Here is a 72089-nt window from a genome sequence, read left to right on the forward strand (position 1 = left end):
CAGGTGCGTTAGCTCCGCCCGTGAAACTTGAGAAGAAAAAGTTAAATAAGCCGTAGCCGTTTTCGTGAATACACGTAATGACTATCTTCTTCTTCTTATGGTGAAATTTACGGCAGACTAGCTGTAGCAAAGGTGTGTTGCTGCCCTCCACATGTCATTTGTAGAACACAATTGAATTAGTTTAATCCTTCTCTCTGCTTCTCTCTGGTGCATTGCATCAATGCATGATTCACAGTCTCTGCCTCTCTTCTGATGCATTTTCCAGTGTCAGTCCATGATTCAACACATAATGACCCAGTCTCAGCCACATTGTCCCTCCTGCACATTCTTGTATTTGATGTATGTTTCAGTGTTGGCTTTATTGAAAAATAAAACCTGACCTTTTTTCCCTTTGTCATAACTTTGCTATTACACTCAACATACAGTACTTCCAGATCTAATTCCTTCCTGTTGACATCTATTTTGGGTGTCTTATTAGACTCTGAGCTTATGATGATCTTTCCTTTCTCCACCCACCCAAGCACCCACAATATTGCTAGATTCTATTGTTCAGATTATTGGAGCCTTCAGTGTAAATCTGTTTGTAATTTGCCATTTTTTCTTTAAGAAGGGCCACTAACTAAAGTCACAGGATCACCAGCATCCCTCCTCTTGATTTGGTTTGATATGGAAAAGCCTACATCGGGTTCTAGCAAAAGCCATGATGGCACAGGAGGCCAGCACAATGCCAGGCCCAACAACAGATCTTTCCATGATCTCTTGCCCATGGAATTTACTCTCCCTTCTTACTTTTCCACCTCTTCCTTTGAAGTTCCCAGTGCTCGCCCAACAAACACTTAGCAATTATTAAAAACCTATAAGTCTGTAGCGTAGACTAGTAGTTCAGAGACCCTCTCCAGTAGTTAAGGGAGTTTGCCCAGTAGATAAGCTCCTTCTCAGCTCTTATGTGGTTTCTCCTATTCTAATTGAAAGACCATTAATAGGTTTTGTTGGAAAACCCCGCCACATATTCTAAGTGCTTTAGCTGGCACCACATCCAGCTTTTTTTTAGGACAGACAAAGCTGCCCAGATGCCATACACCCATAATCAACTGCAGATGTTAAGACTGTCCTGTTATCATTAAAGTTTCTCTATCTGCTCCCCACTCAGATCCTACCAGGTACCAGATGATGCATCTTTCTTCTCTACATGTTCCCAACATGTCATTCTCTCCACAAACCAGCCGCCCAGAAACTTGAATGTCTTAACTCTTTCAATGAGATTGTTTTATAGCCCGAAGTCATGCTGTGATGCTTTCTTTTTAAAACCCCATCCCTCTGCCCATGTCACTACCTTTTCTAATGTTATGGTGTAAATTTCCAATATGATATACATTTTTTCCTCTCTCAACTCTTTTCCATATGGCATAACAACGACCCTTGACTGGAGAATGTAACCAGCCAGCTTTAGAGTTGGTGGCTCCTGATTGGACAGCTTGAATTCAGCATGAAGGAGGTGGTTTCTGCCAACATTACCATTGTCATACATTTTGGTTTCAGACTTTTTAAATCAGAGAATAAACAATTAACACAACATTGGATACTATGACATAATCAGTTTGTGACATTATACATGAAAATACATTTACACAAACATATTTTGTGTCTGAATGGAATTTAAGAATGAAATATAGCATATTAATATGATAGCTATTCTGTAATCTTTGGACCCTTTACCATTGATTATTGAAAACGTTTCCATTATTTAAAGATACTTGTCTAAAATCTCTGTAACATTTTTATTCACAGTTTGGTTTTGCTTCACTGGCATTTTGATTTGGTGATTTTCCATAATTTTCTAATCCTGAGGGGTACTTTAAGGCAGCATTACTGTGGATCATCTTGTTTGGCCCCTTTTTTAACATACAATTATCAGTTTTTATTAAGCTTTTTTTTGGTAAACATTCACAGATGTGCAAATGCAATAGGCTTTATATAGCTGCTTGTATGTGGAAATAAATAAGTTTTCTCACTCATCTCACACATGGTCCTCAGAGTCAAGCTTCTGAGATTTTGCCATACTGTGTTAGCTTTTACTTAATCACCTGTTGTTATATGAGGTTATTGTAGGCAATGTTGCAAATCATTGAGCATATTTTTGCATCAGTGTGATGAATTACCTTGATTTGTTACATGTCATTTACCAACAAAAGGCATCATATCATAGTTACTTCTATCCTCGAGTCATTTATAAAAATGTGTTTACCTCTCAGGGTTATTAGTATAGTTTTGAAATTTTCATTAGTTTTCATTTTCATTTAGTTTTTCAGTTTAGTTTTAGTCAGTTTAACATGTGATTAAATAGTTTTTGTTTGATTTTTGTTTTGAGGAATTGACTAGTTTTAGTTTAGTTTTTATTTAGTTTCAGTCTTAGTTTTAGTTTTTCAGGTATTAGGAGGAAAGTTTTGATTTGTACAAGCTGAAAAGGATGAAAGGATGACCATAATGTGCAATTATTTTTTTTTTTTGTATTATTTAACCATTAACAATGCTCAATCCAATTTGTTTTCGTTTTGCATTGCTCATTGTAGTTTTTTTTTCAGTTAATGAAATTATTTTTTCACTGCTTGTTTTCATTTTCGTTAACTAATAACCCTGTTACCTGCTATCTCTATCTTTGAGGAATCATTACATTTACTGAAATAATGTATTTAGTCCGCCCTCTAGTGCTGATAAAGGTTTATGTCACTCTACGCTGTGGAGAACTACTCTACCCAGAATTCCTTGTGAAATGAAAAAGTCTATTATTTGCCTGAAATAAATTCAAACCCTGTGTATGTGTGTGTCATGGTGTGTGTCACTTGCTGCGCTCACAGTTTATAAAAAAATCTAACTATATACAATGAAAAATAAATACGGTAATTGTTAGTCATTTAAAAACAAGGCTTATGTTTGCAGGCCGATTTAAAGGCCATAATTGTAGTCAGCTAAAAATCCGTGTGTCTGGTCCTCAGCCTCCGGTTGTCATTGGTGAATGACCGAAGATGTCTCACAGCAGGTTGTTTGCCAGGCTGCTTTGTGAGTATTAATGATAAACTCTCGTATTGATCACTTAAACTGTTTTGATAGTTTACTCTCTATACACATAAATATACCCACTTGGCTATGTGCTGTACATTAGCTCAGCTTTTAAAGGCAGAGCTCCTCTTGCATGCTAACTATAGCTAGCTTTGTGCTAGCGTCCAGCTGCAGCCTGACTTTAACCTCCTGTCAGTTTTTGAACACACGACACCAGACCAAGTGTTGATGTTATGACCTTGCAGGGCCTCTTGACTAAATGTGTCATGTCCAGTCACCCTGTTCAACTGATTTTCTACGAGTTGCTTCTCTTTATTTTCACCTAGCTTTGATTTGGGAGCTGCTAATTCATCTGTTCAGTTACTGTCTGCAACCTGTGTGCAGATAAGTTGGCTTCAGACTGTGCTGTGAGAGTACATTTGTTGTCAGATTTTTATATAAAAAAAGACAAGGTTAATGTGGTAACTGTCACATTGTTAGGACACTGAGTGCTGCAAGTGAACTTTGACCAGTTTCATTGATAAGTTGTGTGACTGTGAGGCACTGAAGAGCACCAAAGTTCAGTCAACTGAGGAGGAACACTGTTAGTTTATGTTTGTCTCTGCTTCTGTCCTAATGTAAAAACATGTCACACTTTTTCAATAAAGTCCTCTGAAAGAAAGTCAGTTATCTTCTATTTAGACTATACAGAAGGTCACTGGTAGTCATCAAATTGTCCTTCTTCTTTTAGATTATTGTATTCTTAATTTCAGTTTATGTCCAGCACCCCCTTCTTCACAGGTTGTAGTTACTAATTCTTTAAATAGGGCAAAGGACAGTATACTGAAGAGTGGAAGTCAGTGGAAATGTATTCTTGTTTTGTTCTTAGAGGTCATGGTTTGCTATCATATTTTCTTTAAGGTAAGATGTGAAGTTCCTAGAGGCTAAGATGTCATAGAACCAGCAGATGATTGGAGTTTGTGCTTTATAAGTGGTTTGAATAATTAACAAAATTGCCGTTTTAATAGTTGAGTGGTCAATCATCAGATTGTTTTTTAGTGCAAAGTAACTAATCGTCTATTTATACTCAAGCCCTTCAGAGAGTAGTTACAGCTTTATACAGTGAGTCTTTGCACTATAAATTTAATCGATACTGCTATGATTTAAGACCTCTGCAACAATATTAAAAGCTCTCCCTAACCAGTTATTGTATCTATATAGTTTTCAGATTGATGTTGTGTATTGTGCGGCACGTTGCTACTGTAGTTAAACCTGTAAAATTTGTCACACAACACCCACAGATGTCGTCTTATATTGTCTCACAGGACATATAAAACTTGACAGTGCCTCTTGAAGTGTGCTTTGACCTGAATTTGTCCTGCTGCTTAATGTCTGGGATTTAAAGACAGCTATCTGCAGCTGCCGGAAACATAGTTGATATACTGAACTGAACCATACAGTGAAATAAAATCTGCAGTACTTGCATGACATTTCTGGATTTGTCCCTGTGAATATTTCTATTCAAATTACATGTAATCATTAATACAGTATAACACAATGTATAAGTGACTGATAAATGCAGCTCTGAATAATGTTAAAATGCAGCATTTCACTCTACTGAAGCACTATCCAAATTCAAAATATGGTGTTAAATCCATCCAATAAGTCTTAGCTTGCAGTGTACTAACTGTGCTGTTTTACCTTTTTTCTAAACTCATAACACTCTTATTCTCTGTGGGTTATAGTCTGTGGAGGTGTACACAGTGCATCACAGCACTTAAAAACAGTGTAATTAGACTTAATGTGTCTCCTTCTGTAGTTAATAACATAACAGCTCCATAGACTTAAGCAATCATTGTTAATTAAACATATTTATAGTACAACTTAGAAGACTCCATTGTGTTTGCAGGTGCAGTTGAGGTCAGCTGCCAAGTCTAAAGAAAGCTAAAACTGTTAAACAATAAAACAGCAAAGAGCTTGTTGCCAAAACACTGTTGGTTTTAAAGTCCAATGAATTATTTCTTGGAAGAAAGTGAAGACTGAGATCTTTCCTTTTCCTATGAAACAGAAAAGTGAGCTTTTCATTAGTTTAAAATGTTTAAGAGAATCTGCATTTATTTTTGCAGACGTTGCTACTCTTCCAAAACATTGTTTTTGTTTTTTTAAAGTACTGCACATCTTTTTGTATTTACACACTTTTATTAGAGCCTGAAGTGTTACACATGTATGCAACACACTTACTGGCCTCCCTTTCATTCAGCAAGGTGCTTGCAGGATTTTACATTTGTATGGCTTTTATGATGAATATATGTGAAGAAATGTCACCTAAAGTCAGACTTTCAATTTCTCTCTTCAGTGCAGCAGAGTGGAGTCAGGCACTGTTATACAGGATCAAGAAAGCACCTCTACATTGACAAGAACACGAAGGTCATCTGCCAGGGTTTCACAGGGAAGCAGGTTTGTACTCAAGACTCGTCACCATCAACATAATACTTTCTAGTATTGCTTCACATCAGATGAGGTTACTGTAATCTTGTTGTGAAATCTCTGTTTGTCCATACTGTACACACACACATAGATAATTCCTCATTTTTGTCTTTCTAAGTCAAATAGAGATGAGACATTATAAACGTTTTCATTACATCACAGTATTTTTACATTTGGTATCTATATTGTGTACTTCTGGTCCAAGTATTTAATGAAAGTGACTAAAATACATTTCCTATGTTAACTTATTATTATTATTATTATTATTATTATTATTATTATTATTTTTATTTTTTTAAATAACCTTACCACCACTCCAGGAAGGGCACTGAGGAAGCGCTCTGCCCGAAATGTCCGTGCCGTAATAAAGTGAAATTGAGTGATCAGAGTGCTGTCCGTTTATATTGTCTGATAAATTAATATTGTATGATCTCACAAATTTACACATTAACAGAGTCAGCTATTTCCTGCCAGCATTCCTTCCTGGCTTTTGCAGCAGCAACAGTGTTGCTTTTGGCCTGGATGATGTTTGAATTCTTCATATTGTTGAATAATAACTGTCTGCTCCTCCATGGTAAAGTAGTCTGCTCTGCAGAGTTTCTCCATGTTTGCGATTGGTCAGACGCTGCAAACACCTCCCTTTTATGTGAGCGCGCAGTGATCCAGATTGGAAAACCCTGGGTTCAATTACCAAGTTGATAACCGGCTTCGTATCAGGATTGCGAATGTCTGGGTAAATCAACCCATGTAACGGAGAGATATCCCGGGTCTGTTAATCCAGCTTTGTAGTACAGGCCTCTGCTCTCATATCATTGTTTCTGGCACTCTGTGTGCCTCTACAGCACCAAACAGCAGGCAAAGTTGGTGGCTAGCCGGTCAACATAGTGCCTCATTTAGCAGCTAAAAATCTAAATATTTTTGTCAGAAGTAGAAGAAGTGATATTTGACTCACATTCATTGGGAGGAAACAAACACAAAAACAAATGAAGTTTCCTCAATATCGGCTGCATGTCTAATTACTTGCTAATAAGATCATCATATCAACTTTAAATGTGTTAATGTATCTATTTTTACCTGCAGCTTGTTTTTGCTGCCTCCATGTGGCCAGAAAATTAATATTTGTTTACATAAACTCAGTTCAGGTCAATTTATTCTCATTTATACAGCCCGACATTACAAATTTGTCTTGGAGGACTCAACAATCTGTACAACGCACAACATCCTGTATCCTGACACCTATAATTCAGACCTGAAACAAGTCCACACACATTTTTACAGTGGAAAAAATGCACACGAGAGAAACCTCAGGAAGATCTGTAAGTAGTGATCCCTCTTCCAGGAAGGAGTTGAGTGCACAGAGCAGACAAGAAGCAGTAGAACAATATTAATATACAACACAATGTAAGACTATTAAAATAGCAGTATTACAATATGCAAGAACAGAATTACAACATTAAGTACGACATTACGCTAAAATATGATATTACATTTGATATTAAGCTTAAGAAGTTAAAGAGAAAAGTTTGAATTCACATCAAGACTTGGTATTGGAGACAAGGATTAGTTTTTTCTTCCATTTTATTAAAATTCGTAGTATATCAGCAGTATGCGTCACTGTTTTTGGGTAAATGCTGAAACGTGTCCTTGGATCAGTAAATACTGGACTGTAATAACTATTGCTCAAGTAGTTTCTATTCCCTAAAGACCTGTGGATCAGGGTTTTTCCTTTTTATTATTTCAGGCAGTTTTGGGGAAAAACAAACTTTCATTTTTGCTTTGACTTCAGTTTTTTTCCCACGTCTATCTTTTAGTCATTGTTTCAGTCAATAATAATAACTTTGTCCAGCAGATTGTTGATCCTTCTAGTAATTGTCCAAGAGCATGAAAAAGCTCAGGTGATTCACTTTGCACCATGCAGAGTCAAGGAGAATAGAAACCTTGGCAAGCGTGTTCAACAAGGCAGAAACGTGGACTTTACAGATTTATATCCCCCCCCCCTCTGTCCTTGCACATATTCCATTTTTCATCTCCCATTTTCTCTTCAACATAATAAAAGGTTGTTAAATATAGTTCCAGTGAACACTCCGGGTAATTAGAAAAGGATGAGAAATGAAGCAAGTGCTATTGAGTGCACATTGTCGTGTCTCTTGCTTGATAAGCAAGCCATTTTTCAGATTTATTGTCCCAACATTTGTGATAATAATGATGAGCAAAAACAGCAAAGTTAGCAGGATGAAGGAGTGGATTACACCTGTGAAAAATGCAGAGCTTCTAAGTCCTCTTAATAGGCTGGTTATAATTTTTACATTAAGGTCATTTATTTATGTCTTTTAGTTATGACCCTTGGCTACTTTATCTATATTGTTTCGGCATCTTCAGTAATAATTAACAGACTACTGACTGATAGGATTTGTTCTCATGAAAATCCATTAAGGCCGCCTTGATGCACTAATTTGCTCTGAGAAAGTACAACTGAGATTCACTCAAATGATTTTACCTCCCAAAACACATTCTGCTCCCTTTAGTGGAATTGATGAATTATGTTGTTTATTTTCATTTTAAACTCAACCTGACAGGCAGATGTGTAACAAATTTAGAGCATTATGAAACCAAAGTAATAACGGTTAGCAGAGTTTATCTTGTGATTAAATATTAACCTCTTAGCATCCAGTTTTCATATTCTTCTCATTAAGTTGCTTGAAGGTCAGAAACAAAGCATCTTATTCTAGTTCTACAGTATATTGTCTGGTAGTTTAACATATACAGTCTGTATCAGCTCTTCCCAAATCTTCAATAAAGCTTTGTGAAGTTGAAAGTGAGTGAACTATTCAAACCCAAAACTGCTCCTCCAAGTTGAGATATTCTGTATGTTTTGTTGGGATCTCATTAAAAATGGCTACACACACCACCCATTAGGAGGTTAAAAGTTAAAACCACACATAGCGCCTGATTTACTAAAGGTTAGCATGTGTAGAAACGTGTGCAAACTTGACATCACCCGTAAAAAATGTGCAAGCTGATCTACTAAAGCAGCGCACTGAGATTTGCGTCTATCAGCTGTGCAAGATGATACGCACTGTCCATTTAGTACGTTTGCCATCATGAATATGCAACGTGGGGCGTGAAGGTAATTTTTTTGACGGAAACTGCGTCATACTGCGTATAAACTGCGTATAAATAATACCTTTTTGAAGGGCAGATATTTCTGGTAATATTAGTTTTTGTTATAACTCAATATATTAGTTAACCTCTTCCACTAGAACCTCTAATTCCATTGGATCAAATTTCATTTTTCGCTTGCAGCTTTCTGCTCATCCAAACTCTCCTTTAGGACACGCAAAACCCTCATTTAAATACTGCTGTCTCCACCCTGTTGCACCTGTTTTCATTTGAGCAGTTATTCTTAGTAGATCACCCGCAAAACGCACGAAAACAAAACGCGCAATCTATTGCACTGTGCACGCAATTTAGTACCCACTATTTGGGATTTTAGTGAATCAGGCCCCTAGTGTAATAAAACAGTACTGCATGTTATTTGCAACTTGACACAAGCATGTAAGGCTAGATTATCAGTCAGGCACCAGATCTTGTTGTCTGTATCACAAATACTAAGTCGTCATTTCATTAATTGCAGTGCTTTTTACATTATGCTAAAACACAATAATGACAGATGAGAAGTATGGTTAGCTACCACCTGATCTTGAGGCTCTGTTTTGTAAAAGGGCGCTACGTCAAAATCTATTTTCAGTCAAATATTCCAGTTTATATTACGCTGATGCAACAAAATTCTTTGTAATTAAGTTAGCAAAACCGTAGTAACTGTAAACTGTAGTAATTTAATGTCATTTTTTGGGCTAAATTATCTCTGACTACTTAATTATGGCAAACCTGGACCACAGTAGTTTTCCAATCTTGGAATATTGGTTAAAATAGGTTGAGGAAACATATGTGTTTGAGCCTGTGTCCTGTCAATAAGGGGCCCACAACTCATTTCTGCCCAGGTCCTTCTAACAGGTTAATCCAGTCCTGCAAACACACATCAATGGCATACCTTAAGACTACATAAGAGTGACGGTATTTGAAGTATTTCTTCTCGTGAGAGATATTTTACAGTCTGTTGAAGAATATCCAAAGCCTCTTTTGATTTGTTTTTCAACAGTTCTGCAAAGAGATTAAACTAAGCTTACATCATTATTTATTTGTCAGGAACATTTCAATTCCCTCTCATTGAATATATTTACTAGTACCTGAATACGCAGAAGAACTCAGCTTCACTTCTGTATCCATCCCTTTGCTCAGCACAGGTGATTAATCCTGGATGGCAGCATATTTTCTCCTTCTTCTCTGTCTGGAATTATATCTCAAGGTTGACACTATACAAGTGGCTGTACCCCACTTCATTACACACTCACTCACACTCACTCACTGACTCCTCTCCATCTAGGGAACGTTTCACAGTCAGCAGGCCATCGACTATGGCTCCCAGTTAGTTGGAGGCGTTTCCCCCGGCAAGGGTGGTAAGACTCATCTCGGCTTGCCAGTCTTCAATTCAGTCAAGGAGGTAAGTGTGACTCCTCATCCATCTGCGACTGCCGCTGTCAAATGCGTTGACATTTAAAGCTGATCTGGTGAAATTTGAAATCACAAGTAAAATATATCAAAAGCTGAAATATGTGGCATGGATCTGACAGATTTGCTTGTAACATCTTGTCAAGAACTGTCACTTGTAAAGGGAAAAAAAAAGTTCTTTTCACTTTTTTTTTCAAATAAACATTAGATGGCAGTATTTCATAAGTTTTAGAATTTCCATTTTCATTACCAACACCAATGCTTGTTTCCCTCATTTCAGGCAAGGCAGGGCACAGGGGCAGATGCTACTGTGATTTATGTGCCCCCTCCATTCGCCGGGGCAGCCATCATCGAGGCCATTGATGCAGAGATGCCCCTGGTAGTCTGCATCACTGAGGGCATCCCCCAGCAGGACATGGTGAAAGTCAAACATAGGCTCCTGCGCCAGGGCACCACCCGCCTCATAGGCCCCAACTGCCCAGGAGTCATCAATGTAAATATACACACACACACACACACACACACACACACACACACACACACACACACATCATATACTGTATGTTTTAGTTTATTTGGTTTTGTCTGAAAGCACAAACTTCCTCTCAAGGGAGCGGGTGTAATTCAGATTTAGCCAATTATTTTCTGTTTCCTTTAAGACATTAAATGGTGGATAGTCATACTCAAGTTTTAAAGCAGCATAATTAACTTATAATAGTTACAGTTATGAATTAATCATAATTTTGGTTAAAGTAAAATAAATGTTGTATTCTGAGAAAGAAAACAATGAGAAAAACCCCCGCACACAGTCTCGCTTACTGTTGGAATATTTATTAGTTTTGGTCTGCGCGACCTTCATCACTACATCTGAATGAGTTGTCCTTATTGTTTTCCAGTTATTTTCCTCCAATACAACTGTTGCATAATCGGGTGTAGAGAGATTTTTTATTTTTATTTAATAAATTCTGACAAAGAAAACATTTTTGTTCTCATGAGAATTTGTGTAGCGCATATTCATTAACTCTGTTACGGTTTACAATGAACTTACGGCATTGAAACCAAGAATAGTCAATCTTTTTCTCAAACTTAACTTGATCGGATGCTGAGTTAAAACTTGTGTAATGAGTGTCAAGAATATTTCCAGTGATATCAAGCAGAAGTTTGTATGCATCTTATGATGAATTGATGTCACTGAAAACTTTTAAACTTGAATTTGCAGCCTGGTGAATGCAAAATCGGAATCATGCCAGGCCACATTCACAAGAAAGGAAGGATTGGTAAGATTTCCCTTATCACTTTTAGAATTTATTATAATTTATAATACAGACTTGAAATGGAACCACTTACTTTAGATTTGCTAAAAGTTTAATTTTCACCTGATAAGAAATTCAAAACTTTATCTTTACATTATATGAGCTATTTCATGAGAGAATACATCAAATCTGTCTTTAAGAAATTTACCTGCTGACTCAGATTTCTCCAGCAGCAACTGTTCTTGTCTCCAAATAACCGAAGAATGAAGTGAAAGAAAAGAAAATGTATTCATACTAATGCCTTACTTTGCAAATTAAACTTTTTTACAGCTCTGTACTTAAATCTTAGATGGAGCTTCTGCTGTTGACAGCTTGATAAGCTGTATGTGCTGCTGCTGGCCAGTGAACCTTTACAGGAAGTCTGTTCTATAGTAAATTGACTGCCATCATTCCCAGAGCATAGACAGAACAGCTGTTACTGAGCTTTGTTGTGATGTGATCTCTTCTGTTTTTGCTGAGTGTAATGATTGAGTCACACCAAGACAGAAAAGGACAACTGCATTTTATATCATTGTATAACCCTTGATTGAAGCAGTGTTTTAGTTGTGTTTTGACAGAAATGACATAAAATGTTTTCTTAATCTCTGTTTCAGGTATTGTGTCCAGATCAGGCACCCTGACCTATGAAGCTGTGCACCAAACTACACAAGTTGGCCTGGGCCAGTCACTCTGCATTGGTAAGCTACCATTGACCTGTGGCATATTGAATTTAAATTTAGCACATGGTCATGGCTCTCAGAAAAGACTGCTACTTATTCCAAACTGAGACACTAGATATTAAACCTTGCACAAACATCTTACCTGACTGTCTCTTAAATCTGACGCTCAGATACAAAGAATTTTAAATGCCTATTTCAAATGTCTAACCCTCTGCTCCATGACTGCACAATATTTATTTTTTTAAAATCTGAATAAAACCCCTTGGAGTAAAACTTGAATTGAAATTTAAACGGAGGGAGTAGAAACTCAATGACCGTGTTAGCGTTAAAATATTCTGTGAATCCAAGCAGCTGTTCTTCAGTTCTCTTTAAGAAAAAAGCCATTCAAACAATCCATGCAGCATTTATTGTATAAATGCCCTTTACCTTCCTCTTCTTTTTCAATTCATATTCCTTTTGATGAGATTGAACTTGAGTTTGTTGTAGTCGTCGTTGCCAGTGTATGCTGCAAACAAGGCCATAATGTAAACACAAGCTGAGGCAGTGTTGGTGTTTTCAAAATATCAAGTAAAGTACTGAACTCATCTTCCCCACAGCCTTTTTTTTTTTTTTTTTTACTAAATACTGATTTCCTTGAAAACCAACTCCACATAATATGGATTAATGTTATTTTTGCTGTATTCAGAAGTTTCCTCAACTAACTTCTTAATGTATTGATCTGAGTGAAATGATCAGTTGACCGCTCTGTTCTCTGGACGCAGCTGTATACACTGAGAATATCAGCCATCCAGTTTAATGTCATCAGAACATCTAGACATACTGTGATGTCATGCTTGGCAGTATGACCTACAATTTCTATCATAGTGTAACACACCTTTGTTTTTTTTTCCTCCCACGACTGGACCTTTTATGTAGGTTAATCGTGGCGTATTCTACTATCAGAAGTACATACAGTTTACAAGAATCGCTTCCGAATCAACCCACATATTCATCCACATACGGCAGTTTGTTTACATGTATGAGGCTGCCTTTCACTGCAGTTGGGATGTAAGGAAACTAAAAAAAACATAAGTGCATTAGTGCAATGACAGATTATCCCACGGGCTATTATGAACATGATCATGAGTCATTTCACTGTGAATGGTCAGGCATGTTTATTAGAGTAAAGTCCAGTGCACAGAGAGGAAATAAAACAACTGAAAAACAAAGAATGGAGGCAGAAAGGCTACAGGACAGTAAGGAGAGTACAGTAATGTTACCTCAGAGAACCTGCTGAAGAGTGAAAGAGGAAAAGTTTTTCTACAGTCGGATCGGTTAGTGCCAGACTCGAAAAATCTAGAAGCAACTGGATTCGCAAGATCACACGAGAATCCATCTTGTCAGATTTGCACTTATGCACTTGTAGCATCAGCGCCCATTGAGGATCATCACATTATCTTGTGTTCTTGCAAATCCAGCTGCCTCACAAGGTAAAGCAGTGATAGATGGTGATGGACAGATGGTTCATCCAATAACCTGCAAAGTGTTTTTTTGTTTTTTTTTGTTTTTAAGTGCCCGCCCTTTTCCAAACTGTTTCCAAGGACGTCTTCTCAGATGTTTCTGTGTAACAAACCATCTGGTGTATCAGGTTAAGTAATCCCAGCTGTGTAACTACTACACAGGGATTTAGAGCGTATATGAACATTGTTGTCCTGGAAATTGTTTCACCTCGAAAAAAAATCAACTGGAAGAAAAGAGCAAGGCTGGTTGGATCAAATGTGCAGCTCCACACTTTAAGAAAAATGTGATTACAATTGTGTGAGGAATTACAGTATATACATCTCTATCATCAGCAGTCCATGAAGTCAGCTCAGATAGATAATCTTGTCTTTTTATCCTTGCAATTTGGAAACTTGCAGACATGAACTATTTTATTTCATGCACTAAGTTACTACTTTTCTAACGTGAACGGGTGATAAGATATCAACAGCCTAAGACAAACAAACCGCTGCCACAGATAGTAGTAGTTCATCTATAATGCTGCAACAGGTGGCTAGTTCCTGTGTTCGCTTCATTCAGACTCACAAACAAATGTTTGAAGGGTTTCCTGTAAAAATCGTGTTTATTTCGAAAGCAGTAGGAAGCTGACAGAGGTTGCTCCGATGATCATTATACACAAAACCTCATTTGCCTGAATCTCAATCTGAATCGTTGGAATCTCAGTAACGAAGCTAGATGACTAACTAGCTATCTGTACCCAGCATGCCGTTCAGCAGTGTCATTTTGTAAATGTATAATTATTAGTGATACAAAAGGTTTATTCATTTTTGTGTTATTAACTTAAAATGTTAATAGAAGAGTAACCACAATTATTTAAGCTCGTTACCAGCATGGCGGTATATAAAAAAAATCATATTGTATGAGAACTTAAAACCGATATACCAGATGAATCGGTTTACTGCCCAGCACTACTGTGAAGCTCTGTTACATTTTGGCGACACCACAAATAAGATTAACTGTAACCACTTTTATAAACACAAATCTTTTTGGTCAACTTATCTGCCGCCAGACAATCTGTGCTAGAGGGCTAGTTGGACACCCAAATTAACTGAAAAACAACTTGGCTTCATTATTATTTAGACATTTTAATTATGGAGTGTCCTCCAGACAGACTTCATAAAGCCAGTGCTGCAACAGTATTAAATATTGTAGAGTTCATTAAGGAGGTTTATTGGTAGTTCTTTTAGGGACTTCTTAAGTCTCAGTATGACCTAGGGGCTACAGCAAATTACAGTTAATACAATATTTAATATCACGGTCATCTGTGTTGCTGGTAATGTGGTTCTCTTTGATTATTATTCATGTAATTTTTCTTCTTGGTGTTGCCAGGTTTTTAATGGTATGAATATAAATTTAGGTGACATTTTGTCTGTGAAGATTTGTCTTGTGGAAGTTTGCTCATGCTTTTATCGAGCACGTAGTAATTTTCTGTAGAAATAATTTTAGAAAATCATTATCATTAGTGATTTGGATAACCTTCTTGAGTCATGTTCATTGTCATCTCTTTGATATGAAAGGAAACTTTAAACTGGCATGCAGAGTTAAACATGGTTTGGGACACTTAACATCAAACAAAGTGAGCCAAGTAAGTCGCTCGTGACGTAAAAATTTAGAAATGCTGTTCCTAAAATCAGAGTTCAGTTAAACATTTCTCATGAAATGTTAAAGCTTCACCTGGTGGACATCAATACAATTCCAATTAAACACTAATGTTTCTCCGTATCTGCAGGATATCAGTGTTGGTTTTTCATCTTTTTTCCACTGCCCCAAGTGGTTCCAAAGGCAGCCATGGCTGGTTTAGAAACTCAATAACCCCCAATGTCAAAAGCAAAAAGAACATATAATAAAAAAATGTTTGCAAATGTATTACAAATGAGAAAAAGACCTCAGTGGCAAAGTGGGCAAAACGTTAAGAGGTCCAAATATTTGTGAAGCCACTGTGAGTATGTTTCTAATAATGTGGATGTCAGGACTCTGTTCGATGAAAGGAAAGCTTGAAATCTTCAGTAAAATGGAATAAAAGTGGAGATGTGGAATACATAAAAATTCTGCTGAAACTAGATCCATTTAGTAACATTTAGCAACGATTCAGGCGGTGCAAAATGGTTTCAGGCAACCCCAATTAACAACTGTGAATAATCTCGGTGCTTTTAGGATGATCATATCAGGCATAACGTTAGGCTTCACCTGATTGGTATTCCACCCTCAATCTGAACAGCCAAGCAATCCTGAAATATTCACAGGAATTACCCTGTGAGGGACTTGAGTGTACAATAAGTGTTTGCTTTGTCTCCTGCAAGGTATTGGTGGGGATCCATTCAACGGTACAAACTTCATAGACTGCCTGGAGGTGTTTCTGCAGGATCCTAAGACAGAGGGCATCATCCTTATTGGAGAGATTGGAGGCAATGCCGAGGAGAATGCAGCAGAGTACCTGAAACAGCACAACTCTGTAAGGAAATAACACACTGGACACCCATTATTTTCTATCACTCTCCTTGTAATATCACCTATTACATCACTTCAACCTCTCCAGATATAGCTGTTCATAGAAAAAATTGTATCCTTCTCTAAGTCAGCTCTTACTCATACCCCTTTCAAATATATAAGCTATATTGAACACTGAGAACCGTCATGCGTCAAGAACAAGGTGGAGCTGTGGAAGCCTGTTTCTTTGTTATTACAGCCTTGAGCTTTTCTCTTTTCATTTTCAATGTCCTTGTAATTGGCATGATAAAGAGAGACAGATGGAATGAAGGTATGATTCACAGGGCATGTTCTCGAAACCTGCGGTGTTGACGAGCCTTTTGTGATGCCCACATGTGATAAAGAGCGGTGAGGTGATGATGGGTTCAATCAGCCAAGTCCCGAAGAACTTGTAATTGCCATTTTGAACTTCGGCAGCCCTGTACTTGGCATTTTACTCCTCGCAGATGACTTCTATTCAGTTAATTTTTCAGCGTGTTTGTTTCTGTGTATGTGTGCGTGCCTATGTTGCTCCCGAGCTGAGAAATGGATTTGATTTGCCCTCGGCTGCTCTAATGCATGCAAATCTCCTGCTGACGTCTCAGGAGAATAACTTCTCTCCCTCAACAAATAAAGTACCAACACCCCCCACTACCACCACCTCTCATGCCCCCCCCCCCCAATCACCCAAAGTGTTGACAGCGGGGGACAGTTCAAATGAAACGCATGCATGAAAAAGCCCAGTGGAGCAAATCTTCTGTTGAAAGTCAATTGTGTAGAACATTGTTCAGTACATTAAATGTTGTACTCAGACCGTGGTTTTATCGTTAAGAATGGTACAAAGAAAGCTCCAGAGTCCAGACACATTGTTTTTAACTTAACTTTATTTGATTTGAATGCATTCAAATTCAAGTCACAGTGCTGCTGGAAAGAAGTGCTAGATGACCTCAGGAAACTCTCTCAAAAAATAGATATTACAAAAAACTGAAGATATAATCTTCATTATAGATTATTTCTATTCTCTGAAAATCAAAAAGATTTAACCAGTTGGCACATTGATCCATTGTAAAGAGAAACCTTTGAATATGTGATCTGTCAAATGCATTTCTATCTTTTAATTGGTGAGAAGAGAAGAGAAATCAGTCAACATGTTGTACAGTCATGCATGATCGAACTCTGTACTTAGAGAATGAACAGTGGAAAAACAACAATTGGGCTGTTATGATTACAAATTGAGGTCGTTTTTGTGGTCATTATTATCATCATTATTATTATAATCATTGTATCACCATTTTAAAGCCCCTTAACACTTGATTTCAAACCAGTGTTCCTCTTTAGCATTAAATATTTATGAATAAATATGCAGCAGTCATAGTTACTGTTTGGCGGGGGGGGGGGGGGGGGGGGGGGGGGGGGGTTATCTTTAGGTAATATTTATTAAAAGTTTCACATTCAAAACTCAGATAATCGCTTCATCTGGAGTGTGTAGGTATGATTTGAAAAGATTTCACTGATAGTGATCTGGGAACGCACGCTAACAACCCAACAACTGATTCAAATATTACTTAATCAGGATTGATGCTCAGAAAGTACGTGACAGTAGCCTGTTTCCAGACTGAATCACTGCCCACATCTCCGATTTGTTCAGTGAATAAGTCTGGTGTTGAGCTCATTGATGGTTGTTTCCACTAGTTGGAGAAACAGTTGGTTAACCAGACCGTTGCAGGTTTAATATAGAATAGAGACATTACATTCTATGTAGCCATTTAGCTACTTAATTACATTTATGAAACATAGCACAATGTCAATCTGAATAAATGATGTGAGACAAAATGGCACTTGAGTCTGATTATGAGGCTATTCACCAACTGCCATCAGATTTTGATTCAGATATTGCTGATTTTTTTTATTTTTAGCTCACAAGTGTGTAACTCCACTTGTTTCCCACTGAGTGCTGACCACTTCAAAGCAGTGAGAGGGCGCCGACAAAAAACTGCAAAAACAGAAAATATGTTATATGGGCCTTTTTAAGACACTGCATTTCACATTAACTTGACAGATCCAGCCACATGGGAACACATTATGTATCAAATGCTCAGTAAAATTAAGTCCAAGGTCGTGATTGATTTATGTCATGCAACATTAAATATATTGAACTGCTATTTGAGAAGGACACATTTTAGCAAAAAAACGGAAGAAGTATTGATTCAAGTATCCATCAGTGTTCCGTTCGAGTTTCTGTAGACTGTTTATCTATCGACGCCTTAATTCTGTAAAATTTGAAAAAACAACCTCATACATCCCACTATGTTCTGCTGTCAGACTTTATGATCCAGGACATATTTCAAAGTTCAGTCTTCCTCAGTGTCTGCGATGCTTTGCCAACATCGTATGGTCTTAAAAGTCACCTGTATCAAAGGTCTGCCCATCACTGCAGCAGTTTCACAGGATTTCTAAAATCGTACACAGGTTTTAAACAGAATAAGCATATTACAATTTCCTTCATGCATATCAAGTAGGTCAAAGAATTTGGCACCTAAGCTACCGTGGCGGTTTGCTTTTTTCTTTTTTTTTTTCTCATTTCAGCCTTTTGCTTTACTTTTTGCCCAGCTGCCCATTTCCATTGAGCTTATCTGAACCTGCTGTAATTCCGTGGAAACAAGACTGCAAAGCAGTGCAGGCTGTAGTCTGAAAGAAGACCGAGGTTACCAGTTTTATTGATGCCTACCTGTCATGTGTATTGTCTCGGTTTGGCTTTTTAAGCTCATGAATACAATTCCTCACCTTGGAGCATGCTATTCTGTGTTTATAGAACAAAGTCCTCCTCCTGTCATGTTGACACACCAAGGTGGGGGAAACACCCTATTGGGCTCATAATTAAGGTAATATATCTGAACTGCTAACAGTGGAAGACAAAAGACGAGTAAAGGGAACGGTAGCACGACTCCCCTTCTTGTATGCATTGTTAGCACTTACTATCAAGGGGGCAGGGATTAATAGTGTAATTAAACCTCTTTCATTTGAGGTAGATTTAAGACTTGATTCACATGAGGGCTGTTTGTTTATTAATAATGTGATTTGACTTCCAACACTAAGTGGTGTTAGGTGCTAATTTGTTTCAGACCTGCATTTTTCAGCACATACAACAGATGCTTGTAACATATTTAGTACTTTGAAGTGATATATATCATCTTTTTTTTTCGTTTTCCTGTTATCCATGGAAGTGTTAATGTCTAATTAGCGATGCATCTCTAGCCAAGGTCCTAAACATCTCCCTGGCAGATATATGTCTTGCTAGTCTTAATTACCTAAAGTCGTTTGCAGTTTATATTAGTGGATACCATCTTGTTCTTGCCAGTGTCAGGTTTGAATTTAGAGCAGAAATGGCATTAGAGGTGGGCGTCTTTGAAAGACCTCGACTATGTTGCTTTTGCTGATGAACACGCCAAATTTGCTCTGTGAAATCCCATGGAAATCCCAGGGCTCTACTTTCAGGGACACATGTCAGACTAAAGACCAGTTAATTGGGGACAGTTTGTCCAGTCTGGGACAAAACCTTAGTCCCCCATTTGGGAAAAAAGATGATTTTTGAGTTAGTGAGTCTCCAGGAAACGAATGTGGTATCTCCAAAGATGACCTAAGTAAATATGTATGTGTGTGCGTGCATGCAGAAGGCCGTCCTCCACAATTATATTGTTAATTCTTAAGTATGAAATATTAGCCGCTGTACATGCACACACACGCACAGTCAGCCCCTCTTTCTGGTTATGATGTTATTGCTGAAGATGAAATATTAGCTCTCTTCACCTTGGAAATGATCTTAACTGTTGAACGTAACATCCATCAATGAGCAAGCAGCATAGACAGGCGCTGAGCTAATCAGTGCCCGCATGACTAATTACCATCTCAGAAATGAGATGATATGAAATGGCAGGAGCCCGAGCCTCTATCTGGTCATACACCAACCCATGCAATTAAATGGCTTGATTGACCCTTTGTTTTAATAATGCAGGCTGAGACAGAGATGGCTGGTTAGACAAGCCTGTTATCATGGGGGCTCTGTAATGGGAGGACATGGGGTGTTTGATTTCTAATGAATGAATAAAATGCAGGTGCAGAAAACAAATTCTCTATTTTTGTAACCCCCCCCCTTGTTTTTCTTCCTTCCTCTGTACTTCTTATCCACTTTGCTAACTGTGCTCACATCCTCCCTCTGTCTCTTGAGCTTATTCTATTGTTTTTGTGTCTTTTTACCTTATTTTATGCTCACATTTTCCTTTCTTTTTTTTTCTCTTTACTCCGCTCTGTCCAGGGTGCTAAAGCAAAGCCTGTGGTGTCCTTCATCGCGGGGCTGACTGCTCCTCCCGGCCGTAGAATGGGCCACGCTGGCGCTATCATCGCTGGTGGAAAAGGAGGAGCCAAAGAGAAGATTGCAGCCCTGCAGTCAGCCGGAGTTGTAGTCAGCATGTCCCCTGCCCAGCTGGGTAGCACCATATTCAAGGTGAGTCCATTCCCTCAAGCAGATACTATCATGTTCAAAGGTGAAAAGAACAGCCATCATGATATTGTGTTAATTGAAATTAGTTATCATTAATCAATTAATTATCCCCTTTAGACATGCACCGTTTTATATAAATGTGATGACAGTTCAACATGTTAGTCTCATGTCTGAATAAGTCATAACAACAATCTTATAAGGCTGGACCCAGTAAGATGTCCATAACACCTCCTGTGTTTTTCATCGTTTTGTGTCTTCTGTCTGCATTTTCTCTTTCCTAACCCTGCCTTGAGTCTATATCTCAATAATCTCACATTTTTACCTGGGTAGTTGCTGCCAGATTCAATTATAACACAAAATATTGCACCATAAATCAAAAATACTGATTTTTCCAAATGATTGACAAAAACAGTAGAAAATAAGTTTACTTTTATATTTTTAAGTATTAAACACATAAACTAAATAAATATTAGGATCACATTGTTATTATATAGATGAATAAGCACGCTAATTACAATTGGCACCCAGCATAATTAATGAAGAAGGGCTGTAATCAGTGTAACACTACAAGAATACCTCTCTGGCTTCTGAACAAAACGTCTTGTGATGCCGGTCACTTGTCACACCATCTTTCATCATCGAGTAGTTACAAATGTGAGAAGGTTTAGTTGGAACAGGAATTCTTTTTTTTCTTTTTTTTCTTCCTGGGAGTAGCTTTTGGCACCATTGCCTCTTTATTTCAATTTATCTGTAGGGAAGCGCTGTTAACAAGATGTATAAAAAGTGAAAGCATGTATTACACCCATTCATCATCTTATACTTTCATTACCACTGCTGGCACTACTGCACGCAAATATAGATTTACACGCAATTTTTACCCCCCCAAAGTTTAATTCATAATCATTGCGTGTAATGATGAAAAACGCACAATGCGGCTGCTCATTTTGCTGCATGTTGTGTTCATACATCTCTGTTAATCTCATTGACCGCCGTAATCAAAGTAATAACACGTAAGAGAAGCGAGTAGACACAATGCTGTGGGTGTGGGCAGGCCACCACATTCAGGAGGTGGTGGCAGTGCTCCACCACTGACCTGAATGAGACTCCACACTAGTGGTGAAAACATGCAGCTGATTAAATATGTTGACACATGTATCCACTTTTGCAGGGATGAATGAATTATGCATGCAGCTACAGTGGATGTTTTGCTAATTTGTGCATCATCAACAAGATTTATGTTGAATTTTGAGAGATTATCAGTAAAATTAGAAGTCTAATGGTGGGCAGTAATAATGCTCTTACTTTTGAGTGGTACATCCTCAAACTGTACAAGGTTTAAAATTGCTTTTGTCCTCAAAGTCATAAAAGCGCATCCTCACATTATTCATCATTATAATAATTACAGATACACGCAACTCAGACAACTCAGTTGAACTGTAAACAGGCTGAAGTAGAAATGCTGCCACCAATTCCAACAAACAGTTTGGAATGAGTTTTTCAGAAATACAACCTACAACAAGGTTGTGGACCTTTGGCAACAGACAATGTAAAATATGTGATTTTTATTTTTATTTTTTATCAATGAGAGAAGATCGAGTAGGGCAAATTGGTATGAGGACTGGACAAAAAGCAAGTGCACATCTCATATCTAATCTTGAAATATCTTCAGAGGTTTAAGGGTGCAGTAGTATAATTTATGGCATCTAGTGGGACAGACTTGTCAGAAATGAAATATAATATTCATAACTATGTTTTTAATGGGTGTATAATCTTGAACATATCAAAAAGAATAGCTCTGTTACCTTAGAATGAGTCCTGTATATCTACATAGAGTCCACAGACCCCGCCATGTTGCACCACCATGTTTCAGTAGCCCAGAACGGACAAACCAAACACAGGGTCAAGAGAGGGCCTTTCACATTTTTTGAGCATTTCAAGGCCATTGTAGGTTCTCCTACACACTTAGAAAGGGGAGGGAGAGGGAATTGGAGGGGTATTCAGTTGGTTACAATCTACAATCTCACCGCTCACATGCCATAAAATCCCACACACTGCACCTTTTAAAAAGTGGGGGCTTTTATGTCTGCATGTCTTATTAACTCGGACACTGTAGGAATTAAACAACATTTTTTGCTCCTTTTGCTTTTTGTCCAAATTTAGTTTCTATTTTAGCATTCTCTAAAAATGATTATTTATTCTTATTCACCGTCCTATCCTAACCGTTAGCGATTCAAAACAGCATACAGTACTTTGAAACATAATTAAATATGCAGTGCTTGCAGTGATATCTGATGGAATTTTCAGTGCCTCTGGTGACAAGATATCAGAAAACCTATGTTTATCTAAGAAGGACTTAATTCATATGCGCGGTAGAATAATTTTGACCTTTTAACTTGTTTACAAAATATCTGGAACTCATAATCATATCAGATAGTATTATCATATCCCGCTCGCTCCGTAATCACATGCGGATGCAGATGTGTGCAGGCAAACATATTTAATCTCAAGATTTTTTTTTAATATATAAACTCAAAACTTCAAGTTGAGGGTGGTGCATATGGCATATATTTAATACTCGCACTCATCATACATCTGGCCCCAGGTGTTTCAAAGCTGTTGTCGTTGCTAGCTTGTGAATATCTTGCTTTTCATTCACGTCATGTTTTCCTTCCAACCTCCTCAATTTCAATCCAGATGTATTTTCTCTCATCCTTTTTTGAGTGGCAACCTTCACTTTCCCCATTTTACTCCCACCGTCTTCCTCTTGACTTGCCTTGTCAGGCATCTGACTCCGTCTCACACAAAAAGTCTTGTTTTTTTTTCCCTCTGTCACAAACAACTCTGCTCTTACCCTGGTGCTATCATTCTTGTCTTGTACCCTTGAGTAACTGTCTGTTTCCGTCTGCAACCAACCACCTCCTCCTGTTCTCTTGTCACTCTTTTCATCCCATTACTCTTCTCTTTTGTCCTGCTATGCCTTTTAAATCTAATCACTGGACCTCACTGAATCCTACTCCACCTCATCTTTAAAGCAAAAATTATGTTAAAAGGGATGTTAATAATCAGCCACAACTCCTGAATCTACTTACCCCCCAAATGTCTCTTCATTCCTTTCGTCCTTCCCAAAAAGTCGAGGTTAGTGAGGCGGAGGTTGCCTCCCAAGCATTTCAGAAACATGATCCCATTTCCTCCTCAAGGTGGCAGTAGACCTTCAAGTATCCACAAGCCTCGGTGGAATGAGCCAACATGTGCATGAGTACTTGTGTGTTCTGTGAACCTGATAAATGACATTTGCATTAAGTTACTTTCCCCCTATGAAATGGGAAATTCTCAGGGAACGACATATTCTATCATCCTACGGTTTGTGTGATATTTTCCAAATTGAATATGTAAATAGCTACATCCTTTTTAATGGCTAACATAATGCTTTCTCATTTATAGTCTCATGGTTGGACTCTGCTGATAAACACAGCAACTATAACCTCACATAAATCAGATTTTTGCAGATGTGTTGTCACTATCAATCACAGAAAGTGAGCTGTTTTAATGTTGACGACTGGAACTCACTGACATGTACGCGCTACATGATTTGCACTCTCCAGGAAAAACAACAGGCTCTCCGAAGCTTGAGCTGCCTCTGTACCCCCCCCCCCCCCAAGCAGCAGCAGATCTGATACACAGGACCAAAACAGAGCTGTGTGAATTTTGTATGAATAAATCATTCACTTCTGTCTAACTCTTCATTTTATATTGTTCCTTTTCTTCTTCCTCTCTGATGTTTGTCTCTGTAGGAGTTTGAGAAGAGGAAGATGTTGTAAATTGTGCGAGAAGGCACTCAACCTTTTACCCTCTGCCCCGAAATTGAGATGAACAGCCTGATTCTGGAGGTGGATATGCCCTGCAGTAATTGTAAACCCTGATTATTTCAAGTACAATGCGCACATACAGTGTTTATATTGTAATTTCTGCCATGAACTTGTACCTTGCACATAAAGAAGTAATAAATATTAGTGTCTTAATAGTATCCTAAAGAACTCATTGTACACTATGTAAAAGCTTTATAGATGTTTTTTTCCATCACATAATGTTGACAGCTTAAAGAAGGATACTAAGGTAACCTTGGTGGTTTCATGCTGTTATACTCCTGCTGTAAGACGTATTCCATCACTTATTTCACTGGCTGTCCACCTGAATAAGAAAAAAATTCTCATCATTTTCCTGATGTGTTCCTGCGTATGTGTGTGTCTATATTTACTTGTGGCATGTCTGAGAGAACAACTGTTGTCTGGTTATAGAATGAGCAGTATCTTTTTTCCTGGAAGGAGCATAAAATGTCACATATGTAAGAGAACAGGCATTAGGTTTAAAAGCTATTCATTACAGTCTTAATGTTAAGACGATCCACTCCTGAAAATGTTCCAAGTCTATATTCTCAGTATGTTAATTGACATTATTATAGCGTATAGCAAATGCTGTAATAGCACAATGATATCATTTTACTTGTGCCTTTTATAAGTGTTAAGACAAACAGAATTAATGGACAACTATTTGAGTAATAGGCAATTACTTTTAAGTTAATACATTTTATTCTGCAGTCACTGGACTTTGCTCACTGGGGACAAGTAAATTAGGACACATTTTTCAGCTTTGGTGAACTTGGAGCTGTAAATTAGCCGTCGTCTCAATAGCATGCTAACTAACAAGTGCTGAGGAAACGGAGAGAGTGACATTGAGCCCAAAATGGTGAAAGCTAATGTAGCTTATTAACTTATGATGCCTCATCCACTCTTATTTAATGCTCCTGTTTCAGAGTATATACTACTCCACAGTTATGATATAAATGAACCTTTTCTTTCTTTTTTCCCCTTTATCTAACCAGATAGAAAGTCTCATTGAGATTAAATCTTTTTCAAGGGAGACCTGAGCCCTATTCCATCAAGGCAGATAAAGGAATATTCTGCCTTATTTTGACAAGTCTGGCTAATTTAAGTGGGAGTTTCCTTCCATTACTGTGGTTTATAGGATTGCCTGATCAGTAACCAAGGCAACGTATACCGCCGAGCTAGCCTGCTCTGTTGTTGGTGAACTGCCAAGCCTAATTTAGCTGTGTTTCGAAGAATTTCCAACTGGCGGAAACAGAATCCCAAAAGAATGTCCTTTCATGCTTGCATCACTTTTACCCTCTCTATGTTCAGAAACCAAAGTTCAGACTTTGTTCTCACAAAACATACATTAATTTATATTACATTACTTTAGCACATAGAACATATTAATAAAAAAATAAAGAATGTCCCAACACTTTCATTGTCTTCAAAAGCCACTAGGTTAATGAAAATAGTAATATGCTGTGAGCAATACATCTAAAGACCCGTTATAACCAACTATGGCACGCCTATTCCTCAACAACCCTGTGGATGAAGGTGTTCAGATTCTACACACTGTTCATACCATCAAGCCCCAAGGGTCTTCAAGGACAGAAATAAACCATCAGGCTTCCTTGATGAGGAAAGGGTTCAGTTTCAGGTTCAGTAGGACCAGCATAGTTTACATATCCAGTTGCCTGGAACCACACGATGAAGCCCACTCAATGTAGCCCAGCCTTGACCACTGTTCAGTCCGTCTGCATAGTTCTGCATTTCTTTGAAAGTAGGCCATTCTTGTACAGTGTTGGTGATGAAAGTCTTGTAAAGGCAACTGTATGCTAGGTTATAAGAATGGAACACCTTACTCTAAAACAGTACCTCACTATTTTCACCTATTTCCCTGGTCATCTTCAAACTTAAAAGAATCAATGAGGCTTTTTATTCAATTCCAGGTATTCGACAGAAAAATACATCTGAAGTAGCCTACAGGTTGACAAGCTTCTGTATTAATCCTCAAACTCCAATATTACAGGCACAATAGGTTGTAGCCATGTGTGTACCCAGGCCCTATCTGGACCATCTGGCAGACTATGTTAATCAGAAATATTTCCATAGCCTAAATGTACAGGTATGTAGTGGAGACAGCTGTCTATACACTGTCAGGCAAAATAGTAATAATTGGCTTTGGGTGAAATGTGCACAGCTGTAATAATAGATCAAATTCATTTTGACATAATTATCTGTTCTATTTAGATTTAAATCCTGTTACCCTGGCAGTTGTTGACAGAAATACCCATTTCAGCGTCAGCCTTACACAAAACAACTGTACTGTACAAAGATAGTGTTTCACGTTATCTTATCAGCACAGATCAATTAATTTAAAAACGAAAAATTGAGTATTTCGTTTCATGACCAACCACATACAGTATGTCACTAACATGTAGCTCCAGAGTGCCATGTAAAACCAGATTTGAAATCACAATGTCAGAGCCAAAGTTCAAAATAGTAAAGACACCACTGTATCAATCCAGTTTTAAATGAATGCTCTGCCAAGCAAATGCCACATCATTGAAGGTCACGCACTGCACTGTCCATGATTCAATTTCTTTTTTGAGAATGATCACCATCATAAAGGTTTGTGCAAGGTTACCACTAAGGTTTACTTCATCTATTTGAACCGTAAGAATCTCATTTAATCAACATTTAATCTGTAGGGGGGTTTAATGTAGTTTTGACTGGGGACAGAGGGTACCCCTGTATGCTATACTTGTTTGCACCCTACCCAGGACCAGAAGCATAAGCACAGAGGGCCGTCAAGCATGCTTGCACAGAAACCAGGGCACAAATTGAGATAGTTTTTTGGCCGACTGAAATCTAGGTTTCGGTGCCTAAAAAGCCTCAGGGTTACTCCAGGGCTTGTGCTATCACCATAGCCTGTGCAGTCTTGCACAATATTGCCCCCTACGCTGGGAGAGACTCCCCAGAATGTGGCTGGAGGAGCAATGGGAAGACTTTAAACCCAGACCATCGGGAACTCATAGATGGAACTGTCAAGGACCTTTAAAAAATACCTGTTTTGAGTTGATCACCATTTTATTCATGATCAGCTTTGCTCTAGATTGAACCCTTTTGTTTAAAAGCTTAGCATTTATAATTTAAGAAACAACAGTGCCAAAGATATTTTGAAATTCATTAATTCACTCATTATGTTCAAGCTGTGAAGACAAAAAAGAAACATTAGTCCAATCAAGTCCAAACCATTGACCCTCTGCTGCGTTATACTTAAATCTTTCTCCAGTTTCTTTATCTCCAATTACAGCTTATTATTTTTTAACTTTTGGTAATCAATGTCCAGTTTCTTACTTTCAATGCCAATAAACAGATGGTTGTAAATTGAACAGACAGCCTGTGAGAGAGAAAATGTGTCAAAGGGTAGCTGAGAATGTAGTTGGCAATATGAATAGTTAGTACATTCATTCCTTGCCCAAATACTTATTATTCCAGTCAGGTCCTGCAGCAAGGTGTATGGTTTTACATAATTTGAAGAATGCAGACACATCCAAAACATTTCACATTTAGTTGTACCTTTGGCATTTCAGTGGCTGCAGAAACAGTCTCCTTATCAAGGGTCTGGATCCATCTCCCTGAAAATAGTGAAACACTGCAGCCGTTAAAGAAAAAAGAAATGCATAATACATATGGTGTTTTTACAAAAGAAAGAGGACTATTCACACATGGGCCAGGCATCTTGAATTGGGGGATCTTGCAGGCATGTAGTGTTTCCGCTCATTGAAAGATGGAGGCTTACAGTTGGTTTTTACAATTGAGATAGCCTACTGATAGTGCACCTTAGGGAATCATGTCAGATGAGATCCCATATCTATTACCTCTATTACAGTTTTTCTCAGTCACTTTGGTACTTGGTATTTCTCGAATCATCCTCGACATTTGCAAAACAGCAACATTTCTCAAAACAATTCGTACAAATGGCAAAACACCATGGATTACCTGCAAAAGCCAGTCTCTTGCTCAAAATCCTTAGTTCATCTTTCAAAAGTGTCAATGAACATGTCAGTGCCATCGGAATGACAAATCCTTGTGTCAATGTGTACGGGTAAGACTGTCAAATTGCTTAGTCATGTTGTCAATATAACTCTGGAGGGATGTTCTGATGTAAATAGGGGTGTGACGAGATCTCGTGAGACGAAAACGCGACGATAATTAAGGGGCGTACCCAAAAAAGACGATCGGTTTTCTATTGCTCATTCGCACGTCATGTCTTCTTTTTATAATGTCACGTGTGGATCATTAACCTTGTTGCAGCTTCTACCTGTTGAGAAGATCTCACAGAAGTAGGAGACGAGAAGATGAGCAACAGGTTGACCTCAGGTCTCTACACTGAGAGACTGAGGTAGGAGGAGTGGGGGTATCTAGCGCAACTATGGAACTGTGGAAGCCTAATGATGCAAAATGAGTCACACTAACAAATTATAACACAATTTATATGTTGTTCTACTTGTGTATTTATGTGATACAGGATTTGTGCAATTTACTTTTACTTGTTTTTTATTAGCAATAATATAATTTAATTAGCAATATGTTATAATTTGTGATCATTGGATTCTTTAATTTCTTTAATTTATATTTATATATTCAAATTGTTTCTACTCTATATAATTTACTTTTTAGTATTTGTGATCTAACTTTTGTATTTATGGTTTTTATTTCCATAAATAATAAAATATCTATATGGGGAAACCTTTTACAGTGCTGCATACTGCATATGATAATTATATATTTAGAAAGTAGAACTAAAGTGATTCATTATAAGATGATTAGTTAAAACATTTCAATTCAATTTCCATTTTGTGAATTTCAAATAAAAGAACAGTCATGTATTTCCTCATTGAAGTTTTCCAATATAGTTAAAATCTCGTCTCGATCTCGTGAACCCAATATCGTGTTTCGCCTCATAAGCTGAGTGTATCGTCACACCTCTAGATGTAAACTATGGCAAAAGTTTTTAAGACAATTATTTTACATTTTAGTCACACCTTAGTGTATATGGGAGATTGATTGCAAGACACTGGACAAGATTCACATTTACGCTTTTACTGTTTGTACTGTAATTTATTGACAGACCATGTCATTGCGATACAGAAAGGAAAAGACAGCACTGCATAGCACAAAGAAAAAAAACAAAAACAAAAGTAGAAATGTGAACATAGGACAATCTCCTTAGGGAAAACTGTACATGCAGTGCTGTAGGAATTACAGTGCAGTCTTCCTACACCTCCTGACGTTCCTGTCTGTTGGGCCACAAATTCTTACAACGAATATCTTCTCTTGCGATGCAGTGTGGAAAGAATCTTTTAGAGTGTCTTATCCAGCCTCTGCAGGCATCAGCTGTGATGTCACACACTGCATCCATGGCAGCCAGAAGGGTCATCTGTGTATGTGGCTGGCAATCATATACTTTCCATCTCCATGCTGAGATAATTTCCTCAAAGGGGATTAAGGAATGGGGAGTAGGGTGAGAGGAACTCCATCAGCATCCTGTTGTGGGTCACAAACCATTGCCTGATGATGTTGGAGCGATGGAAACTGACATTGTCCCAAACTATCACGTACTTTGGCAAGTCATCTCCAATCTGACCCCTCTCTGGGTCAGGGATGAGATCCCTGTAGAGAGTGTCTAAAAAGGTGAGGCTCTGCATTGTATGGCCCAATAATGGGAATATGCGTTAGCACACCACTCTCAGAGATAGCAGCCCCTATAGTTATGTTCCTACCCCGTTGGCCTGGCACATCAACTGTAGCTCTGTGGCCGATGATATTTCGACCACGCCTTCTGTGTTTCGATAGGTTGAAGCCAGCCTCATCCATGTAGATGAAGTTGTGTGGTGGTTCACTTGCTTCCAGTTCCATTATACAGTTACATCAAATGGAAACAGCACATATTGCATCTCCTTTTCTATAGCCATAGCAAATGTGTAAAGGTCATACATACTATACTGTATATCACTATGCGTACGATGTTGTATGGGTTACTGCGATCTAACCCTAACCCTACAGTTACCACATGCTCATACATGTTTTACCTGTACATACTGGTAGCGCAGCACCTTTGCTCTTTCACCATTTCTTTCAAATGGAACAGTGTACAGCTGCTTCATATTCATTTGGTGTCTTTTAAGCACCTTGTCAATGGTTGAGATGCTGACTGTTTCAAAGATGTTGTTGTCCTCTATAATGGAACTCTTTGTCTCCCTTAGTCTTATGGCATTGTTTTCTACAACCATGGTGCAAATAGCCTCCTCCTGTTCAGGTGTGAAAAGGGGCCTTCTGCCACCCCTGTGAAGTTGTATTGCAGTCCTATGTGGAAAAAATATAGTAATGCAAAACACAAAATTGAGTAAGATAAAATGTGACTGTATAAAGTATACTTACTGTATATTGTAAAATGCAAGTAGAATACTGTAATATTGTATGAAGTATTACAGAAAGTATACAGTACAGTGCAGGGGCGATTGCTCTGAGACAACAAGGGAAGCTCACCTTCCCCTAAAATTTCATCAAATAAATTGTCACAACTCTCATATTAAATTCACACTAAAATTATAATTTACATCACATCAAATCTGCACTTGAATGGTTTCGATTTTACAACTATGTCATCCTGTAACCAGCTGTTTATTGCCGATGCCGTTATTTCCCTGTCATACTGGCAGTTCACCGCAGACTCAGAGCTTCAATGGTGTTCAATGAGGCTTCTCCCAACAGCTGTTTAGGGCCAGGGCGGGACAAGCCGGGATAAGACGCTCATTGGATAATGTTAGATTACATACCTGTTCTGAGGACACAGTTGTTCTCCCAACATTTGGCTGCACCCTTCGACCAGCCTCTGCCATTGTAGGCCCATGATTGAGAATGTGGTCTACAAGTGTGGCTCTTATTTCATCAGGAACGCGTATATGTCCTCTGCCCCTTCTGCCTCTTCCTCTGTTTTTGCGTCCCAACTCCTCCGCCACACAGCCTCACTCCTCCTCATCCTCCTCTTCCTCCTCCTCCTCTTCTTCTTCTTCTTCTTCTTCTTCTTCTTCTTCTTCCCTCTGGCTGTTGACCCCGTTGAATTCCTTGTCCTTCCATTGTCAGACATTGTAACATTGTGTTGTGCTCCAGCTATATATACACTTATATGGTTCATGAGATGCACCTTTGAGCTATTTAAGAAAACTGGTTGACTGTTGGTTGATCGTTGGCTTCACACATTTCCCTTCGTTAGAGAAAGTCAAGATTCACCTGGGAGGAATTTACCAATTCAGGACAGATTTAGACATATTATGACAACTTGTTCAACCATTTTGCATGCAAAGACGATGAACTAATGCCTAAATGGTGTGGGGATGAGACTATTCAATAGATACCCATTATAATACATTTTGATCAACATGACATAAGCAATTGATAATGTAGGAAAGAGCAGACAATTGTACATAATCATTTGAATGGTTGTATCAAAGCATTTGCAACGTGTTCAAAGAAATGAGAAACTGCTTTTTTGATGTGCGCAAGTGACACAATGATGTGAAGATTGAACAAGTTCTGATCTGGGAAATGTACCAAAGTGACTGAGAAAAACTGTAATTGGCACCCCTGGTTGTAGCTCAATGCTAGTGCCTCTGGGGGGGTCTGAGTTCCTCCACCAGTAGCAGTGGTATCTGTCTTTTTTCTTTTTTTGTGGCTAATACAGTGCAGATGAACAACTATTTTAGTAAATCAGTTACACATTTCATTTTCATTTGTTGCCATTTTTTGGCTATTGAGATGGCCCCTGATTAAATGCAAAGGTGAAGAATGAATATAGCCCAAAGGTTACTAGGTCAGAAAGGCACCTGACATTATCTAGCCTACTGATAATATAGACACAGTCTTACTGTATCTAATGATCGAAAGGTTAAATCATTAAAAATAAAAAATAAAACAATAAGCAGAGTAGTATAACTTAAACATTTAATTTTGTCACTAACCCTAACCCTAACCCTCACTGTTTTAATTGCAGCAGTGTTGCCCTTTTTGGTGATGACTCCTTCATATTGTTTGTGTAGTTTTATCACCAGGGTTTGCTCTGCTGCTGAAAAGAAAACTGCTGTAGTTTTCACTTCTTTTTGTGATCGTCTTTTCAACAATGAAATATTCTGGCGTGCTAATGTTCAGCCTAATGTGATGGTCCAGAAAAAGACACTAGGAGAGCTGTTAACTAACTAGTGCCTGCATGTTCCCAGAATGTCATCAATAATGTAAAAACAGGTTAATGTACAAAATAGGTTAATTTGATGACGTGAACTAGTGCTCAGGGAAGTTGTGATTTGCATTTTCAATAATTTGACATTTTATTGACCAAACAACCAGTTAAGAAATATTGGCAAATTAGTTAGCAAATTAATGTAAATCATCATTAGTTGCATTCTCACTATTGAATATTTGTTTTTCTGTTTTTACTGTAGCCTTCTTCATTTAGTGCACTTTAACAAGCCTCACTGCCACATGTATTACACATATCAGGTAAGTACACAGTAAACATGCAGCCTGTGTGAATGTTCAAGACAGAGTTTCAACTTTGCCTCTAATTAAGATGAATCTACCAAATCCCACAAAAAAGCTATAGGTTAAATTAACACTTCATTACTGTACACAAGGTGAAATTAGAGCTAGTGGAGGAAAATGAAAGAGGAAGATAAGGTTACAGTTGGTTTTTCTCCCACATCATTTTTTTAAATTAACGCACTAGGAACAAAAGTGTGTAATGAAGCATATAATGCCCTACACTGGACATCTCTACAGCCTATTCTTATCTGCTCTACAGCAGTCAGCCAAGGCAGATTATTCTGTGTACACATTGTTAACAATTACTTTTTAATCTGCATTAGTGAATTAACATAATGACTGACAGTGGAACAGAGAGCTTATTTGTTTAGAGGCTCAGAAGTTCTTCTCCTACAGAAGTTGCCAAGCTGTATTCTGCTTTGATTGGACTTGTACACAAGATGTAAAGGAGGCCAATGTTTGCCTTCTGGTGGTGTTTAGCTGCTTTTTCTCTGCATTATGCAACCTCAGAGAAATTAATTGTAGGTTCAAAATGAAACTCACTTATTGTGTCACAAAACTCATACTGAACATCCCAAATTATGTTTTTCGTTGGTTTGGATGGCTCAAAATACGTAAAGCAGGATTGACATAGAAACATAGACAAACTTTTGTTCATGTGTATATGGTTAATTTTAGAGAAATTGTGAATTATTAGATATATATGTGTCACATGGGTTTTCAAATCACTGTTAATCACAAAATGTGTACTGAAAACATCCAATGTGTTGGATGAACAGTATCAGAACACATAATATAATTTAATTCTAACCTTGACATGAATATATATTGTGTTTGTATTGGAATATTAACAGAATGAAGTCAGTATGCATACTGAATCCACTTGATAGACATTAGAGTGTGTTGTTTATGCAGACTATTGTCTAACAATGCAATACACAGAGGGAATTGAAGGGGTACTCACAGCTGCAAAACATTAAAACAAATTGTGGATCATGGTGACACAGCTCCAGCAACATAAACATATTCATATATTGTTCTCTTTATGAAGTTAAATGGACAGTGGTATCCCAAGGCCACAGGTTTACTCCCTTGGCACACATCATGTATCACTTACTGTGAGTTTAAAATGGAAAAGTACATTGAGTTAATTTATAATAACTGCAAAACCAATATATTATGAAAAATGGTATATAATTTGTATTGTAGAGCATGAATGCATACAATGAAATTGAGCCATATACCACTTTTACATCATGTGTGATGGATGGAGACTGGAAAGCTCCCCATGTTTTTATCAAGGTAGCTTTCACATCATCATCATGTTTGTATGATTGCAAAGGTTATCTTGTGACTTTTGAAAATACCATGAATTGATAACAGACTGTAACACTATTATTATTAAATTAGGGTTAGTTGAGGTATCCATATTTGTCTTATCAAACACTTTATTGTTAAGTGACAAGACAAATGCATTTTCCAGTCATGGTTAGGACCGGTTGATGTTGATATGAATGTTAGTCATAAGTCAGAAGCCGGTATTATATATTTTTGATTTGATTTAAAAACAGCCGCCAGGCCAACAATGTGTTTGTTATACATACAAGAATATGTAAATCCATAGTGAGAACAGTCTGAAACAAATAGGCTGCAGCATAAACGCATGGCAGAAAATACATAAAGAATGTTTTATTTTTCCATCACATGGATGACAGAAGGAAATATGATCAAGCCTACTGCTTTAAAAATGTGTAATTTAGTAGTGTAGTGTCAGCTTTAAAATGAAGAAAATGCATGTGTGTGTGTGTGTGTGTGTGTGTGTGTGTGAGTGTGTGTGTGTGTGTGTGTGTGTGTTTGTGTGTGGTGAAATGCCAAATATTTTAAATTGGTTGGGAATTGAGTGCGTGCAGTTCATTTCAAGACTACTTTTTAATTTGTAACATCTTGACATTTTTCAAGTGTACTTTTCACATTACCACTTTCAATCTTCCATTTTATCAACAAAGCCCCACTAATGACAAATGTCCTCCATCTTGATGTCATCCTTTTGGTCAAATAACCTGTAGTCTTTGAGCTGAAAATGAATTGTCTAATGAAAGAGTTAACTTTATTTATAAATCCATGAATGGTAGACTGAGACTCCCAACCACAGACCTACAAGCAAAGGCCTCATTACCAGGAGAGTGCAGACTTCAGCAGAGTCAATCGTCTGAGTTGAAGACACAAGAATATTCCTTGGAGCAGACGGCAGTCCTAATGAACTCAACAGGGTACTCAGCAAGTGCCCTTGCACACACTGCAACACCTTATGACTAATGTATGTGAGGAGAAGTTGAGCAGCGCCGAAGTGCCCAGCATGTAAATCAGTCATTGAATTAAACGATTGCTAATGAAACAGACAAGATAAATCTTGTGTTAAGAGGTAAGAGCTTTTTTTTCTTCTAAATTTCAACAGAGTTCAGGGATGAGTAGAAGCTAACATGCTGTGTATGGTGGGCCATTAACAATGTTATTGAAATAGCAACAGTATCACAGGCTGCCACCTGCCAATTAAGACAATTATGTTTCTGTACCAAAAAGATGTGGGATCTGGAAGCTGCACAGGTGCAGATTAGATTTGTTGCCCCAGTTTGTAATTAACTGGTGTGTTGGCAGCAGCCCTCAATGAAGTGCTCATCCATTTAATGTCACATATTGCTCTTTTTTAGCTGGAAAGTGGCAGCAATCATTGAGAGACTGTTTCAATTGATACCATTGATCCTACCTGATACTGTGAAGGCCGGTTGGCACAGTCTCCATTAAAGCGTCGGAGAGCAGCTGTAAGGACGAGAAATAAAACCAAGGGGCTTGACAGTAGCAATTTGCATGAGGCAGTATTGTTTTAATAGAACCACTGACTTGAGATTGCTTTGGGAATTGAGGGCAAGAATGAGGACAGAGGAGGGGATGTATAGGGATCTTGGAACAGAGCCCCATTCTTTTTTCCAAGCCAGATTTGGATTGGTTTCGTCTTCAGACAGAGGAAAGGTTTTATTTGTCTGGCTTATGATGACAGAAAGACACAAGATTGTGTTTCATATGAGAGGGAGCCGCTGTTGCTACATAATTGATGCGTTGATGAATTCATTCATATTATTGACATCTGTTCAATGACAAGTGTGAGTTGAGCGGCCTTGTTTTTAGTTTTCAAATACTCTTTTGCTTGAGTTTTATGTTTTTTTCATTATCACTTCCAAACAAAGCTTATATAGGAGTACTCTAGCAATTAAATGTTCCATTTTCATGAAATTGGGAGCCTTGCAAGAGACATATTTTTAAAAGAATTATGAACATTTCTGCAGCAGGGGAGCAAAACACTGAATCATACAATTCCCATGCTGCCAATTTAATAACATCTTTCATTAGAGCTTCCCTTTCTGTTGTCTGTCAAATGTTTTCTATTACAAGTTTCTGCCAAGTCTCAATCGTTCCTGAAGATAACCCTGATGACATCATCAGGTTTTTTTTTAATTTATTAGACTATATAAAGCTCCTTCACATTCTCATAAAACATCACACAACAGGCTCAGTAGCAGTCACTGTGACAAGTTAACAAGCCTTTATGTTTAAAATACAGTGAATAAAGTTTAATAATAAATAATAATAATAATAATAAAAGTAAGTTAATAAATGAGTTAATATGCTTTACAGATCTCTTATAACTCATAAGTAGTACTTCATAATTGGAGACAACTTTTGCTCTTGGCTTATTAGAAACAGTGAATCTGGGACCTTTTATTAATTAAGGAGTGAGACAACTGAGGAGGATTAATACCAGACAAAGGTATTATTGTGCTTGGACCTTTTTGAAGTGAGTCTAGCTACTTCGTCTGGATGTGTGTGGGTGGAAATGTCTTCCCACAACAAGGAATCTTCCGTTTACGAACTTGACTTTGGCAGGTGAGCACAGATCGTACAGCTGTGTACATCAGTGAAGGAAGTTACACACTGTCCATGCGATGACCTGATTAACCTTAACTAACACTCATCAAATCTTGTTAGCATTCCCATGTGTTATTGTGTCATGCTCACTGGTCAATCAACACACTACATTTAGCACAAGCAATACCTTTTGTAAGGGGAGGGAGGGAGGGAGGACAAATGTATCTATAGTAAACTGACAGTATTTTTTCTAACAACTTTGAATCCCAACATATATTCCTTTTCTAGGTTAATCAGCTTCAGTTTGTGGGCCTTTTTATGTGTGTCTTGTTGCATCACCTTGTGTTCTCTCAAACATCTTGTCTTGTTTCCTTTTTATGTCTTATGTAAAACATTTTCTTCATTGAAAGGGGCTATGCTTAAACTTGCCTATAAACGTAGTATAAATGATCTACAGTATTAGTGAATGTGTTCAGCTGTTATAATTACAGCTTATAAACCCTTTGTAAAGCATGTTTTACTAGAAAATGGTGTTGTATTTTTCTTCTCAGGAGAAAAAAAAGGTGTGGATTTGGGGAAAAGAAAGAATGAGTTTACATGCGTCTCCACTGGTGGTCTTATAATGACTGCAATGGTGAGCTCACATGCTGGGTTATCATGTCCTACCAGTTGGCGCTGTGGCTCCTCATCAGGAATCCCCCTGTGGGAATGACAGCAGTGTGGCCTAATCCCGACGAGAGATGGGTTTTGATGTGCTGGTGGTATATTTTGTGATATGAACACGGGTTCCCTTTAGTTCGGTTGTCAGCCACAAATGGTGTTTACAAAAATAGGAACAGGACTGACAAGAATATGAAATCTAAAAAGCAGACATAGTCCTTGACAGAACCATTACAGTTCCTATCGTGTGTGTAGGAATAATTTCACGAACAATTTTCCCCCAACATTACCCTGTCCCATCATCTTTATTAATGCCAACATTTATTCATCTTTTCCTCCAGTTGGCCAAAAACACAAAGGCATGATCCTGGCTTCATACAACGACTCATTCATGTTATGCATTTCACTGAAGCTGAGATGTGCTAAGATGATGTTACAGAGGGATGCATAATGACTATAAGCTCATTTGATCCTTTAATGTTTATTTAAATTTCACTTTATGCGCTGGTTTGTTTCTCTTCAGCCAAAATGATGGATGTATGATTAGCGGCTCCTGGCGTTGCCTGAGGATGAAAGATGCTGTAGAACATGAAGCACATTATAAGGTGCTTTAATCCTTAAACTTTAAAGAGATACACGTAAGAACGCAACCCTCAAAACGACGCGTGGAACTTGTGTAGAAAAGCTTTTCATGGTTTTATTGATCGACTTCTTGTTGACATTTGTTGGGCATTTATAGCTGAGTCCAACCCTTTCACCTACTGTCCTCTTCAAGCCCCCCTGGGCTCACTAAAGACAGCTTCACTGATGATAAAGATATTGTAACTTCTATTTCACCAAAAGGATGGTGAGGATGAAGAGGATCATTACTGGTAAGAGCCAACTCGAGTCGGGTACAGCTCCTGATTGATATATTGATTGCAGCCATGGAGTTCCTCGAAGCACAGAGGTAGGTTTGATAAGAGGAAGATTGAAGAATGTCGCATCTTGCCGCATAATGGCTTCCTAACTGCCTAGTGTCTCATCAGACGGCAGTCATCTCCTCCCGCAGCTCATTCAGTACCTTATACCAGACTGCGGTAGAGTACCTCCTCACTACTGCCTATCCATCATACCCCGAGTGAACACAACAGATCTAGTAATGTTAGACTTAACACAATTTAGGCTTTTCTCTGTGTTGTGCCTTTATCAAATTTACAGCCAGTATAGTTTCAGTAGGGGGTCTCTATGGGCAGGTTGATAGGTAGACAAAAATCCAAAGAGGAAACAGCTCCTGTATAACAACACTTTAGAAAAAGGTTGAGAGAAAATCTCCTGTGATTTGAAGGTCACTGGTTTGATGCCTGCAAAAGGAAGAGAATGGGAGCACTTTCATTGGCCTTGAACCCAACAGGGAGTTTTATAACACCTTCTGGTGAAATATAAGTGAGCAGTAACGGACACAGCATTTTGGACCGTGGTAGAGTGTTGTGGGCATCTCAGAGTAGCATGGAGAACAAATTTAATATGGCAGGTGGTGGCTCCAAAAATAAAAATAATTCAAACATTCCTGTCTAGCTGTATGTTTTCCATACATATAGCTAACCCAGCCACACATGGATTACGTACAAAGTGGGAAATTGGCACAATCCTTAGACCCTTAAAAAACCCCTGTGACCTCAAATGGCTCACTGTGTGGTAATTTGGTTTGGGGTAATTTGATTTATTCTAACTTTGTTTGGGATTATACGGTCCACTAAAGCACATTATCAACTGACACGATAAGGGGTTTAAGGTGGGTCCTGCTTTGTTACCTGCTCTTTAACATTTAATGGTTTCTTTACACGAGACGATCAATACTACTCTCATGTCTGTGCATCAAGTGCATAGATTGGCAATTAGCCTAGCTTAGCATAAAGATTGGAAGTAGAGAGGCCAAACAAGAATGAAAAAGTGACTATTATTGGTTTTAGGGGGAGACAAATGCTGTAACTACAGGGAGCTGTAATATCTATCAGTATCTATTACAGATCTCTGTTAGCTACTCAAAATAGAGAGATCTGTGAATTTAATTAAGTTGAACAAAAACTGATTTGTCAGTACACAAAAACTACAGGTCCCATGGCAATTTACCAGTGTGATTCTACATAACTGCTTGGTTTCTTGAATATTCATGACCACCCACACTCTTCTAATGTAACTTTTTGTAACTTTTTCTATGTATTTCTGCTAAAAATGTCTATACAGTTTCATATTCTTGTCAGGTCTTCTCTGTCCTGCTGATAGGCATGTCTAAACTGGCCGTGGCCACTTGACCATCACATTAGTGAGTTTAACCAGCAATGCTTTAGGGTTTAGTAGAAATGGTGGTCCTTAAAGAAACTAGAAATGATATTTTTCATAATAACAGTGCATCAAAAGACAATTTGTAATGTGGCATTGCTTATGGTGATGAACCTTCAGAGAATTATCATGTGAGAGTTCATTGTTTAGCTGCTTGACCCCAACTTTGACCCGTTTTGGTTCAGTCTCACTGCTCTCACGCTGTTGTTTACATCTACAATAGACACAACCCAGTCTCATGACTTAATGAGTTAATGAAATAGTCACAAAATGTAATCTATTTGACACATTCAATTTTTTCATGACACTCAGCTTTCAAACAAATGTATTTCAATTGACCTTGCATGGTAAATATTACTGAATTACTCATGACACCTTGCTGTATAAATCTATTTTCTGTAGCCATAGACAAGTTAACTGATTAAAGTGTACACACCACCTAAACATCTTTTTGTCTGACACTACATTATTTTAAGGTCACCATCTGAGCCTCTACCTTGGAATCCAACACCAGACAAAGGTGATGTTGCTTTCTATTTGCACAACTCTAATTTTAGAACAGCTTTAGTCAAGATCCTCTGATTTAACTTTTTTCTTTATCTCACATAAGTCAGCTTTGCCTCTTTATTCTGACAGGTTTTATAAGGCCTAACTTTGACTCACAGCAGCTGAAAATATATAGAATATAGAGCTTTGGATTTTTTTTCTTCTTTACTTTTATTTATCTTCAGGAAAGTTGGATGAGCATGCTTTTTCTTTTCCAGCCATGCCCTGCTTAACATTCATGGTACCCTTGCACACATTCACGCCTGGGAGCAGCTCAGTACAGCCATAGTCTTCAACTGTTGACCACCGAGAGGCTCCAGTGGGGCACACGAGGTTAAGTGTCTGCCTCAAGGGCACCTGGACGACGGAAAATAGTGACAAGCCTTTTAAGGCCTGACATGACCTTCGCCTGTTTACTTTTCTTTTATGTAGCATTAAAGTAAATAAACATACTCGAGGGAAGGACAGCGAACATTCTCCACTCCTCAGAAAATTAGGCAGAATTAATATTAATACAATTTCAGGTTCTTGCAGAGGATAGATTAGCTGTTCATGGTGTTCTTGACCTTATAAAACCTCCATGTTATTCTCTCGCAAGCATGTCTATTTATCTTTTTTTCCGTTGCTCTGCATATCTGCCATTCTGCTACTCTCCCTGAGGTTTTGAGCCAAATCTTTCACAACAGCAACTGCAATGATCATTTCTATGGTTACTCACTTAAAATACTTTTCTGCCGTCGTAGCAGAGAGGACAACAAGTGAGAGCAGCAGGGGGAGGGAAAGACAGTCTCAGAGCTTTTCATTTCATTTTCAGCTGTTTTCCAGCCATCAGTTATTCATCCATGTTTTAAATCCAACACTCACACTCACTTAAGAATCCCCAGATCATCCTCACATCAAAAATGGAATTGGGTGATAGTTATTTTCCTGCCAATCCTTCTCTATATAAGTAAAAAAAAAAAAAAAAAAAAAAAAAAAAAAAGGGAGAAAAAAAAATCCAGTTGTGCCGTCAAAAATAATTCATTCCAATAACATATCCCGACTTCTTCATGTCAGAAAGGAGCTGCTTGTCTTCCAAGCCAGTCTGTGTTTATCAATAGCAGTAAAAGGGAAAATACACATTCTGCTGGTTTAAAGTAGATGTGCCGTCATTTTTTAGGACGGTGCATTTGCCTCATAAATATCTCACACTCACCATCAATCAGCTGGCTAGTTCTAGTCAGTTTTATATTCTGGACTGTTGAGGAGATATAGGGCTGTAAGTGGTTGTGCTGGGGTCACAGATGAATAATCTATGTGTCCACTAAATTCTGCTTTTATCCAGCTGGGAAATGAATACCAAACCAGCAGTGCTCAGCGAGGTGTGGGACTCAAATCCCTGGCTCTTTACTTTTATCTTTTGGTGCAAATATTTGTCTCATGAATTTCTCTGCCAACTGTTCCAAGAGATATTATATCCCAAGATAGAGCATAGGTTCTACTCGACATTTATTTAAATCTTTATTATCAGTTCAACCTCTCCCTAAAGCTCTTAGCTCTGGGAGTATTGCATTCACATGTTTGCTGTTGGAATGTGTACATAAAGCTTCAGCGCTCTCTCCCTTGTCTGCTAGGAGTCTAGTAAGGGGCTGCCTATGCTACGTGTTAGTTCAATCTGAATGTATCACTCTGCCAAGATTAATTAGTGCTGTAGGTCTGACTTAAAGGTCGCAGCCTAAGGATCAATCAATAGGGCCATAGCTACCTTGGGATATCTCTGGACAAATTAAATGAAAATGTAAGGATTGAACAGAATAGTGGGAAGCATCCAGGTGCTTGCAATGTGTGTCTTAAAACGATGGTTCGGAGCATAATTAAATAGTGGAGTTAGAGCCATTGGCCGAATGGCTTAGTACAGGTGCTAACGGGACCACCAGTGTATGCTACTGCAAAAGCTGTAAACATCGTTGAAATATTGCGTGATCACGCACAGATCTCTAGATGTGCTGTGCGGGTGTCTCGCGAGACCACACAGTATTTCAGTGATCACGCGATATTTCTACGATGTTTACAGCTTTAGCAGTAGCAGCAGAGTAAAAGCCATCAGGTAAGTGTTTATTTTAATAAACTCCTGGTGTACTTACAAACTGTCCAATGCATCGATTTATGAGTAAAGACCCTATTTGTACTACTGTAGAAGTTTGATAACAATCCAGGCATTATTAGTGGGGTAATTTATGAGATACACTGGTGGTCCTATTAGCGCCTGTACTAAACCATTGGGCTGATGGCTCTAAATCCACTATTTTCCGACCAAATGAAAATAAACAGCTTAGATGCTGATTAGATAGACCTCATGGTGCATATTATGCTAGGTCGAAATTATGCTGAACCATCACTTTAAATGGCCAGGGTTAGATAAAGGATGTCTAGAGTCTAGACAGTTGAATCAGTACACTTTTCTGTTATTATTTTAAATAACTGGAAGCCCATTTGTGCCGTCAAAAAGAAAAAAGAAAAACAACAAATGCACATGCCCATAATAAGAGCTATATCTGAGCTTAGAGAGTGGTTTCTTTTTTATCATCTTCCCAAAAGCAAAAACACAACAGTAAAAATGTAAGGAAGTATAATGTTAGCGCATTAGTATGCCTGGCTAACTAGCTTATCACTAAGGATCATGTTATTTCCATTAGCTAACATTACATTATTTTGTGGAGTTAAAGGTTATGTTTGAAAAAGAAAATAACAGTCTGAGCTTACATATTTCCTTTTTGCATTATAATATTAGTGCTAAATAACTCGACCCTACAGTACAAGACTGCTCCTTTATTTCCATGTTATCATCAACTGCTTCCTGGAGGGTGACATTTTTTTGTCTGGTATGTGCAACTTAAGCTTCAGTCTTTGATTTCACACATTTCATGGTTAAATAAATTATTATTGTTATGGTCTTTTCTGTATAATGATGCAAAACTTTGGGACCTAAGCAACTTTCTTTCAGCTTTCTCTCTGCCCATCAGCTGGCACTTATAATATCATAATGATGCAGAGAAAATGTTCAGCCACAGAGTCTCTATCTCTGTACCTCTTTACACTGACATGAAAAGGTGACTGCTGTTCCCTGAGGTACATCTCTTGGTCTCCAAGCCTTTTCTGTGTGTTTTCTCATCATTTCCTGGGACACAACAAACTTTTCCCCCGTGTAACAAACAGTTTTGACCCAGTGTGACTCGCCAGGTGCTGTAATTTTCTGGATAGTCAACATTCTGAAACGTTACATCTACACGACAAAAGGAGAATGCGAGCACCGTGTTCAGGCGTGTTAAACAAAATAGGCTAATTAGGATGCCTGGCTATCACACTGTGTTTTAATTTGCATCTCACAGTGCAGAGACTCTGTTTCACTTTACATTTTGTTGACTACCAATGTGTATCGGAAAGGGACATTAATAAGGATATCACTTCTTCTACCATGGGTACCCACATCTAAATAACAGCATTTAAATTGTACATATTGTGTTCTGCACAACACAACTGAATTTAAAGGCAATCGGACAGTGACTAGAGAGCTGATTAGATAACTACTACACAGATGATACACAATTGATTGTGCAACATCGGACTCTATCTTATGCATTGCTAACATTTGTCCCAATCAACATACTATAATGTGTTGACATGTATTAGAACAGCTGGCGGGATTACTGGATTCCTCTTACTCCCATAGAGGAGCAGATAACAAGACGAGAAGAAGAACGCTGCAAAGAGCATACGAAATGTCTTCTGCTGAATAAATGACAGCCTACCCTGGAAGTGACATGGAGCTTCACACATACCAGGAGGCACAAACCGTTTGCAGAGTGTGAAATGAAATGATGAAGACATATTTTATGTTGTGGGACTCAAAATTACAGTTTGTGGGAGCAGGGAAAGCAAAAAGGGGAGGTGGTAGGGAGGTTTTGGTGTGTGGGTATACAAGCAATGAGCATGAATTGTGAATGAGCAAATGTCTGAGATGAACACTTGCATAACAACTTAGCTGAGAGAGAACACCAGCTCGGTGAAACTGAAAGGGATGTGCTGGGTGTTTTTGAAGACATCTTGTCGTCTTGTTCGCATTAAAGTATGAAAACTTGGCATGGTAACGATTTACACATTAAGTTTAATCATAAATTATTGAATGTTGTTATGAATATTACCACCCTGAAATCTGTGATATTATATTCATTTATTTGATTACCAGATGTTTACAATGATACTGAACTAACTAATTTAGCAAATTACCTTTTCTCAACAGGAAAATGGGAGGTGACGTAGGAGAGCTAATGAGTGATGTACTGAAATGTCACTTCATACAGACTTTATCACCATGTTAATTAAACATTAAAAGGTAAGTACTGTTACTGTTTCTATACCTATGTACTGTTATGTTTATGTTGAAACTTAAAGCAGTGCTGAGGACAGAAATGCGGTATGATCTCCTACTATCCCTTCCTTTTACTAACAGCATTGACTTTGTCACAAATACTCTCCCATATGTCGGTTTTTCTGGTAATATTAGTTTTTGTTATAACTCTATAGCTATTTGTTAACCTTTTCCACTAGAACCTGATCACATTTCATTTTGCGCTTGCAGCTTTCTGCTCATCCAAACTCTGAAAACTCTGAAAGGTAAAATACGCTGGAATATACAGTGTTAATCATTGTTATAGTACAGAGTAGCTCTGTAAGCTATTGTCAATGAATATGTAAAAACAATAGGAGCTGATTATCTCTCTTAGCTTGGTAGACTTGTTGAAGAGGAGACAGCAGAAACCCAGTGTGTTTGCACTCTTCAGGGGCATTGGGATTAACCACTGTGTTTTACATCTGCTGTACCTTTAATTGTGTCTGCTGCTGTTGCTAATGTGGTTTTAATAGTACATAAATTACTCCATATGTTAGAGAAAAATATGAGATTCTTTCATAGCATCTTACAGTATCTTAACTTTTGAATCATGGAGACCTTTTCTTGAGTTGTTATTATACAAGTTCCAATAATTTGACTCAGTGTTGTTCTTTCTGAGCAATCTTCATCAACTGATAAAGCTCATTTGATATGATTTCAAGCTCCTGTGGTAATGCTGTTTTCTCATAGCCTGCACTTAAATCACTATGCTAACTACTGCTACTGTTTCCAAGTGCAACATAACATTTGAAACCAATCTTTTAAACCAACATGGATGTGATAATTTAAAAGTGCCCCAAAAAAACAAAACAAAAAAGACATTGTTTGATTGTATTTTGGAGCAGTACCACTCTTTACAGCAATAAGCAGAACAGTGCAGAATATTTAACGATCAAGTGAAATGTTTTCTTTGGAAGATCATAAAGATAGATCACCAAATACAAAATCAATCACTAAAAAGCAGTGCATTATGTGTTTTGTTGAGAAAGTAACCGGCATGATCAAAATCTATCACAAGCTGTATTGCATTAATATTTTGACACTTATTAGAACACCTTAAAAAATCCTCCCTTCACACAAATACCTTCATCTTGTGGAATGTTTGTGTAAATGTATATGTAGAGCACAACATGCTAAATGTCAGAGAGTGTTCCAGCAAACCACGCAGCACAGAAAGCACACATTTCCTGCTTGGACAGTTTGAATCACTCAGACACAGAATACCTGCCAGACCACATGCCCCCTTTTTCTGACTGCAACATTTTGGAGGAATACATTCATGTTAAGTTAATAATACAGGTTTTGACTTGAGATCACACCACATTATCTCACATCATTTCTAGTAGAAAAGTATGGTCGTATAACTTCGACAGGGTTATTTAAGGGCAAATGTACAGCATAGATTTAAATTCTGTTTCTGTCTTGCAGCTAGTAGAGAGTGTCCTCTTCATTTTTTTTTTTTTTTTTTTTTTTTTTTTACAAGTATACATAAACTTAGTTTCTTTACAAGGTTTGCCCTTTGGTGGGTACATAAGTGTTGCTGGAGAAATGCTTACTCTTAAATCATTTAGCACGTTTTGCAGATCAATGTTCCCCCAACTTAGGAGAAACGATGCCTATTGGATTGATGTTTCCCAGAGCAACACTCTGAGTAAATATATCTGCATTCATTGAACTGCCCTGCTCAATCACATCGCTTTGGCTGCAGCACTACAAGATAGCTTGCACCCAGAGGGAGATACTGGCAGACTTGGTGAAGCATCTTGCTGACTGCTCAAGTGCCTTTATCTGTGCATTTCCTAATGGCATAGTGCTGCCACAGACTTTTATGTTAAAAAAGAGATAATGTTCAAAGTTATTTTTTTCCCTCATGACTTAATTAGTGATAATTACTCTAAAAGAAGTGAATGTTTTCAAACTTGTCCTGACTCTTCAGTTATTCTTTTAGGTTTGATGTGACTGAAAAATTGATCCCAGTTCTGTGAAAATTAGTTGTATTTGAATCTACTGGCATCGTTTAGCTCTGTCATTAGTAGCAAGTCTTTCATTCATGTACTGCAGTTCACATGTGATTTAGATACACCTGCTAAGTAGTCCAAAAATGAACATGATTTAATCACTGTTTACAATTTTGTCTGATGCCATTTAAAGGATTCAATCCAAGCATTGCTGTACTTTGCAGTAAGTTTCCAGGAAAAATCAGTGCTTCACCTGATAAGCCCTCCAAAATAAGATGACCTCTAGACATCTACTGTATATCTTCTGCTGTCATTTGACAAGTTATCAATGGGTCCTTGTAAGGAGGAAAAAACAAGTAGACCATTATAATGCATATATACTTCCACTTATTTAATGGCTCCTCTTGTTCCAAGGTCCCTGCCAAAAAAAGGGTGATGCCATCTGTTTTAAATTAGCACTGGCCAGGAAGGAAGTGTTTGACAGTGTTGTTTAAATCAATCAGATGGGAGATGGAAGGGGTCTCATTATGGTTATGCTGATCCTGGGAATCAATCATGAACCAGCAGATGTTCCCAAAAAAACATTTTTGTCTTAATTTTGGTCCTGACATCATCCCACAGCTCTTAGCTTCTTATCTAAAAAGGTAAAAAAAAAAAAAAGCACTGAACACTGCACGTGTTTATTTTCCATTCTGCCTGATGTCTGAATTTGCATCAGCTTTTTTCAAAAGTACATTACTGGCTCATTTCTCACTATCACTTCTTTTCTTCTTCTACTTTTGTGTGTGCTAACGGACAAAGCTCTAGTGACTGACTGTGTTTCTAGTAGGGAATAACGTGTGTAATTCCTGTGTATTCTGAAACCTGCGGCACAGTCTGTCCCAGTACTGGAGTGGACAAAATAACGGGGACACCTCATTACATAATGCAATCCAAGGCAACAACACCAAAAATAATGACCTTAAAATCGAGGCTATACAGCTGAATCAACATCTGTGTCAATAAAAATAACAAAAATGCCTCAAACCATCAACGTGTACAAGGGTGAGAAAGTATGTTGGATTTGAACTTCTCTCTAAAGCTGTTTATGCTTCATACAACTGCTTCTCTCACTTTTCATCTGCACAGTTGTGTGCCACACAATAAATGCCCTGGAGGTGAAACTGTGCACCATTATTTCCATTTGTATGATTCATCACTCCATCTCTATAACGGCAGGCTTTTTGTCCCATCTTTGAGTGTGACATGTATTCAAAGCATTTAAAAACACTTTAGCTTTTAGACATGATGATTACACGTTCGGACTGAGCTGTCACTTTTTCAAACTAATTCTAACACATAAGAGGCTGCAGCCATGCTAGCTGCACTGAGAGGTTGTACTTAAATGCAGTGTGGTACTTTGAGCTAAATGCTCACATCAGCACTTGAACATCCTTACAGTGACAATGCTATCATGTTGATGTGTAGCAGGTATAATGGGTTAGGGTTAGCATGACAACATTTGCTAATCAGCATTATACAGTGCAGCTGAGGCTGGTAAGAATGGGATTAGTTTTGCAGGTATATTAAATACACAGACACATTTCCACACATTAGTTCTCAGACTGATTGGTATCACGATTACACATTCACCACGGCTCACTAATTTTGTCCATGTTGCATTAATGAAAAGAACAACAATATCCTAGAGGACATGCAATGGATCAGGCAGTCCCTCCGTACAAGGCACGACCAGGAGTAGAGTGTAGTTTGCCACTAGGTAGCGTATGCCTACACTTTGGTGAAAATAATGTTGGGACTGAAAAGGGGGAAATTTGCCACCATGGAAGAAATCCAGAAAAACAGGAGGTTCTGGACACTGTGATAAAAGATAACAATGCATTCCAGGAATGAGAGATAAACTTGGACAAATGTATTGTATCTCAAGGAGAGCACTCCGAAAGGTACAACAGCAAGATTTATAATGACAATTCCGGAAATTTCTTTCTTCATACATTGAGCATTATCTTTGAAAAGGTCATTGCAAAAATTGCATCTTTGTCCTACATTGGAGCAATAATTGATTTCGTGACAGAGTTTATTTCAAACACATTGAACCCTTATGATTCATAAATACTATAAAATAAAAATATGAAGTGCAAGGCCACTGCATTTTCATTTGATTCAGATTCGATTGTCAAATGTCCCTGTTATTTTGTCCAACCATTATACATTCATACAAAGGTAGACTCAGCATCCTTCACATGAAAAACAACTCTGTAAATTTAAAATAGTGAGCCCAACATGCATGACACAAGATTAAACCACCCCCCTCCATCCTACCAAAGCGCACGCGCACACACACACACACACACACACACACACACACACACACACAAACACACACGCATTACAACAACAGTGTGCACAACCATGTGCTTCTACACATACACACATATACACAGGGCTTTGGATGAAAACTAATAAAAAGCTTGGCAGAAGAGTAATGTTTTGAACCTACTCTTTAAAATGATAAAATTATGAGCACACCTCAGGTCATCTGGCAGGCTGTTCCACGGTTTCGGGGCAAAGTGACTAAAAGCAGCTTCACCAGATTTTCATTCTATTCTTGGATCAACGGAAATTCCTCTACCAGAATATCAGAGTGGTACTGCAGCTGATGAACAGTGAGAAAGTGAGAAATGTATTGTGGTGCCAGGTCATTCAATGGTTTCTAAACCAGAAGTACAATCTTAAAGTAAATTCAGGAGGCTCAAAGGGAGCCAATGTAAAGGTCTAAGCATAGAAATGATGTGCTCAGCACTTTGTGTTGTAGGCTCTGCTGCATCCCTACAGTCTTCCCAGGGAGACTAGAGAGAAGGGGTTTTAAATAATCTAACAAGCTGGACATCAGTGCATGTGTACAAATAAAAAATAAAATGAACTATGGAGTTGCAGAAACTTTTTGGACTTCCCATTTTTAATGCCATCAGTCAGCATTGTCACGGTACTTACATTATTGTTCTGACATTATACACCAGTGGGGCTTTCATATTTGGTGCCTGCAACCATTCCTCAGGATAAGACTGGAGGATGTCATCTTGCAATACACTAACCACATCAGACTGTGGCATCCTCAGGGGAAAGGTAAACTTCACTGGAATAGAATATGTGATCTACATGCCTGATGATTCACCGTGACAGGTGTTCTGTGGTCAATCCTGCACTGCTATACTCTCAGAAAAACACTTCAAAAGTTCTTCTCCCGCTCCATTGGCTCAACAACCTTTGATTGAAGTTGAAGGGTGAAAGACCACTCCTCTGTTTCAGGGCCTTGAGGTATTCTCCAGCTTTGAGAGAGAGAGAGAGGGGGAGATGGAGAACTGAAGAAGACTGATTTATATGGTACTGTACTGCAGCTATAATTAAGTAATAGCCGAGGGAAGCAATATGTTCAGAGGATGTGCTTGTAGTTTTGTCAGTTATATAGGATCTTTGCAGCTTTCTACCTTTAAACGGTGGAATAGTATTGCTCTCAATTCATGGCCTGCATGATGATTAGATGTTTCATTGTTCATTTTTAAATGGATTTTTGAAAATGTGTCATTCAAGGGGAATCCTAGCAGTAAACAGTTTCATTGTTATCTAATATTATAAGCTTCATCATAATATGTTTTTATAACCTTATACCTCATTGATATTAACATCCTAAACTGATTTTAAAACTGTTGTCTTTTGTTGATTTTGTCTATGATATTTTTTACCTTGTCTGCTTTCTGAAAAGACTGGATCAATCTTTTGTTTATATGATTCAGATTTCTTGTTCTTTAGTTCTGGTTTTCTAATTAATCTTAGTGTCACACATTGAATGCCTGTCTCAGATTTCATAAAGGTTGGTGGTTGGGGCAGCTGTGGTTCAGGAGGTAGAGCAGGTCGTCCACTTATCAAGAGATCATTAATTTGATTCCCAGCTCCTCTAGTCCACATGTCAAAGTGTCCTTGGGCAAGATACTGAATGCAGGATTGCTCCTGTAGCCTGTGCCATTGGTTTGTGGGTGTATGTGAATGATTAGAAAAACTTCACCTGATGATCAGGTTGGCATCTTGCATGGCAGCCTCTAATTTGTTTATGAATGTGTGTCAATGGGTGAATGTGGCTTGTAGTGTAAAGTGTTGTAAGTGGTCAGAAGACCATAAAGACGCCATATAAATGCAGTCCATTCCATTTGGACTGTGTAAACTCTTGGGACAACAATCGAACTAAGTCCAGGACTTAATTGTTCTGTCCCTGACGAAGTCTGATACATTGTATTTAAAAAAAAAAAAAGTTTAATCATTTTGATGTAGCAAATGTAGTAATCTTACAGCAAAACAAAAGACTTCAGTTACTTAGGGTTAGACAAAGTGACAATGTGAGTTTTATGACTTTAATGATTAAAATGACATTCGCCAGTTGACACTGATGCCCCAACATGACCGAAAATAAATGGAACGTATTCACCCAAGTCTTCACCCCAGTGTTCCTCCATCTACATTTACGGTGTGTGTTTAATATAGTCCACATTTTTCGTCAGCATTTAATCTCTGTTTACCCCCTCTCGGCTTCTGCTCCACGCCTGACTGTCCTAGAAGATGGTTCCCTCTGTCAGACTATGTCTGCAGTTTCTGCCATGTTTGTTTTTTAATGAGTTGTTCCCTCTTTATAATGATCTAATGTTGGTGTTTTGTTGTCCTGAATTAATTCAACTGTATTAATTCAACATACTGGTTTTGTGAGGGCTGTTGAGGATGTGATTAAGGGTTTTACTTGTTTAATTTGACTTGCTGCAAACTAAACTAGGAATATATTTACGATTTGGATAAGGCTTTGGTGACTTTAATGCTGGCTACATGGTTGTTGTCATTGTCCTTGTCCTTGGATGTTTTGTTCAGCCAATCAGGTGTCAGGGGACACAAGTCTAAAGTTGATGCAGTCAAAAACAGGTTAACATTTTGAAACACAATACCTACCTGTGCTGTGTGTACACTCCTAGGTTTTTGAAACTTTCCATTCTTCAATATTGTACTTGAATACACCTGCAATTTACATTAAAAAAACATTAATTAAGCCTTTTATTGCTCATATCTACATTACAATGGTGTTATAGTATATTTCAAATATTGTCAACAAATCATATATGAAGAGATAATGATAACAATACATCAGCACTGCTATCTGTGTCTACCTTGTCTGAGGCAGCCTATTAGTCCCTGTGGTACATACCGTGCACATTTCCAGGTCTATATTTAAAGTCTATTCTGGGGCTTTACACGCCTGTCTTTACAGTTCAAAACTCCTTACTTATCTCACACTTTAGTTCTCAGTTCAGCATCTGTCTGAAACAGGCCGTTTTAGCTCCTGTCTCTTTAAGTGCCGCTCCTGCTCAGCGGGAGCTAGTTCTTATTGGTTAACTTCTAGAAGCTCCCTTTCAGCAGACTTCTGGGTGCTACAGAAGCTAAATAAACAAGTGATTGGATTTTACATCTTTTTCTGATTCTTTACTTAAAATGGAAACTTCTCAAATATATCCATATATGTTCAAGCCCAATCCAATCAGAAATATATAAGTGGATAAAATGAACAACCCATGGAAAAACCTCAGCAATAAAAGCTGCAGACTGTTTGTGGGCATGCCTAATAAATCTGATGTTATCACGAGGAGGAAGTAGAGGTAACTTTGTAAACAAAATGTTCAGAGCAGGCCGAAGCCCTGGCTTTTGGGACCATTTTTACATATATTTTTTAACATGTTTACATTTACTTCAATATTTTTGTCGATGTTTAGACATGGACATCAGACATAATAACTGTATAAAAATAACAGAAAATCACAAAAGCATATACTGTCCCCTTTAAAGAACACATACAGAGACAATCACTGTTGCCTTTTTGTCCCGCTGCCCAAGGAGGAAGCAGTACATTTTCTGAATGACTAGCGCCCAGTTGTTCTAACCCCCATAATCACCAAGTGTTTCAAAAGAATGATTCTCTCCCACATCAAGGCTGCCATCCCTGCTCATCTTGATAAACATCAGTTCGCCCATCAAACCAATAGATCAACATATGATACAGTTCTTCACACATCCCTTACACATCTATAACAGCAGAACACATACGTAAGGATGCTGTTTGTTGATTTTAGTTCAGCATTTAATACAATAATCTCCCACCAGATGGTCCAAAAACTGAGTTACCTGCAGGGCTTACACAGTTTACTAGGCTCATGGATACTGGATTTTCTATGCAACAGACCCAAAAATGTCAAGATTGGAAGTCACACCTTCTCAACTCTAATCCTGAACTCAGGAGCACTGCAGGGGTGTGTTCTCAGCCCCCTTCTCTGTGCCCTTTTAAACATGACTGTTCTCACATTTACCAAGCAACAATGAAACAGCCTACAGTGAGGTTCAACACCTGGCTAAGTGGTATTCCCATAACAGCCTGGACCTCAACACCACAAAAACTAAGGAGTTGATAATAGCCTTTAGAAGGCAAATTGTCCAGGGAGTCTACATCACAGCAGACCTCATGTGGTCTGTAATCTCTCACCAAGTGAAGAAGACCCAGCAGAGACGTTACTTCCTTAGGAAGTTGAAACAGGCCCACCTCCCACAACAGCTGCTGGTAAATTTTTACTGTGCCATCATCGAGAGCCTCCAAAGCTACTGCTGCACAGTATGGCACGTCAGCTGTACTGTGGAAGACTGGAGCGATCTGCCATGGGTGGTGAAGGCAGCTCAGCATGTGACTAGGACTAGACTACCACCTCTGGAGGACATTTACACTGGCTGACTACAAAATAACAATCATAAAAGACCCAACCCGCCTTGACCCTGTCTGTTTGCCCCCCTCCCACCTGGAAGAAGATACAGGACAATGAAAAGCGAAACAAACAGACTAAAAGACTTCCCTCCAAGAACTGTAACTTCTGTTTACCTCCCATTGCTAAAGACTGAAGAAGACTGACTGCTGTGTGCAATAACCCCACTGACCCCACCCCCCACCTCCTACACACACTACACACTTTGTGGACTTACTAGAGACTCATATTACACGTGTTGCATTATTGCACACATCAGTTGTCATAAACCACTCTATTCTTTAGGTCACCTTGTCTGTATATATTTTGTTTTCATTTATTTATGTTTTATTTGCTTTTAAGGAGCTGTTAAACAGATTCCAAAGAACAATGACAATGAAGATCTCATCTGATCTAAAGGTGTTTCACCACAGAGTTTCTCTGACAGATGTTTCACTGTAACAAATAATTAGTGTTGACATCCTTAAAAACACTACCACTGACTAATCACATCAAATAAGTTACAGGAGTCAGCTATCCATTTGGCAGTTAGGTTAATTAGATGTTAATTATAAATATATATTTTTAAATCCAGGCATATCTGGAGCTGTTATCCATGCTGTTGAGCACACACACAAGCACATTCATCTTAGTTATTCTCTATTTGCTGGATGATCACAGATGAACTTTTTTTAAATTAAAGAAGGGATTTATCTGTGGCGGTAGTGGGTGGACAACTGATATAAGGATTATCAGCTTGACATGTTGTGAAAAATTAAGTAAAGGGTGGTGGAAATGTGTTAAATGTTTGCAAAGGGGTAAAAAAAAAATCCCAAATTCATAGCACTGCAATGCCAAATGTGATGCTCAAATTAATATAATGAGGCTATAATGAGCACAGTTTTAGATAATAATAATACGTTCACAACAGAAACAGTCAGATTTGGGCATTGAACTGAACCCTTGTCTCTAACTTTGGTTAAATTTAGCCCTGACCTACAGCATAAGTCTTGTTTTTCTGAGATAAAAAGACAATGAGAGACTCAGAGGTCAAATAAATACTTGAATTTCCTGTTGTTTTCTGTTCAAAAGCTCTGTGTGACATGAGGTAATGACCAGTCGTTCCTTACACATTATCTTCCATTGGTCCAGGCATCACATAATACTGTGCCAAGACGTAGCTCACCTGGTTGTGTCACACTTGCTGTACAGTATATGAAGGTGCATTATGGGCAATAACTAAGTCTCCACTATAATGTTATTTCTCCATCTTTTCAAGCAATTTATTTTTATTCTTTCATGCTTGACAATCATTTTGTTGTGGTTGCCTAACAGTGCAGTACTACGCTATGTGTGGGAGACTTTCCCCACTCATTAAATTTCAAGACTCGGGGCACATACAGAGACAGAATTTCTTTACTGTCAGTGTGTGTGTATGTGTAAGTCAGTATGTAAGTATGTGAGCAAATACAAACTATGCAGTATTAGCATTTTTGTCAAGAATTAAAGGATAGGTTCATACATTTTCAAGTCTGTCCTAAAACAATAGCCAGCTGTCCAAATGAATGCTGACCATTGACATATGTTTTTCTTGCCATAATCATTCCTCCTGTTAATACAGACCATTAAGATCCCTTCATAACAATGTAAGTGATGGTGGGAAAAGCCACAGTCCTAATTTGCAAAAATGTATTTAAAAGTTTATTTGAAGCTAATACGAGGCTTTTGGTTTTCAGAATTAGTCAAACAAACTAAAAAGCTGTCAAATTCACTGTCTTTTTAGTTCCAAATTCCTTCTTTTTGTTACAACCCATCTACTATATCTACTTTATTTGATTAATTCATACAGCTGAAGCCTCATATTATCTTCAGAAATTCTATTAAATGAATTTGGAGGACGTCTAATGATCAATATGAACACGAATGATCAAAAGAAGTAAAACATTGTTCAGTGTTCATTTGGGAACCTGATATTGTCTTAAGAATAATTGTGAACATATCTTTAAGCACATTTATTTAAGCACAAATATTTACTTTAAATTAATCAGTTTCAACGTGCCACCTAAAGAAGACATGTCATCAGTGAAAAAACTGATTATATGCCATAAACGTAAATTGGTGAAGGTGTGGCCCATGATTTTAATGACCCTCTCATGTTCAGATAATTACTGATGATTTCCATTCATCATTTATGAATTTTCAATGGCTTTTGCACTGTTGCTTTTTCAGATGAATGGCACTGAACTGTGTTTAAAGAATCCTCTGTTCCTAAGCTAATTTAGCCTGCTCAAAGCTGGAATGTACTTTTAACATTAAGCTTTTGCTGTCAGACATGAACAAGAGAGTAAACACGGCACAAAGGCCTGTGGATAACAACACTATATTCAGCTTAACCAGATATTAAAGGATGACACACACATACACACACACACACACACACACACGAGGAGCATGACATGGTAACATGGAGAGCCAAATAGCAGCTTGCAGCTAGTTAGTGGAATAACTTTTTCAAACAGACAAAAAGTGAATGTGTCAATTAAAACATTGTATATCAGATTCATTTGTGGATAGTCTCATATGTAGAAAAATGTTAAAAAAAATATTTTTCTTATTATTCAAAAAACACTGCTGAATTAAAGCTCCATCCTCAATCTCTAACCAAATCTACAGTAAGTCTGGAACATGAACAATGTTTGTCTTCAATCATGATATAAGAATTATATTTTATTTTGTTTTCAATCTCGTGCAGTCCACAATATTCACAGTGAGATGCTAAGAGCATCCCAAGTCCAATTTGATTTTGCAACAAAATGCATGATCATAGGTACTGTACATCTTGAAGTTATATTTTGCTGTAATTACTGTTATCAGTATTACTGATGCTCAAATATGACTTGTTTTGTGAAAGGGATTGCTTGTGGTGATGAACCCACAGATAATTATTCCCTGTTCTCCTCAGCTCTACAGAGCGTTGTTATGTCCTTCAACTCTCACTGTTTCAGTTTTACAGCCCACAGCTTTACTGCTTTGGTTTGCTCTAACCTCTCATTTGCACAGAAAGTTGTGTTTAAAAAAAAAGAAGAAAATCTAAAATGATATCTGTACACAGCCTGCACAGCACCAACAAACAGGCAGATACAATTAGCAACTAGCTGGTGAAGACAGTGTAGCATTTAGATGCTAAAAGCCAGATATTTACCACAGGAGCTGGTGGAGACCAAAAAAGGAATATTGCTTTGTATTTGCTGGGTGTATAAACACACAACTGCAAACAAGTTCAACATACAGTGTGTCAGCTGCACCCAGGTGACCCACAAAATCAGTTATTGCTAGTAGTGATGTCATCAGCTCAGTATTACCTCACATTTTGTTGTGTTTGCATCACAGCAATAGGAGTCACGAAACAGAGATGTTAGCTTAAAACCGACACATCCTATGAGCAAAAACTGAGTTGGGAAAGAAGCAGAAGTATGAAGTAGAGTGGGGACACTTGCAATTAAGGCTAACTGGTTTGAGAGGGACAGAAAAGTAGCAGCTGGTGATGCACTCATAAATGCATTTAATTCAGTAGGATCTCATTAAGTTATTTTATTTTGACATATTGTGAACAACAGGAAAGGTTGAAGAGATATGTGAGGACACTTTGGCAATTATAAACCCCATTTTGCAATGGCCCTCACACCATGAGCCATACAGCAATGACCCCCCAATGGTGGAAGTGGTGGTGGTGAAGGAGTTAAGAGCTATACAGATTAAGATCTGGATGGATGGGTGCTTCAATTGATGAACTCAGTTGCAGCACACATGGACAGCTGGTTCTGATAGAACTGGTGGGGCAGGCTGGAGGTGGGTCACGCTGATCTGACACTGAATTGACAGCTGACAGCAGCAGTGAAAGGAAGAGTTTTAAATTTAAATTAGATGATTGGTTAACAGAGGTTGTGGCAGAATCTGAGTCATGTGTGATGGAGCGAAAAGAGGGAATCAGAGAGAAAATGTAAATTAAATAGAGTAAAAATTAACATAGTCTTCCTGATTGAGCTTTCACTAAGCTTCATATGAATATATGTATAGACAAGTAAATTCTACAGCTACTGAGTTACCTTATAACTTCTCTCCATGCTGGTAAATCCTCTGGTGTAAATGATCTGTTCCATATTAATAGGAGCTCTTTCTTGCCTGAGCCACTTCCTGCCAGCTGCCAGTCTTCTTAGCAATTAATTTGATTCCATTTGTGTTGAAGAAGTGTTTGGGCAGGAGACTAGAGACACAACAGTAGGGAAAGGCAACGGCTTCCGACAACAGGCCCTTTGAAGTTGTCGGTGCCCTTTAAAATAATTATGAAAAGAGAGGAATGAAAACATGAGGCACATGCTGCTACACCTCAAAGACAATCTGTGATGAACCTGATATACTGGGGGGTGATCTGTTTCCCTTTAATAATTTTTAATGATATTTCAATCAAGCAAAATCTCAGTCGCCCTGGAATCTTAAATATACGTACTGTATATCTCAAAGCTTTGTGCACCCTTGGAGACAAATGAGACAAATTATTAAAAAAAACAAAAAAAACTAGTAGCAACATGTCTTGAAAATTCCCACAGTCATTGAAATTCAATGAAATGCACCTACTGCAATGACAACGCTAGCAGTGAAAGTAGATCATTTGTAGTTATTAATATAGAACACAGTGGGTGTATACAGTATGTAAATATGTATCTAGTCAGTGATCACTTCATTTGCTGACACACCCCAGAGTACTCTTTTACATCATTACAGTAAGGAATTAAACCTCCCAGAGTACTCTTTTACATCATTGCAGCAAGGAATTACACCTTTAGAAGTCAGCAAAAACAAGATACCCTCCCCTGTAGAGCTTTTGACCACTAGTAGTGCTGTGGAGCAATTTTTTCAAAGGTGGTTTATTTCATGTTTCCACGTGAATGATGTTGTACATGTGTTGGCAAGTAGGTGACGCCAATGGTTTCCTACAACATGGGTTGACACCATTCCACTGATCTACAGTCGGTGGTAATAACTCCATCAGAAGTGCTTGTCGGATGGTCTAATAGCTTCAGAAATCCACTGTTCCCCACACCTATCAGATGTCAGTTTGGCGTGGCTGTGTAGGACTACCTCTGTAGCTGATGATCAGACACTCATATCTATTTACATTGTGATCAGCCAACTTTGTGGTGATGAGAACTGACAAGTGAGTGCAACATTAGTGTGGCCATTTTGAAGTAAAGTGTCAACATGTTTGACTTAAATATATTTTTAAATGGCTTTGCATATATTTTTGAGGAAGGACGCATCCAACACATTCATGTTGAACATAAACATGTTTGTTTACCAGAAAACTCCACAAGGTGCACACAGTTCAAGGTGATGTGATTATAGTAATATGATCCTTTTTAACCACTTAACACACGCCCCTGTTTTTTATGCTGTTAGCCTAAACGACATGCCCAAGTTGTGAGCAGCACAGATCCCACATAGTTTGAGACTCAGAGATGTGTCTGGTATCATTGGAAAGGAAACACTCTCAGGATTCTTGTAAAAGTGTGTGATTCTGTGACTTACTGACAAAGAGTGGCAGAGGTTACAATGATGGGGTTGTTTACTCGCCCATAGGTTTGCCTTTACAATGACATGTGTACAGACATTCAGGGACCTCTCAGCAGGATATAGACATAATGAGGCCACAGCCACATGTCTTGGCTTCATGCAGTCCAAATTTGGAGTCAAAAGACCAAAAGATGAATTTTTCTGAATTATTTTTCAACAGGTATGTCCATGCGTTTTCCTCAGGTCCTTTTTGGAGACTCCAAATGGACACTTGGTTACCAAAGCTGTATAACCACAATCAAACACCTATAACTTCACATCCCCTTTGCCTACAATCAAAATCTTGGTCTCTAATGAAAGCTGACGCCATGTTATTATTATTATTATTATTATTATTACATATAACCATATTTTTTTGTTTGGCCATATCTATCTATCTATCTATCTGTTTATTTTGGTATAAGTCATATGTCAAGTCGAAGGCGTAATGATATATGGTTCAACTCTTTTACGCACAGGGCAGCCAAACCTGACTATTGGCTAAAAGTTATCGACTTCATTTCACCGAATATTTCCATAGGCTAGAACAGCAGTCAATCAAAGCCATGTCGTCATTGTTGTCGGTCACATGTCCTCATTGGCTTTGTCTCTGCCGCATGTACTGCCTAAACCTAAACACCGATTGGCTTGTGTGTGGTGTCGTCAGAAGCAGAAGAGGCTCACGGTCGTAAACATCTAGTCACGTGTACTCTGAGACGGACGTGCAGGTCAGGAAATGACGTAAACGGACCGTATATTGTTTGTTATTTGTGTTATTACGTTACGTGTTGGACTAAATTCATGGACATATTGAGGAAAGTATTTCGGTTTTATGGAAACGGATTTCATATTTCACAAGAATGGATACTTGGCGAGCTGTACAGAAAGTGCTGAGTCATAAGATGATCGTTGTGGATAAAGGGAAGACTTTGAAGGTATGTAGGCATTATAGCTTTTCTCACTTAGCTCAGGGGCTAGCCGAGCTAATCGCTAATACTATTACGGCTGTGAGCAACCATATAAGTCGTGAGTGGTCTTGAATGAATCAGAACAATCTAAGCTTTCCAACAATGTACGGCATGAATATATATGTTTAAGGGTTGGTGTTTAAAACATTCAGAAGAACTTGTGGCTACCTCCTAACATCCGTCCCGTCCCGTAGACGGAACAGCGTGCGTTAAGTGGTTAAAATCAGTCAGTAACCTATCAATGTCATATATCATATATCATATTGTTTGTTTTCTTGTCCAAATATCACTGTGCAGTAAACAAACAGAAGAGGAAACAGGACAAATGTGTTTCATCCCTCAGTAAATTGTTACACAAATGGAACTAATCCACTCACAGGTTGAGCAGACATGTAGCCTACGGTAGATGTATGTTTATACTGTGATTGTAATGGCTGCACTAATTTGGTAAAGTTATTTCCAACTGTAGTCATCAGTGTATTGCCTCAGATTTATGTGCAACTGTGCACATATATATAGTTACTTCATTTACATTTACATTTATCTACATACAGACACATTTATAAACAATGATTGTCACTGAAGCTTAATTACAACTTTGCTAATGCTGCTTACATCTTAAATATTCATCTGCAGCAACTGTAGCTGGTCCAACCTTATTTTCTTGCTCTAAAGTTCGTCTGTTGCTGATTATTATAATTACTACATGTGTAAACTCAACACACAAATGTAATCTGTGTAGATAGCATAGTAACACATACTAAGCATAATAACAGAAGTGTGAGCATGAATTAAAGTGTCATTACATACTTAGCTCATTTATTTATTTTTAAATATATTATCTTTTTAGAGAAGTATAATAAGGTTTCACACACAAAAAATAATAAATGGCTTGAGAACAATTTGTAAAGTGGCATTAAACACCCTATTTTGCAATATTAAGGTAAAACAAACAAATAATAAAATCCTGAAAGCTGCTCTACCACGGAATCAAGGGAAGCTAATTGAGAAAAGCAATTCATTTAGCTGATTTAAAGTTTCATAGCAAATTTAATTACCACTCAAGTTTTCCTCATTTCACACAACCAGAGACATAATTCTCAAAGTTAAACACTGCGTCATAGTTTTTTTTTTCTCTCTCTCCCTAACAAAGCTAATTATCCACCGCTTTCTCCTCCTCCCTCTCTTCTCCTCCATCCTCTGGCTTACCTTACTTCTCCGCTCCACGGCTCTTCTTGTTCACTGCAGCCAATTTAAAATCAGCTTAATCCTGGAGAGAATGCTGTTGCTGCCTCCAGTTGCATTCCTCTGATTGATGTCTGGCAAGATCACATCTAATGTTGGATGTCCGTGTGATTGACACTATGCAGGTGTGAGCCTACAAATGATAGAGGATGCAAAAAGCACAGAGGGGTTTACATTGTGTCCACTGCCTGCTCAGAAATTAGAACCATGTGTCAAGGCTGCAAAACTAGCAAGGATTGGAACTGTTACATGGTGAAAGAAAAAGCTATTAGCAAGCCCAATCCAAGACAGCTCCTTCAAAGAATAAATAATAATAACACAAGGCTTTAAGTGGTACATGTAGTCTGAGGGTATCATCCGATAAGCAAAGTTAACTAACTGGGATTTGAAATACAGACAATAAATCATGTAACATTTGGTGCAGGTTTCTGAAGAAGGAGTGGTGGTCTAAAGGTGAGAGAAGCCAGCCTGTGACCAGAAGGTTCATTGTCGGTTCAATCCTTAGACTAACAGGATAGATCTGGGTGAAGTGAAAAAGCAGCACTTGCCCCTCCCTCATTACGACCACTGTAGTGTCTTTGAGCAAGGCCCTTAACCCCAACTGCTCCAGTGAAGCTGCCCAGTGTCTGGCAACTCAAATGAATGTGATCAGGGTGTTTCTGCAAAAGGAAGGCTTCCTGTTAGTGCGATTGAACTGAATAAATAAAGATTAAAACACATTTGAACTTAAAAAAGAGTGGAAAACCTGGAAATTAAAAAATATAAAAAAATAAATATTACAAAAATGTTTTTATACTTAGCATAGGTGGAAAAGTCAGTGTACAGGTATCAATATAAATGTGTCACATTGCAATGTACACTGACTTTACAAATGTGATTTTGATTAGTTTGACTGCTTTAAAATCTCTTGTTTCTTCTTCTTTTTTATCTTTTTTGTTGAAACTCATTCAACATACTCTGTGCGCACTGTCTTTCTAGTTCATCATAAAGACACCTGTTGAATCTGATGGCCATTATTTTTTTCAAGATATTTGTTTTCTTCCCAGTATTGAAGCTTTCCACATTCACACCTAGGTGGTGTAACATGGAAAGAATTTTGTCCTATCAGCCCACTGGTTTGATCTGGTCTCTGGGCATCTCCAGCAAATTCCACTATCACATGTCTTCACATGTTCTTGTGTTAGTTATTACAGTGCAAAATAATGAGAATATGAATTCATTTAACTGTCCTCCGTGTGCATTAATTTTGTTGCATAGTTGCCATGTTGGACATTTTTGTTTTTGTTGGTTTTGTTACATCTGGTAGTATAGTTGGTACACAAATGAAGACTGTAGAAAGTATACTCACAGCATGCATGGTGCCTAACAAGTTACTGCTTGTTTGTTGTGTGTAACTGCTATGGCAGAAAGAAGTACCTCTAGCCTGCCTGAATGAAAACATAATACAGAAAGACTGCAGTGACACATGGCTCCACAGATAACAGCCCTAAGGTTCACAGGAATATTCACAAAAGTAGCCTTGTGAGGGTTTTTTTTGGACTATCTGCACTAAAGTCAGAACTTAGTTTTCTAAAACTGTTCTCCTGACTGTATTGACTCCATTCTGGTGCTTTCTCTATTTTTTCCACTTCAAACATGCTTTCCCTGTTTTACTCTTGAAATTGCTTGTATAGCTTGACAATAAAATCTAAAATATATAATTTTAAGTTTGACTTTTATAACTTCTGAAAAGCTCAGTGCCGTCTTCAACAATATAGATCAAGCATTTACTGCTACAATGTGCATTTTTTAAACTTTTTTTTTTATTGTAAAATACTAGTCTTTCCCTCCTTTTCCTTAAACTGGTCTGACATCCACGAACATTGTCACTCATCTTGATGAGCTGCCTCAAAACAGCATCTTGCTTGAGGCTGAGGTAGGCAACATTTGTAAAAACAACAACAACAAAAAAAAAGGCCACAAATAATTCATTTTTAAAGAGTCCCAGCATTTTCTCATGTTTTCGTTGGCCTTTTCCTGCTTATCTTTCAGTCTTTATGATAAATTTCTTGCCATTCACTGTCCAAAGCATTTGTACGGTATCTTTAAAGGGCATTTCACGGCAATCGGAGAACTTCTGTAAATAAAAACAGGGATGTGAATAAAGTAAAAAATGCTGTATTTATATAGCTTAAACTAATGATTCCAGGTCTTCACATTTACTTAGCTAAAGCAGTTTTCAACCTAATTTTGTGTTTCACAATGACATTAAAAAACATCTTGTAGTATGCAACAAATTGTGTTTGTTAGGTCAGTAGTGCCGGCACACTTCTTTTTAGCCAGGAGGTATATGTGAATTAAACTGACATAATGGGATCTCTCAGGGCAAAGTTTACAGTCTTGGGCCACATTTACTTAAGGCTGGTTTCAGTTGGATGGAAACATTTTTTGTCATCTATGGTCTCTGCAGCTGTATTATCAATGTAAATCCTGTTAAGAGAATGTGCATACAGAGCCACAAATGATGATTTAATCCTACAGTAAGTGTTCCTGGATGATGCTGTGAGTCCCACTGTGAATGTTAAATGAAGTCTCAATGCTATCTTAAATTAGGCTCCATGCCAAGCATCTAGTGGCCAGACAGTTTTTCCACACTCTCACCAGAAAATGTGTATTTGGGCAGATGCCGTGAGTGTGTGCATGAATAAACCCAGCATTTCTAATGATGCCTGTGCTCTTGGCTGGAGAGCTGTTTATGCTGCAGTGGGTGGTTTTGTGTCAACCAGTCTGACATAAGAATCATACTGAATTCTAATCTACTACATAAAAGCTTTGCAATATTGTCTGACTGCGACAGGGGGAAATCAGAGCCTGCAGGATTGAAGTATTCACACTTGTAGAAAAATTGACATCTGTGAAGTTTTAAATAATAAGGCAGTGCAAATATAAACTTTTCTTTAATAATCTGCCACCCATGAATATAATCAACTCCCACAGCTTGCTAAAAGCCCACAAACATTTCTATTATAAACATGAACCCACAGTGAAAGTGTGTGAAAAATGACAACAAATATTTCTAATACAAGTACAGTAACATTAAAGTTGCTTTAAATATGAAGCACTTTTGTGTTTTGTTTAAGCCCGTTTTACTTTAGACCCAAAAACCCCTTTCGAAAACCGAAAGATCAGATAAGACAGTGACAGTGTTCTAATGACATTTTGAAGATGACATTTGGAGCCGAGAATATTAACATCAACGAGAGCAGTGGGGAATGTTGCAACATTAACATTCGCATTTTTCAATATCTGGCTTCTGACGTTGATGAGCTTTCACAAAAAAAAAAAAAAAATAGAAGACCAAGCATCATATTGTAGTGGTTTGTGTTTCATTTCCTTATTATGCATTTTTTTTATTGCTTGTCTCAAAGTAACTCTGCCTGTGCCTTGCTGCTTTGAGACAAGAAAATCCCACCAGGGATGATATATGACTGATGGGAAAATCCTGCTTTTTATGCTTTTACCGGATACAACTGTTGTCCATCTACAGTATCAGAAATACAATACATAGGAGCAAAGCGAAATATGGAACTTGATCTTAATCTGCTTTGTCTTTAAAGGACTGTTTTTGCATGTTTTAGCAGATTTAATTGTATCAGGGTACTCTCTATGATTGCTGTTTTTTATGATTGAAACCCAAGTGGGCTAATGTCTTTTACTGATTTACTCCATAGTGTTACAATGAAGCTGTGCAGAAGACTCAGTTGTCCTTGATTAATGTTATAGTAAAGGAAGCAGCATTTATCCATTTCCTCGGCTCTCTCTGTAAATGAGTATTGCATGGGTGCAGTATAATTTCTGGAGGTGGATTTTCAATTACATTATCTACAGCTTTCTTTGTGTGCATTTCTTTGGAGAAGTAAATGTGTAAATGCCTACAGCTCTCTGTGAGGAGTATTTAACAGTTGTGGTCCATCACTGACACCATGTGCTTCATGCCTGTGGGAAATGTTCCGACTTTGGCATGTCAAGTTAAGTCAACTCTGTTTATTTATAGAGCAGATTTTAAGGCAACAAGTGTTGACCACAGTGTTTTGGAAGGCAATGTAGAATACAATTAAATAATTAAAACAAACACGATAAATAATGTATTTTAATGGAAGAAACTGGAGCACTTGAAGAACACCCAGGCACACAAGGACAACATTCACACTGAACACAGAAAGGCTCTGCTGACCAGAGAGCCAATGTGTCTCCCATGTTTAAGCAAATATAAACAATTGGTGGTTATGGAGACTTGACACCAAGCTTGGTCTGTGTAATGATGTGTGCAAATACAGTATGTGCATCTTGAATGAACACATGTATCATCTTCACTTGACCCTTCTGAAGGTGGTGAGATTCTCCAAACAGTTGCTGTTAAAAGCGATGTGCTGCTGCAGTGGATAAGGAGACTAGCAACAGAATTATCAGTCTTTATGATGGACGAACATAGACAGTTACATTATTTCTGTAAGACACATTAAGCTAGATACAGCTGGTTAACTACTTCTCAACTGATTAGAGCCAGAGCCAGCAGTAAGGCCAAATAGCTGTTTCTTATCTTGCTATAGTGCTTTTATCAGTTCAATCACAGACTCAGTCCTTAGTCACAAAGGTAACAGAACAACAAAGTTCTTGCTTTTCAAGGCTGTTCATCTTTTACAGTCTGTAGTGATGCTTCAACAGAAGATACTATATAGAGATGTACACTGGAGTTTACCTGCTTTTGTTATGATTATATACAGTATTAAAGTAAAACTGAACTCTTTGATGTTTAAAAAAATAAATAGATATTTACTAGGGCTGTCAAACGATTAATTTTTTTAATCGAGATTAATCGCCAAATTTCCATAGTTAATCACGATTAATCGCATTTTGAATTGCATGTTTAAAATCCTGTTATTTTACATTTCAAGGCAGTTTTAAGCTCATATTGTAAAGCATTTCTTACCAGAGTGTCATAACTGGGAATCAATCACAGCTCTGCTGCGACTCCCATACTCCACAATGGTACTTTGGTGGAGCTGAGGCTCGCTTGGCTGCACCTGGGTGTTTAGCTTGGAGGTGCTAACTCAAACTTGACGTACTCCGTTTGACACAGGTTGCATTTTACTTTTGACTTGTCAACTGAACCGTCTCGAAGTTTCTTAAAGTTAAACAAGCTGTTCAAAAGTCCGGTAGCTCTCTTACTTTCCATCACCGCGGTAGGTTTACTGCAGGAGGCCACTTCAAAGCATAGCGCTACAGCTGGAGGAGCCGTCTACGGGTGAGTAGAAGGGACAAAAAGGCTTGCAAAATTAAAATGCGATTAAAAAAAATTAACGCATTATGGATTGCATTAATCTAATCACGATTAACGCCTTAACGCTGACAGCCCTAATATTTACATACTGTTGTCTCCATGTTACCTGGATAGCATCAGACATTACCAGAATCTTTTAGATGTTCGCTTTTATGTGGACCATATGGTGTTGTAAGATGGCATGAGTTCATATTTAGACACACACATTTAGACATATATATCATATTTTGTTTTTTTGTATTTTATGTATTATATTTCACTTACCCGAACCTGAAAACCTGAATCTGAAAATAGTTTTAATGCATCGAGTGTAGTCCACCAAGACGTCAGTGGTAATAAATAAATTGAGAAGTAGGGACATTTTCCCATAGACTTTACAAACATACTTCCTTTTGTAGCTGTTGCAGTCCCCCAATGCTGGCAACTACAGACAGAATGCAGGTTTAAGGCACTTCTGCATTGGCTTCACCTTTCAGACCCATGTACCTATTTGTTCAAATGCAGGTTAATTGTACTGTATTACTGTAAGTTTAATGTACCCAATACAGTTGTATTCATATGAGCACAGTTTGGATAAAAGAATTTGTCATCTTGCTTTTATTGTGTTATTTTACTCCACTAGGCTGAGATGCAGAAATTGAGTCACACTGGTGATGGCACACAGATTCTTTTCTCTCAAGTAAATGCATTGGGCCAGATGCAAGAACCACTCGTACGCAAAGATTCGCTCTTAAACTATGCGTACGAGTGATTACGAGGATTTGCCGCATTCACCAATTTTCTCGTATTTTGCATTTTCTCTTAGGTACGAACAAAATTTACGAGTGATGCAGACCTGTCGTACCTGTCACACACAACCAACCTGCAGTCCTCCAAAGCAATAAAACGTGATTGTTACTGTCTAATTGTCTAATGGCAGTGTGCCAACGATATCATGTCTTTTGGGGGAAACTGCAATTTTTCCGTGTTTAGCTGTACGGTAGCTATACTACAGAGTGATGTACAGTAGTCTACTGTAGTTTATCAGCACTAAAGACACAGAGAGGTCAAGCTGTTGAACTGTTACCCTCATACTTCTTCTGCCGGCTTGTCCTGTGTTGTCATCCCGGGTGTTAGCAGGTCTGTGCTCACAGCAGTCCGGCAGCAGGTGTAACATCAGCGGTTGAGCTTCAGAGTCAACTGATATGGATTTTCTTTTTAACACCACTGTATGCTGACTACCACTACCACATGTCGATCCGCACAGGTTGAGCGTATTGTCAGTACTTTAGGGATCGCTGAGTAATGAGTTTGAACTACAGGGGTAGGCAATGAACAAGTGTATACTATGTCCCGTTCATTAAATTGCACTTCTGAATCCATAATCCTGTTGACATTACTCTGTTTGTAAAATTATTAGGTTATTTAGTATAAAAAGTAGGCTATTTAACAATTTAGGTAGATATATCAGTCATTTAAATTGACAATTGAACCTATGATATAATGAAACTACAAAGTGACTTGTCCACAGCTACTTTTCCACAGTTACAGTTACAATATAAACTGACTATTTATTAAGTAGTTTGCATATTAGTGATGGAAAATTCCCTAACAATCCCTATTGATGATCCTTATTGATCATGAGATCAATACTGACTACCCATACTCTAGACATTACAGTGGCAAGACTACCCGCGGAGTAGCCCATAACGGAAACAGCATTTCAAATGGTATTGAAAACATAATCTCACACAGTAACATCATTCCGTTACAATGAATGTCCCTAGGGAGAAAAATAAAAATGAATTGAAAAACATTTCATGAAAATCATAACAGGTGGTTAGTAAAGTTTACTCTTGGTGGGACAGTGGTGTAGTCTGTCACTTGCTGCATGTAGCTGGTTTGAGAGCAAGTGTGCATCTCATTTCTGTTGTTCAGCAGAGTAACTGTGGATCCAATTTCTGTTGCATAACTGTGTTTAATATATAATTTGGTTCTCTATTCAGTGTGGAGATGTGTGCCAAAATGCATGATGCTGCATCAAATGTATTCCTTTATACTCTGTATGGACTTATAGCATTTGATCATTAAGCCCCTTGACATTTGCCAACATGGTAAAAGTGAGAGCAGTTTGACTATTTATGTTGCTTTACATTTAGTCCAGTTCCCAATATTTGTAGCCAGAATGTGTTTATTTAAAGAAACACATATCCAGCCTTGGATTATTTGTCATTTGTCCCAAAAAGCTTGCAGCAGCTTAGTGCTGTGTTTTTATCACTGAAATATTGACATAAAGGCTTATTTATTGTTTAGGTAAACAAAGTAAGTAATTAAGTTAGCAACTTAATGCACTTATACAATACAATTAGCACAAAATAAAGTAAGACATAATTAAGTCAATTGCTTCATAATGGGGTATTAAATATAACTGATCTGAAAGCAAACTCTTCATCATGTGACATATTTGACCTTGGAAATATGTTTTCTGTCTTAAATCCAATTATGTGCTGGACTACCTGTTCCACAACCACAGGCTCACTAATGTTTTGGTGGTAATGTTTTTTTAATTGGCTGAGCTGCACAGTGAAAGCTTACATTCTCTCCCAAAGGATGTTTGTTTGTTTGTTTGAGATGGTCCATTTTTGTGCCTCAAGATGAGCTTAAATTTAACCAGATAGTTGTGAATGTCTGCTGTTATATTGCCAAGGAGAGATAAACTAAATTCATTGTACAAGGAACCCTCTATCTGGTGCATTATTAAAAATATTACTACCTCTACAGACTACAGTCAGTAAGATAGGTGCTTTTTTTAGTACAGTGTCATAAACAATAACTTTTGATTTGAAATCGAATCACCAGGCATTCTGTGTAAATAAGGTGACTACAAACATACCTGCTGTAATGTAAACATCACTAATACCTCAGGAAGTAATACACTTTGCTGTAATTGACTTAAAGCTTTTGCGCATCAAGCTTGGCGGTGCCTTTAGTGGAGCAGCTGCTGCCTTATTCAACGAGATCTGGCCACGAGAACTTGCACAATGACATCTTGTGCTAGATTTTGTGCATAGCAAAATCTGGCTGCGAGATCTTGAGCAATGAGGTTTCGTGACCAGATCTCGTTGAACAAAGCGGCAGATGCTCCACTGAAGCCACCTCCAATTCTAAAGGCAGATGTCTGGACTCATTTCAGATCTAAAATCCAAGGGAAAAGGCATATATTAAAAGATCGATCTTGGATTTTATATGTTTAAATGAAGATAGTTTTGAAGTGGAAAAGAGTTTTTTAAAGGACCAGTGTGTAAATGACCAGGACCCTCACCCCCATTTAAGTATCACATTGTGTAATGCTTAAAGTCAAACAACAACTATATTTTTGATATTTTTTAACTTCACCAGCCTAACACCTCTTTCTTCCAGCAATCAAATGTTAACTTTTTTAACAGCTGTAATGCATCACATCAAGTCATCAACAACAGGAGGGAATACTGATAGCTTTGAACTAAAAATGTAGCAAACAAGGTTAAACATAGACGTGATAGGCAAGATGAATGGCCCAACTGAATTGATATTGTATATTAGCCAGAAACACAAGTCTTTCAACTTGATCAAATGCGGCTCTCATTACAATATTCATGCCAACGAGAACACCTGTTCAGAGTGTACAGAGGTTTGTGGTGTACACAGGTGTTTATGAGCCAGCTATGAGAGTATGTGGGTGTCTGTTGAACCCTGTTTCTCTCAACCATCCTCTCTCCATCATGTAAGCTTGCATCTCCCTGAATGACATCCCAGTTGCATTTGCATCTTCAAATGTGCCATCATGTTGCCTATGAAAATAATAGACTAAAGCTAGCCCTACAGCACACACTATTCAGCTTTTTAAAATTGCTAAAATTGATCGTTATAATCTTGTTCACTTGTGATATCAATATTTTAGTTGTCTTCAAATAGGTTTGGACTTACTATTTAATAAAAAAGAAAAGTCAGATGCCTCTCACTTCTTTGATGGCTGATTAATGTGGTGCGTCAGGAGTGTTCAGCTGAGACATCACAACATGCTGCAGAGGTAGACATCAGTAGAGAGAGCATGATTCACCACTTTGAAAGGTTTCACTGTGTTTTTTTAGTTGCTCAACCGTAGACCAGACTCAGAAGTGCTAAGTTACAAATGGGATGTCTTCGCTTCAAAAATGACGGCTCCCACTGCTTCTTGTTGCTCAGAGGAACGACACATCATTTCATAGGTGGTTTTTCATCTGGTGATGTTTTCATTTATTAGTCTTTCTTTTATTTATCCAAGGAGCTCCTGCTCATCTTCCAGCAGGCAGCTGTCTTATGGAGACCTTCCAGAATGAGCTGCTGTCTGCTTTAGTCTGGAAAATGGCCTTTATCAACAGTTTTCACCTCAGGTAGGGCTGGGCAATATATTGATATTATATTGACATCGTGATATGAGACTAGATATTGTCTTAGATTTTGGATATTGTAATATCGTGATATATGATATTTTAAAGGCTGCATTACAGTACAAAATATCATTTTCTGGCCTTACCAGACTGTTTTAGCTGTTCTATTATTTACCTTTTCCCCACATTATATCCTCATTACTGGTGATTATTTATCCAAAATCACAAAATATTTTGTGAAAGCATCAACAGCCATCTCTACAATATTGTTGCAATATCGATATCGAGGTATTTGGTCTAAAATATTGTGATATTTGATTTTGTCCATAACGCCCAGCCCTAACCTCAGACCCCTCTGCACCCTGCTAGGTTTAGTGTGTGGGCTAAACAGGGAACATTAATAAGTCCTAAACTCTGTATGTGGTGACAGCTACAGCCGCTTCACAGGAGATCCTCAAATGAATCTAGTGTGCTGCAGATGCTTTGTGCTGTATAGACAGCAGGGTGGCGTCCTCTCAGCTCCTCAGTGCAGAGAACATAATTGTCAAATTCCTGTGAGTCTGAAATACAGTTAGCTGTGAGTGTCACATAAGCATGTGTGACAAGTGATGTCCATCCATCTGTGGACTAATGTTTTATCCTTAGTATATTCTTTATGTTTTCCCATGTAATTCTCTGAGAAAGTCAAGTTTCAACTATTTCAAAACAACAAGTAAACCTGTATCACGTAGTTTGTCGGTGTTACAATTTGCTGTGACTGTCACAATCGTGCACTATACGTTCAGTAGAGTCTTTATATTTTCTGTTTCCACACACTGCTTCTCAGATGGTGTCATGATTGTCCCATTAGCTTCGTTTGATCTTGTC

The 72089-nt window shown here is 38.0% G+C and overlaps 1 protein-coding gene across 1 annotated transcript; it reads left to right on the forward strand.

The window, feature by feature from the left end:
• The first annotated feature begins 2967 nt into the window (after window positions 1-2967).
• Window positions 2968-24783, forward strand: suclg1 (succinate-CoA ligase GDP/ADP-forming subunit alph). The gene is made up of 9 exons (XM_053332484.1): window positions 2968-3057; window positions 5393-5493; window positions 9968-10084; window positions 10373-10585; window positions 11312-11369; window positions 11999-12082; window positions 15904-16055; window positions 20382-20570; window positions 24359-24783. The coding sequence occupies exons 1-9, from the start codon at window positions 3024-3026 to the stop codon at window positions 24383-24385; spliced, it is 975 nt and encodes a 324-aa protein (XP_053188459.1). The 5' UTR covers window positions 2968-3023; the 3' UTR covers window positions 24386-24783.
• The last annotated feature ends 47306 nt before the right edge of the window (window positions 24784-72089 follow it).

This window comes from Scomber japonicus, chromosome 2 (assembly GCF_027409825.1).
Source record: "Scomber japonicus isolate fScoJap1 chromosome 2, fScoJap1.pri, whole genome shotgun sequence".
NCBI lineage: Eukaryota > Metazoa > Chordata > Actinopteri > Scombriformes > Scombridae > Scomber > Scomber japonicus.

Excerpts from the sequence above, each read along its gene's own strand:
- suclg1 (XM_053332484.1), top strand. The coding sequence starts at position 3,024 with ATGTCTCACAGCAGGTTGTTTGCCAGGCTGCTTT. Across the intron at positions 3,058-5,392 it reads GTTGTTTGCCAGGCTGCTTT|TGCAGCAGAGTGGAGTCAGG; the intron begins GTGAGTATTAAT and ends TTCTCTCTTCAG. Across the intron at positions 16,056-20,381 it reads ACCTGAAACAGCACAACTCT|GGTGCTAAAGCAAAGCCTGT; the intron begins GTAAGGAAATAA and ends CGCTCTGTCCAG.